Source organism: Salmo salar, chromosome ssa02, assembly GCF_905237065.1.
Source record: "Salmo salar chromosome ssa02, Ssal_v3.1, whole genome shotgun sequence".
NCBI lineage: Eukaryota > Metazoa > Chordata > Actinopteri > Salmoniformes > Salmonidae > Salmo > Salmo salar.
The window spans coordinates 51,266,898-51,328,924 of NC_059443.1; the positions used below are offsets into that span (position 1 = coordinate 51,266,898).

The 62,027-nt window shown below is 41.7% G+C and overlaps 1 protein-coding gene and 1 pseudogene across 5 annotated transcripts; one reads left to right on the forward strand and one right to left on the reverse strand.

Annotated features, from left to right (window-relative positions):
* Positions 1 to 3,361: 3,361 nt before the first annotated feature.
* On the reverse strand, positions 3,362 to 41,943 carry LOC106585345 (TOG array regulator of axonemal microtubules protein 1-like). 5 transcript variants are annotated; one of them, XM_045705576.1, is made up of 9 exons: positions 41,853 to 41,942; positions 41,049 to 41,593; positions 40,317 to 40,564; positions 39,830 to 39,962; positions 39,526 to 39,631; positions 39,139 to 39,374; positions 4,857 to 5,015; positions 3,859 to 3,990; positions 3,362 to 3,525 (listed from the first exon to the last, which is right to left on the reverse strand). In XM_045705576.1, exons 3-9 carry the CDS (start codon positions 40,522 to 40,524, stop codon positions 3,516 to 3,518), a joined length of 984 nt encoding a protein of 327 aa, XP_045561532.1. In that variant the 5' UTR covers positions 40,525 to 40,564; positions 41,049 to 41,593; positions 41,853 to 41,942; the 3' UTR covers positions 3,362 to 3,515. The 5 variants fall into 5 exon arrangements, 3 of the variants coding, with proteins under 3 accessions (XP_045561532.1, XP_045561536.1, XP_045561541.1); XR_006761370.1 differs by lacking the exons at positions 3,362 to 3,525; positions 3,859 to 3,990; positions 4,857 to 5,015 and adding exons at positions 29,620 to 29,720; positions 29,882 to 30,997; positions 31,721 to 31,736 and having other exon boundaries at positions 41,853 to 41,943; XR_006761369.1 differs by lacking the exons at positions 3,362 to 3,525; positions 3,859 to 3,990; positions 4,857 to 5,015 and adding exons at positions 29,732 to 30,546; positions 30,900 to 30,997; positions 31,721 to 31,736 and having other exon boundaries at positions 41,853 to 41,943.
* Positions 41,944 to 50,794: 8,851 nt separating this feature from the next.
* Positions 50,795 to 53,032, forward strand: LOC106586289 (uncharacterized; annotated as a pseudogene).
* The last annotated feature ends 8,995 nt before the right edge of the window (positions 53,033 to 62,027 follow it).

Consider the following 62,027-nt stretch of genomic DNA (forward strand, 5'->3'; position numbering starts at 1 on the left):
AACACAACGAAATGTGGAATAAGTCAAGGTGTATGAATACTTTCTGAAGGCACTATAGACAAGGATGGGGGATTGGGGTTTTGATGGGAAAGGTCTAGATTTACAGGGAAGGACCATGGTTAGCAGGGTGGCCTTCATTCCATTTCAACTCAATTAACTCTGAAAATGAAGTCAAATGCAGTTCATGAGTTCACTCAGTTCAGGAAACAACAATATCATTGAATTGGATTTTCTACGTTTTCAAATGTTTAATTGCTACATTTGCTGAGCTGAGCCAGACTGGAATGGAATCAAAGTTTTGCAGGCAGATCACCCGTGATACAAGTCAGTATTCGACATCCATCCATAGCTGAGGATGTCAGGATATGATGTGGAAACCGGCCACTAGGGGCAACAGTGAGCGCTGTTACCTTTAAGTAAGTTTTGGTTTTTCTAGGACATTGTGGATGTGGATAAGCATCTGCCTCTGACTCCAAAGGTTTCATGGTTGAATCCAGCGATAGAAAGTCATTTTTTGATAGTTTTGTTATAAGCCTATCCCAAACCTTACCCCTTACCTTAACCATTTGGAGTTAATGCCTAACCTTAAGATTTCGGAGTTAATGCCTAAACTTAACCCTAACCTTAAAATCCGGAGTTAATCCGTAAATTTAACCTTAAACACTTTGAGATTTAGCGTTTGGAACAACTTTGAAATTTGAAGTTAGAAAAACATGGATGAACGTCTAATTCTGATGTGAGACTGTGAGACCTTGCAGAAATTTTGACACTTGCTGATAGATTTGTGGATCAAGGATCACATGTGGGGATGTGGCTCCCTCTAGTGGTACTTTTCCATATAGACTTACCCACACTCCAGGGTTTCGACCAGGGTTTTATGTTAATGTCAGCTCTACGGACTTATGGCGAGGGCATCAAAAATCTCTGCATCATTCAAGTCTGTTGCTTTGTGAGAAGGTGTTAAAGTTCACAGTTAGCCATTGTTATGTAAAAGACAGCTGAAAAGAACACAGAGCATTGCCTTGGCCCCAAATGAGAGCAGGTCTACCAGATCCATGGGTAAAATACTGGGGTAAATCCTGTATGGAAATGCACCATTAGAAGCTGGATGTAGAAACCAATGGTATAAACTCTGGGTGGTCGTGGTTGTGAGGCACCATCTTTTACTTGAGCATTATTTAGGTCACTGTAAACAAGGGCAACAAAGCCCAAATCCAGTGATAATCAAACAGAACAGAAAATACAACAACCACTGTTGTAATGTGTGGCGGAAAGAAGCAAACATTATTTTTGTCCCCACCAGTGACTACCCTTTTCCACTTGTGCTCTAACTAGCTATCCCCCTTTCCCTTTCTTTAAATATTCTCATGAATGGATTTCACATGAATTCTTGGTTATTCCCATCTATGCAAATGGTATGTCCGGCATCTAGTGGTGTTTTGGAGTATGACATGACTGGAGTCCTGTCTGTCTCTAACATGCTGACCAGACCAGTTGCAAAATAAATGAACACATACATGTTATTCAATCATTGCACCGCGACAAGCATCTGCTTAGCCAGGTGCTAAAATAGAACTTGGTTCTATTTGTGACACTGGACGCGCTTCAAGTCCTGTATCTTCCATCTCCTCATTTGTTTTTAGCAAGCCAGGAGCATATATCAAATCAAATTTCAAATCAAATGTATTTATAAAGCCCTTATTACATCAGCTGATATCTCAAAGTGCTGTACAGCCTAAAACCCCAAACAGCAAGCAATGCAGGTGTAGAAGCACGGTGGCTAGGAACAACTCCCTAGAAAGGCCAGAACCTAGGAAGAAACCTAGAGAGGAACCAGGCTATGAGGGGTGGCCAGTCCTCTTCTGGCTGTGCCGGGTGGAGATTATAACAGAACATGGCCAAGATGTTCAAATGTTCATAGATGACCAGCAGGGTCAAATAATAATAATCACAGTGGTTGTCGAGGGTGCAACAGGTCAGAACCTCAGGAGTAAATGTCAGTTGGCTTTTCATAGCCGATCATTCAGAGTATCTCTACCGCTCCTGCTGTCTCTGGAGATTTGAAAACAGCAGGTCTGGGACAGGTAGCACGTCCGGTGAACAGATCAGGGTTCCATATAGCCGCAGGCAGAGCAGTTGAAACTGGAGCAGCAGCACAGCCAGGTGGACTGGGGACAGCAAGGAGTCATCAGGCAAGGTAGTCCTGAGGCATGGTCCTAGGGCTCAGGTCCTCCGAGAGAGAGAGAGAGAGAGAGAGAGAGAGAGAGAGAGAGAGAGAGAGAGAGAGAGAGAGAGCGAAAGAAAGAAAGAATTAGAGAGAGCATACTTAAATTCACACAGGACACTGGATAAGACAGGAGAAATACTTCAGATATAACAGACTGACCCTAGCTCCCCGACACATAAACTACTGCAGCATAAATACTGGAGGCTGAGACAGGAGAGGTCGGGAGACACTGTGGCCCCATCCGACGATACCCCCGGACAGGGCCAAACAGGCATGATATAACCCTACCCACTTTGCCAAAGCACAGCCCCCACACCACTAGAGGGATATCTTCAACCACCAACTTACCATCCTGAGACAGGGCCGAGTATAGCCCACAAAGATCTCCGCCACGGCACAACCCAAGGGGGGCACCAACCCAGACAGGAGGATCACGTCAGTGACTCAACCCACTCAAGTGACGCACCCCTCCTCGAGACGGCATGGAAGAGCACCAGTAAGCAAATTGATATAAAACATCCCCACTAAATGTTTTTAAATGCTCACGAATTTCTACAAAATGAGCACAAATTTATATTAAACATGGCTACAAATTATGAAACGAGCTCACGAATTGTAAAACGTCCACGTACTGTAATATACATCCACTATACTTTTAGTTTTGGATGTTATGATGATATTCCCTGGAGGTCGGGGCCCACAGGGCAGGTGCCCTGCGTGCCCATTCGGTAATCTGGCCGTGATCATGAAATTAAACTACAGGTATTGTTGTTACACATCCTCACACTGTCTTGGAGGATAAAACTGAGACTGTAGCCAGCTTCCATTTTACCTAATTTTATTGTCCAAAGAATGTTCTCATAGTCCAGAAGCATTGGATGAAAATCCACAATGTTGGTGCCATACAGGAGCACTGACCAATCTGCCTCCAAAAGAGGACTGCTGGTTTTGAGGACGGTGTGAAGGTCAGTGGTTGATGATCTGAGCACCCCCTGAGATGGTGAGTATGGTTTCAGTAGACCTATATTGAGCTGGTAGATCAGATAGGAGCTTGAGGAAAGGTAATTTAGTGCTTTGAATGTGGTTCATATTGCCTTATAGTGAATTCAGGACTTGGACAAGGAGTCGATGCAGCTTAAAGATGCATTTACATGGGGGGTTTGGATGATAGTGTCAAATTTCTTAGAATGAGCGAAAATATTGGAGTTTGGGGACTGGAGGGGATAATAGTCAAGTTGGGAAATGTGCAAATATTTAGATACAAACATAAGAGAGAGTTGGGGATTATTCAGATATTCCTGTTGAAAAAGAGAAAAGACAGAAAGATATAATCTTACAGTATATTAAATTCATCCCATTGGGCCAAAACTGGTTGAATAAACGTTGTTTCCACCTTATTTCAACAACAACAAAAAATATATGTGATGACGGTGAATCAATGTGGAAAACACAATTGGATTTTTTTCACCCAACTTTTAACCAACATTTTTGGTTAATTTCACATTGGTTGATTTCCCAAATTTAAATCAAAACTAGACATTGAACTGATGTCTGTGCCCAGTGGGATTGGAGTTCTGTAATCATATCAGCTCATTTGTCATACTTCTTCTAATCATCCAGAGAGAATGTACCTTTCTTTGAGGTTAACCATTGAGATGACCTCCCTCAAGGATTCTCGCTCTTTCCTCGGAGCGAATTTGTCCCACATTTTAGCAAAGTCGCCATTGGGGGCCACGTTTCTCAAGATATTGCGACTATGATGCCTGTGGACAAAGATTTTAATATCATCTTAAACGTGCAACATATCAAATCATTTCTGCTGTCTGTGATTAAAAACAGTAATCAATTGATGGCAACCTGAGAAAAAATATCCCATCAAAATAAGACATATTAGGTAGAATTTGCAAGAGGGTCGGTTGAGTAATGCAACTGGTAATCTTGAATTTTTACCCATTTTCGTGGTATCCAATGGTGTTACAATCTCTCCAATCCCAACCCGTGCGAGAGGCGAAGGTCGAGAGCCGTGCGTCCTCCGGAACACAACCCAGCCAAGCTGCACTGCATCTTGACACAATGCCCGCTTAACCTGGAAGCCAGCTGCACCAATGTGTCAGAGGAAACACCATACACCTGGCAATCGTGTCAGTGTGCATTGCACCCCGCCCACCACAGGAGGTCGCGAGTTGGCGATGGGAGAAGAACATCCCTGCAGGCCTTTGGCTTCAGGTAAGCTTTTGGCTTTTTAACTTTCAAACCCACATGAGTGCCTGGACTTGGATTTTCCTATGCCACGTAGCACTTATTTGTGTTTATAATTTTTCCAATTTTTTTTCCAATTACTATTCCCCTCCAAGAGAACCTGTGGTTGTTTTGGAATACCTAAAATCCGCAATTCAATCCATGACACCCTTTAGCATAGATGCTGTAGACAGCCGACAATGTGACTTTTAAAGGCAATTTCAATTTGTATTTGTGGTAAACACTGCAGATGTCAACTCAAGAGTAAATTACCTTTAAAAACTGCATTGTCGGCGATCTAGTGCTATAGCGAGCCATGGATTGAATCACGGCCTAAGTTAAGGCCGGCCATTATGTTTAAGCAAGCTACTTTACAGGAGGAACATCCCACCTGACTTCCTGTGCAGGGTCCACAGCCAGTTTACTGACGGCAATCAAGAAACGGTCAGTGAGGTCTTTCTTCCCCGACAGGAGACGAGCCATCCCCATGACCTCAGCCAGTCTCTCCAGGTGCTGAGCAGTGCAGCTCCTCACCGCAGCGTTACGGTGGCTGAGGAAGGAAAAACAGAGCACATCAGTTACATGTCATAGAGATACATGAGTTAGGAGACGAATGACAATGGATTGTATAAATCGAGAAGATTGAAATACTGCTAGTTTTTAATTAATACGACATGTAGCCTATTTGAAATTTCGAGGCTTGGCTAATCGGACAATTAGGAGTACAGCGATAACTTCCATCCCTGGATTGAGATACGTTTTCAAGCCATGTCCCTTTTCCGTCACCACGGTGAAAACATATTGCCACAAGACCGTTTCGACTTGATGGCAGACTGAACTTGAAGTCGAGCCTTGAGCTAAGCATAGTAACATAATTAAACTCAAAATATGCTATTATGTTATTTTGAAAGAACCTTAAAGATTGGACCCTTCAATTTTCCCCTAAAATGACATACCCAAAACTACCTGTAGCTCAGGACCTGAAGCAAGGATATGCATAATCTTGATACCATGTGAAAGGGAAACACTTTGAAGTTTGTGGAAATGTTAAATTAATGTAGAAGAATATAACACATTAGATCTGTTAAACATTTTTTTTGTACCATTATCTTTGAAATGCAAGAGAAAGCCCATAAGGTTTTATTCCAGCCCAGGGGCAATTTTGATTTTGGCCACTAGATGACAGCAGTGTCAGTGCAAAGTTTTAGACTGATCCAATGAACCATTGTATATCTGTTCAAAATGTTGTATCAAGACTACCCAAATGTGCCTAATTGGTTTATCAATACATTGTGCACTCTTCTCAAACAAATAGATTGGTATTCTTTCACTGTAATACCTACTGTAAATTGGACAGTGCAGTTAGATTAACAAGAATTTAAGCTTTCTGCCCATATCAGATATGTCTATGTCCTGGGAAATGTTTGTGTTACTTACAACCTCATGCTAATTGTCAGGGGTGTGTACGGGAGGCAAAGTCAGGTGCAGGAGAGCAGAGTGTAGTGAATAGGTGCACTTTAATTCCGTTCCAAAAATGACAGCACATAAAAACAATAACGTGCCAAAAACACGGAACATAGCAAAAGTAAAGCGCCTGACAATAATCCACATAACAAACAAACAATTACACACAAAGACAATGGAGGGGAACAGAGAACTAAATACATGCAGTAATTATGGAATGAAAACCAGGTATGTAATGGAACAAGACAAAACAAATGGAATATGAGAAATGGAGTGGCGATGGCTAGAAAGCCGGTGACGTCGATCACCGAACGCCACCCGAACAAGGAGAGGAGCCGACTTCGGTGGAAGTCGTGACACTAATCACATTGGCCTACGTTGGCTCAACCGTCCCGCGGGGGTGACACTGATCCCGTAGAGGTATTAATGTCATAATGTTTCTTAAGACCTGCCTAAATGAAAAAAATTGAATATTTGTGATGGTGTATATTAAATTGATTGACTTTGTAGTGTGGTAGTATTTGATATATAACTATTTATACATTAAAATGTTTATCTTTTACGCTATAAAGATACTTAAAATATGCAAGTAAGCATTAGGCAATGAGTTGACATTGACTAGCAAGAATTGGACTGCGAGTGGAAAGGTATTTAACATTATGAAATCATATACAAGGCATTAACAAACATTACAATGCAATACCTTATGCATGATCAGAGAGGGAGAGAGAGAGAGAAGTCATAGCCTGAAAGGCCATGCCCAAGAGTCGCTGGGGTGGAGAGAGAGAGAGAGCGTATCTCACTAGCGCAGGTCAGGAACAAAGAAAAAGTGAGACAATGATTCTAAGACTCTTTTAAAAGCCTCTGAGTTGTTAGAATAAAAAAATGTGAGTTGTTGACCAATATGCTACTATAAAAGTGAACTTCCAATCAGATATCAGACCTACAGATGTAAACACAAATGAAACTCTGCTACCCAGAGTGGTGATGAAGGGGTTGGTGAGATAATTGTAATTATAAACCGGGTGGTTCGAGCCCTGAATGCTGATTGGCTGAAAGCCGTGGTGTATAACCTACCATTTGGTTTTGAAATATTGAAACCAAACCATATGACTTGAATTAAGTATTTAAGTAAACAACAGGAAAAGGTGACTGTAAGAAGCACTCATAATTTCAAATAGGCTACATGTCGTATTAAACAGCATATAAACACTCTAAATAGGTCAGGAGTCAGACATGTAGCCTAATACAAAATGTATTTGTAGTAGAGTTAAAATGGTTATTCCATCAAACTTCAAATTATTAGAATAGTACACAACGCAGAACAGAACAACCAGGTTGAGGGCCAAAGCCCGCGAACAGGAATATTCCAAGTTCAGACAGAAGGGGGGAGTCAGATCGCTTTGATCGCCAGGAACTTTACTTTTGGTCAGGGGCGGAAATCCCGGGAGGACGGGGGGGACACGACCCCCCATCCTGGGAAAAAAATGATTTGTCCCCCCCAATATATCACTGAAACATAACTCTGTAATTTAAATAATATTAATAATACGCAATGAAAGCAATTGTGCTGATTATAGACACTTAATAGCGCGTTTTAAGTTTCAAAAGATTGCGACACCCCCACCCTTTGCCTCACAATGGTTTGATCCACTGCCAGTTCCTTAGCTTGCTCCGTAACAGAGAGGTCGTATCTACTGTCTGAAAGGCACTCAATGAACGTAACTGACGTGAGGTTAATCCAGTCAATCGCGCACACACACTAGCTGAATATGCAGAGCTAGCGCGCAAATATTAACTATTAAGCTAGCTAGTACCTATTCCATTTATGTGGCCTCGTCAAAGATGGAATCTTTGCTATCGTCAATTTATTCCGAGATCAGCATGCAGATGATGTAAGTTAGTGCTTCAAAGTCCCTGTGATAAGGTTAGCGATAAACTGAAATCCAAACTGAACAGAACTACACTCTCTTCTACCATTGTCTTAAATATATTTAATGGTCTCATTGCAAAAGCTAAATTGTCGCAAGGGAACTTTTATTTATTTATTTTATTTCAACTTTATTTAACCCAGGTGCTCACTAGCTTTGTAAATTCAGCTATTGTTGGAAGCCAGCCAATATGAAACAAACGATTAAAATTACAAAAGGAGTTTTGCAGTTTTTAAAGGTAAAATTTTGCAGGACAGTCTAAACGTCCTGCAAAAGTTGGAAAGAGTGCTTCTCACGGGGGAGTTGGATGAGTCTCTAGATCAGTACCCAGAGCTGAACATAGATTCTCTTTCAGTGCAGATCCCTCTCTTTCACAACAAATACCCCTGTAGCAGCAGTGGAGAGGCAGCAGAGGTCCTCAGGAGGCTTCCAGTGGAGGTGCGGGGGTTGTTTGACCAAGTTGAGGTGCTGATCAGAATTTTGTTTGTGGTGCCAGTGTCTTCATGTGAGGCTGAGAGGAGTTTCAGTGCACTCACTCCGCAGGTTAAAGACTTGGCTACGGGCTAGCATGGGCCAAGAGAGACTGAACGGCGTAGTTGTCTGTAATGTACATAGATTCTCTTTCAGTGCAGATCCCTGTCTTTCACAACAAACACCCCTGTAGCAGCAGTGGAGAGGCAGCAGATGTCCTCAGGAGGCTTTAGTACATGACAGTACACTTACTAATTATTTATTTCATGTTATTTTATTTTAAATTGCATACTTTGTGTGACATACTTGTCCATAGCTGCTGTTTGAAGAGTTGAGACAGACTGAAGGATATTTTGGTTGATTTATTTGGGTTATTCATTGAAGTAGTTATTTTGCTTTTAGAACTGTACTTATTTTTTGCTTTTTGTTCTTGTAAAGCTATTGTAGTAGACTCAGGCCAGTGGCACATATTTAATGACTTTATAAATGTATTAGAAAAAGTAAAATTAAAAGGTCAATTCAATACGGAGAACAACTTTGTGATGTTACTCAATGGAGATTATTTTAGACGAGATCACACCATGTTCATTGTATTTACGAAAACTGCACCCATACAGTGTACAGTACCATTGCCACCTACTGGCCTTTCTTGGTATTGCTGGTTGTAAATACAAATACCTGCAGACATACTGGACTGATAAGGAACACTGCTATAACTATTATTAGTAGTAGTATTATGATGATTTAAACATTTGAACAAGTTGGGACAACCCTTCTGTTAACTACTGTACCTATCAATTATCCAGTAGTAGTAATTATGGTTCCTCAATATACATTTAACATATTACAACGTAGGTTATGTGTTACAGCACTACTTTTGGTGTCCCCCTCAGGAATTGCTCTTGAGAAAATGTAATGTAATTGTCCCCTCCAAAGTTGATGTCAGATTTTCGCCCCTGCTTTTGGTGTCTATTTTTAATTGTTGCGCTACTGGTGCTGCCTGTTGATGTTAGGTAGGCAGTTACAGTAGCTGAATGATGTTAACATCTTCGGGTTTTGTTTCATTAAATGTATTTTATTTCATCTGGGTGCTTGCTTCACCTACTAACACCCTGGTGCTACCCGTAGCTGCCGTTCTCCTCAGTCCGAGAAAACACTGAGAGAAAGGTGTGTCTTGCAGATGACTCCTTTGTAGAAGTCCATATCGTGAAATAAATAAAACATCCCAAGGTTAATGCTGTAGATATTGTTATAAGGGAATGTGAGACTATAGAAACATGTAACTTTGAGTTGTATTGTTGTTATTAATATAGTTTACAGAGTGCTAAAAGTGCTGCTGTTGCTAACTAGCATGCCTTTCCGTGATGCAGATTGGGACCTAACAGTACGGGCGTTGCATTATGGGAGATGTAGTTTGGTCCTCTAAGGTATGAATGGGATAGAGGTGATTTCACGTTGTAACTTGTTTGTGCTGCAGTGTTTTTTGTAAATGAGTTGTTGTATTTTGGTACTGTCAACACTATGGCACACGCGCGCAGCCAGTTTGGGTTCCGTGTAAGCTCAGCATTTAAACAACATTTTGTTGTATTAAATCGTTATAGTCTATAAATTGCACATACATGCTGATTGACTTACTTAGAATTAAATACAAATTAAATGAAAAATGCCTCATTAGGCTCAGTCTACAATGCCTTTGAATTCATTTTTAGAAACATGAGTTTGGCCAGAGTCTGTGGCTTCAGGCTCATGTGATTGTGCCTGGATGCTCTCCAGCCGTAGAGAATACGCTCTCAGCTCTTGCAGAGCCACTTGGGATGTTAAACACCGTTTGGGCCACTAATGCCAGGCTGGGCAGGGATGCGTAGTTATTTTTATTTTGTTCTGTAGGTAGGCCTAAAGGATTTTAGGTCAAATATCCCTATCAAAACAGAACGCTCCTTGAAAGAGGTAATAGAGTTAGTTAGCATGCCATCAATGATGGCCTATTGTGTAGATAATAGAAGGAAAATTAACTGAACTTTTTAGAGATTATTTTTTGTTCATAAATAATGCGCTAAAATGACACACTTAGCTAGCTACCCACCTCGTTCCTTTCTGTTAGCATGTACACGTAGTAAGTACATGCTTTCGGGATACCTGTCTTTTCATTCTTTAGTTGTGAACACTACATAACCGCACTCCCTCTCTTGCTCTTGGTCCTCCTCATCTTTGTAAGTCTCCTTGATTTTTCACCTGTGTGTTTTATCAGCTTCTTTATGAAGATATTTAGAATATTAGATGACAGTAGCTAAAGCAAGGTGCTATAGCAGCACACAAGTAGACTACAAATGCATGCTGGGCCGGGCATGCCCTGAGCTTGTAAAATGAGTGCTACTGGAGCACTACTGGAGCGAAATTGAAGGGGCGAGAAAGCCGAAGCTCCAGCCTCTGGGAAACTTGCTCCACGATCCAGTCAAATAGGGCAAGCTCCACTCCGCTCACATACTCTGGCATGGCCACACCCTAGGTGGGACTGACTTTGCAGCTATCTGCATCTCAGTCAGACTTATCGCTTTGGAGCCTATTTGTGCTCTGTTCTAACAAATCTCGCTGCGCATCATGTAGAAATGACCTAGTCTGATCATGCTCTTTTTCATATGCTTGAAGTTCTGCTTCCAATTGCTCTATGCTGCGCTCTGATTTCCTGTGGGAAGTTCATCAGTAGTTTGCTGTGTTGCTATTAGTTTTCCCGAGTAAAAGCACAGCAAGCTTTAGAATTAACATTCTCTCGTATTTATTCTTATGCATGTCAATACACTGACTATACAAAACATTAAGAACGTCTTCTCTTTCCATGACAGACTGACCAGGTGAATCCAATTATTGATGTCACTTGTTAAATCCACTTCAATCAGTATAAATGAAGGGGAGGTGACAGGTTAAATAAGGATTTTTAAGTTTTGAGACAATGTAATATTGCCTGTGTGTAGCTGGTGTAGAGGAGTCAGGCGCAGGACAGTAGATATGAGTAATAAACATAATTTACTCAAATATTCACAAATACAACGCAATAATTCGAGCCCACAATAACGGACCGTATTACAAACAATCACTCACAAACAAACATGGTGGAACAGAGGGTTAAATAATGAACAAGTAATTGGGGGAATGAAATCAGGTGTGTAAGACAAGGACAAAACAAATGGAAAATGAAAAGTAGATCAGCAATGGCTAGAAGGTCGGTGACGTAGACCGCCGAACGCCGCCCGAACAAGGAGAGGGACCGACCTCGGCGGAAGTCGTGACAGACAATATGGACATGGATTGTGTATGTGTGCCATTCAGAGGGTGAATGGGCAAGACAATATTTAAGTGCCTTTGAACGGGGGGCTAGGGTCATATTGTTATATCCGGTGTAATTCTCCTGTCTTATCTGGTGTCCTGTGTGATCATATATATGCTCCCTCTAATTCTCCTATCTTTCTCGCTCTCCCCTCTCGGAGGACCTGAGCCCTAGGACCATGCCTCAGGACTATCTGGCCTGACGACTCCTGGCTGTCCCCGTCCCTAGTCCACCTGGTCGTGCTGCTGACCCTGTTTCTGCTGTTCTGCCTGCGGCCATAGAACCCTGACGTGTTCACCAGACCCCCACGCCCCCCCCTCAGTGCATATTGCCAGCACTAAAGAATTTCATCCCTATTCGAATCAAATGTGAGAACATTCTTGCCTTTTTTTTATCAAATCATTAATACGAGTCGATTTCCATAACTCAAAAATATAGATTGCTTGCATATTCGCCTTCACATAGGCCACATGTTCATTATATATGATAATTTTATTTGTTTAACTAGGCAAGTCAGTTAAGAACAAACTCTTATTTTCAATGACTGCCTAGGAATAGTGGGTTAACTGCCTTGTTCAGGGGCAGAACGACAGATTTTTACCTTGTCAGCTCGGGGATTCGATCTTGCAACCTTTTGGTTATAAGTCCAACGCGCTAACCACTAGGCTACCTGCTGCCCCAATAGAATAATAGAATAGAATAAACTCAAATTTAGTCCAAAGTATCTGTAAGATATATCACATCGGGGTCACCATTTACTGTAGTGTCAAATTACAGGAAATTTACTTTAATATGCACATGTTTCTCTCCGCCGTCAAGAGGGGTGCCATAATTTTTGGGGTCCGCTTGGTGTGGGGGCCTCCCAACCAAACCTCCCCAAGAGACTAAAGAGGCTAGAGCCGGCCCTGCTCTGGAGCATCACTTTCATATAAAGTGTTAACAAATGTTCTTGTGTAGAGATGACATACATCCACTGCTAATTAGGTCCGGGACGATACCAGTATCCAAAACACGAAGCGGATTAAAGTTCTTTAGGAAAACAGACGTAATGTTAGAAACAAATATCATTATGTTGTCATCCTGAGTAATATTCACTTATTTTCCAAGCTATATCACACAATATTTTAAATACAGCAGGTTTTTAAAGGACCAAAGAGTGAGATCTGCTTTGTGTTTTCATTTTTGCCATTGAAAATATATTGCGATACTGGCATTGTCCCGGCCCTAATACTTGCCTTCATTGCACATTTAGACTTGCCATTTGTACTTGCCATTTGCCTTCATTGCACATTTATACATCCCACTTAATAACATACATTGTACTTAATTGTTTTACTTGTACATTTTTTGCACTCTTTTATTTGCACTTCTGGTCAGATGCTAACTGCATTTCGTTGTACTGTACTTCTACTTGTTCAATGACAATAAAGTTGAATCTAATCTAATGTGTGGTATACCTAAGCGAGCAGTGACCATTTTGCACCAGAAAGTTCAGGTCTGTTTGGAGTGAATCCTAACTTCCACTCGAGTCAAACTTTCAATGTGAGACAAAGTGAACATTTGTGGAAGTTCGGATCTACCTCTTAGTGAGTGTTAATTGACCCCTCTCCCTCTTTACCTCAGCCCACCGACCAGCAGGGCATTCATGACACGGGTAGGGATGCAGCTCTGCACCATGTGACCCAGGGCACAGTTGGCGCCCTGCTGGATGAAGGTGTTGGCCTCGCTGGCTTTGTGCAGCAGCACGCGTGCCGTCCCCTCCACCTCACTGTCCATGGCCCTCTGGAGGTGGATGTACATGTCACCCAGTGTGGCCATGGCAGCACAGGACACTGCAGAGCGCAGGTTCTTCACCTGAATCATAATAACATGCACAGGACCAGCTATTAATGTTGAGCAGTACAACCCACGAACATCAGAAACATGACACAATAATTTGACTTGTTCTCCAAATGTAGCAGATTTGTGCAGATTAATGAATAGGGCAGTGAATGAATACAGCTACCTCATTTATAATGGCAAGGCAGATATCATAGAGTTTTGGCATCAGTATGTCCATGTGGTTCTGAGCCATCACACGGAGAGAGGTCAAGCCCTCGATCTTCTTCTCCCTGCAAGTCAGTGAAAGAAACGTAAGCAATTTCCACAACATTTTCCAAAAACATTATAATGATGTTCATCAATTAGGACTCTGACCTCTTAATTTCAGAAGTTTCTACGCTCTATGGGGCAAATCTACATTTCCAAGGACACTACACTGTGCTTCCTTTAGCCTAGCTCCATTGGTCTTGTCTACAGTGAATGCTCACCAGTCATCAGAGGCAGAGTGGAGCAGCTTGAAGGTCTTAGTCAGGGCCTGCTCTGGGTTGGACAGGGGCTGCAATCTGGCCTGGTCCTGACTTTTCTTTATTTGGCCCTTTGGCTCACTGGCTGCCTTCTTGTCTATGGGTTGACAGCAGACATCTATCTCTCTGTGAACTGTATGTATTTATTTATGTATTTACTAATTTCCATATCTGTTTGTAGCTTTTAAAACTAGAACATCTTAGTTAGTAATATATCATTTTAAATTTAGCACACATTTTTTTGGTGCTAAATTTTTTTAGCTTCATCTCCCTGTCTAATTTACATTAGTGTGAGTACGTGAGAGGGACTAACCTGAGCCGGTGGCAGCCTTTGGCAGGCTAACCTTATAGGCCGAGGCAGTTTGCTCCTGGGCTTGGTAGGAGGGGGAGCAGGCCTGGGTGGGCTGTCACGCGACTTGACCGGGGTCCCAACATCCAAGTAGTCACAGAGCTCCGCAGGGGTGTTCATATCCACTGAGCTCAGGCTTCCCAAGGAGCTGGTGGCTATTTCCCCCATGGACATGGCCGAGCCCAAACTTCTTCTGCTCATGGCCTTCACCTCATGTACCACCTTTGGCGTAGACCAGAAAAGAATGCTCCCATCAAAGAAATGCATATAGAACTAGTATATACATAAACTAATACACAGAGAGATCCTGTATTCTAGGATCTACTCTATCATGCTGTCAAAAAGAGCATCCTTTCTAACCTGTAGCCCTACACACTGTACCCCCTCAACTAACCTGTAGCCCCGCACACTGACTCGGTACCGATACCCCCTGTATATAGTCTCGTTATTGTTATGTCATTGTGTTACCTTTTTTATTATTATTGTTTACATTAGTTTATTTGGTAAATATTTTCTTAACTCTTCTTGAACTGCACTGTTGATTTCAATGTAAGGTCTACACTTGTTGTGTTTGGCGCATGTTACAAATAAAGTTTGATTTGACATTAAGACATGGAACCACTATCTGTTTTGGCAATTTATCAATCCAAGTATAATTCTGAACTGCAAATTTTCACATTTACAATAAATTCAAAGTCCATCCTACCTTCCAGGCCTCCTCCTTCAAGTGAGCCTCGATGTCCCTCACCTCCTCCATCAGGTCAATGGGTCCATTGTTGTCAGCACAGCCATGGTCCGACTGGACTTTCAGGGCTTTGACTCCCCGCCTGCCCTTCTTCTTCTTGCCCCTCTTGGAGGGAGCTCCAGTGGGAGGGACGGGAACAGGCCGCACCTGCTGCTGAATGACTTATTTACCTGGATGGACTCCAGAGAGTGAGATCCGGGTCGAACTTGGGCTCCGTCCACCCCCACCACGTTCTTCAGTGGGGCCAGAGCTATGTGTTCAAGCCTTCGTGGCAAAGGCCTCGGTGGAGCTTTCGGCTGCGGAATGCACTGAATAGAGGGGATGAAGTGGTGCGCGAAGGTGCTGCCAACCCCGATGAGAGCAGTCCGGACATAATTCTCATGGATAGCACTTATCTTTCTTTGCTTTGCTTCCATGGCCTCTCTCTCAGCTCTCTGCATCTGCAGAAGTCTGGCATCACTGATGAAGCCCCGATGGCCCTCTGGGATTGGGTAGCTCTCCTGATAGCCCTGGATCACAATGGTACAGTATGAAATGAATAGCAGAAGGGAAGTAGTCAAAATAGTTTCTACAGTGTGTCATATAAAGCTTTTAAGCTAAAGATGTTATGGATGTAGGCCTACTGTATGTCTATGAAACCACAAAATAAACACAGTGATATTTTTGAAAAACGTTATAAATACTGATGAGCCTTACAAAACTTGAAAACTTGTCCTGGTCATCCTGTTGGTTTAAAGCCATGTTTTGCTTCCTCAAGTTTTCGATGACGCTCTTCATCTGAGAGTTCTCCTTCTGGAGTTTGTCAAACTCACTTGATTTTCTTCCTCGATAAGCCATTGATGATAAATATTAACACTCTCATAAGAAGAACTTAACCTATCTCTGTGAGAGAACTATCATGAAATGAGTGGAAATGAAATTTTGCTTGTCAGATGGAACCAGCAATGATATCAAGGCCAGGATTCCGTTAAATTGTGATGTCATAATGGGGTCTGTTGACAGCGCTGAGCACATCAGCACATGGTGAACATTAATGAAAGCTTTTTGATTCCCATATAAAATCATAAATGTGTGATGAATTTGTAGGACCCTGTCTTCCACAGATAATTCGTAAAAATCCAAGAAACTTCACAGATCTTCATTGTAAAGGGTTTAAACACTGTTTCCCATGCTTGTTCAATGAACAATAAACAATTATTGAACATGCACCTGTGGAACAGTCATTAAGACACTAACAGCTTACAGACGGTAGGCAATTAAGGTCACAGTTATGAAAACTTAGGACACCAAACAGGCCTTTCTACTGACTCTGAAAAACACCAAAAGAAAGATGCCCAGGGTCCCTGCTCATCATAATGTAATGTAAATGTAATGTAAATATCTGCGTGAATGTGCCTTAGGCATGCTGCAAGGAGGCATGAGGACTGCAGATGTGGCCAGGGCAATAAATTGCAATGTCCGTACTGTGAGACGCCTAAGACAGCTCAACAGGGAGACAGGACGGACAGCTGATCATACTCGCAGTGGCAGACCACGTGTAACAACACCTGCACAGGATCGGTACATGCAAACATCACACCTGCGGGACAGGTACAGGATGGCAACAACAACTGCCCGAGTTACACCAGGAACGCACAATCCCTCTATCAGTGCTCAGACTGTCCGCAATACGCTGTGAGAGGCTGGACTGAGGGCTTGAAGGCCTGTTGTAAGGTATGTCCTCACCAGACATCACCGGCACAAACCCACCGTCGCTGGACCAGACAGGACTGCCAAAAAGTGCTCTTCATTGACGAGTCGTGATTTTGTCTCACCAGGGGTGATGGTCAGATTCACGTTTATCGTCGAAGGAATGAGCGTTACACCGAGGCCTGTACTCTGGAGCGGGATCAATTTGGAGGTGGACGGTCCGTCGTGGTCTGGGGCGGTGTGTCACAGCATCATATGACTGAGCTTGTTGTCATTGCAGGCAGTCTCAACACTGTGTATTACAGGGAAGACATCCTCCTCCCTCATGTGGTACACTTCCTGCAGGCTCATCCTGACATGACCCTCCAGCATGACAATGCCACCAGCCATACTGCTCGTTCTGTGCATTATTTCCTACAAGACAGGAATATCAGTGTTCTGCCATGGTTAGCAAAGAGCCCGGATCTCAATCCCATTGAGCACGTCTGGGACCTGTTGGATCAGAGGGTGAGAGCTAGGGCCATTGCCCCCAGAAATGTCCGGGAACTTGCAGGTGCCTTGGTGGAAGAGTGGGGTAACATCTCACAGCATGAACTGGCAAATCTGGTGCAGTCCATGACGAGGAGATGCACTGCAGTACTTAATGCAGTTGGTGGCCACACCAGATACTGACTGTTACTTTTGATTTTGACCCCCCCTTTGTTCAGGGACACATCATTCCATTTCTGTTAGTCACATTTCTGTGGAACTGCTTCAGTTTATGTCTCAGTTGTTGAATCTTGTTATGTTCATACAAATATTTACACATTAAGTTTGCTGAAAATAAACGCAGTTGACAATGAGAGGACGTTTCTTTTTTTGCTGAGTTTATATATATATATATATATATATATATATATATATATATACCCTTGAAATCAAAGTACAGCAGCGATACCTAATTACAAAGTTAAAAGGTCCTGAGGGAAAACCAAGAAAGTAAAAAAAATATAAAAAAGAAAAAGTCGGAGGTTTACATACACCTTAGCCAAATACATTTAAACTCAGTTTTTCACAATTCCTGAAATTTAATCCTAGTAAAAATCCCATCTTAGGTTAAATAGGATCACCACTTTATTTTAAGAATGTGAAATGTCAGAATAATAGTAGAGAGATTGATTTATTTCAGCTTGTATTTCTTTCATCACATTCCCAGTGGGTCAGAAGTGTACATACACTCAATTAGTATTTGGTAGCATTGCCTTTAAATTGTTTAACTTGGGTCAAACGTTTCGGGTAGCCTTCCACAAGTTTCCAACAATTAGTTTGGTGAATTTTGTCCAATTCCTCCTGACAGAGCTGGTGTAACTGAGTAAGGTTTATAGGCCTCCTTGCTCGCTCACGCTTTTTCAGTTCTGTCCTATAGGATTGAGGTCAGGGCTTTGTGATGGCCATTCCAACACCATGCCTTTGTTGCCCTTAAACCAATTTGTGTGTGTGTTTTGGAGTGTTAGTGTAGTATGTGTAAGTGTATGGTTAGAGTCCAGTGAGTGTATATCGAGCCTATGCAAGAGAGTCAGTGCAGAAAATAATAACAAATATAAATAAAATAAGGGGGTCAATGCAAATAGACCGGGTAACCATTTGATTAACTGTTCAGCAGTGCTATGGCTTAGGGGTAGAAGCTGTTAAGGAGCCTTTTGGCATTCCGGGACCGCTTGCTGTGCAGTAGCAGAGAGAACAGTCTATGACTTGGGTGGCTGGAGCCTTCGACAATTTTTAGGGCCTTCCTCTGACACTGCCTGGTATAGAAGAAGAATATTGAAACGAATAATGGGCAAATGTTGCACAATCCAGGTGTGGAAAGCTCTTAGAGACTTACCCAGAAAGACTCACAGCTGTAATCGCTGCCAAAGGTACTTGTACAAAGTATTGACTCAAGGGTGTGAATACTTATGTAAATTAGATATTTCTGTATTAAATGTTCAATACATTTGCAAACATTTCTTAATATATGTTTTCACTTTTTCATGATGGTGTACTGTGTGTAGCTGGTGAGAGAAAAACATATATTTAATCAATTTTGAATTCAGGCTGTAACACAACGAAATGTGGAATAAGTCAAGGTGTATGAATACTTTCTGACGGAACTGTAGACAAGGATGGGGGCTTGGGGTTTTGATGGGAAAGGTCTAGACTTTACAGGGAAGGACCATGGTTAGAAGGGTTGGCCTTCATTCCATTTCAACTCAATTAACTCTGAAAATGAAGTCAAATGCAGTTCATGAGTTCACTCAGTTCAGGAAACAACAATATCAATGAATTGGATTTTCTACGTTTTCAAATGTCCAATTGCTACATTTGCTGAGCTGAGCCAGACTGGAATGGAATCAGCGTTTTGCAGGCAGATCACCTGTGATACAAGTCAGTATTCGACATCCATCCATGGCTGAGGATGTCAGGATATGACGTGGAAACCGGCCACTAGGGGCAACAGTGAGCGCTGTTACCTTTAAGTAAGTTTGGGTTTTTCTAGGACATTGTGGATGTGGATAAGCATCTGGCTCTGACTCCAAAGGTTTCATGGTTGAATCCAGCGATAGAAATTCATTTTTGATAGTTTTTTTATAAGCCTATCCCAAACCTTACCCCTTACCTTAACCATTTGGAGTTAATGCCTAACCTTAAGATTTCAGAGTTAATGCCTAAACTTAACCCTAACCTTAAAATCCGGAGTTAATCCCTAAATTTAACCGTAAACACTTTGAGATTTTACGTTTGGAACAACTTTGAAATTTGAACTTTGAGAAACATGGTTGAATGTCTAATTCTGATGTGAGACTGTGAGATCTTGCAGAAATTTTGACACTTGCTGATAGATTTGTGGATCCAGGATCACATGTTGGGATGTGACTCCCTCTAATGGTACTTTTCCATATAGACTTACCCACACTCCAGGGTTTCGACCAGGGTTTTATGTTAATGTCAGCTCTAAAGACTTATGGTGACGGCATCAACAATCTCGGCATCATTCAAGTCTGTTGCTTTGTGAGAAGGTGTTAAAGTTCACAGATAGCCATTGTTATGTAAAAAACAGCTGAAAAGAACACAGAGCATTGCCTTGGCCCCAAATGAGAGCAGGTCTACCAGATCCATGGGTAAAATACTGGGGTAAATCCTGTATGTAAATGCACCATTAGAAGCTGGATGTAGAAACCAATGGTATAAATTCTGGGTGGTCGTGGTTGTGAGGCACCATCTTTTACTTAAGCATTATTTAGGTCACTGTAAACAAGGGCAACAAAGCACAAATCCTGTGATAATCAAACAGAACAGAAAATACAACAACCACTGTTGTAATGTGTGGCGGAAAGAAGCAAACATTATTTTTGTCCCCACCAGTGACTACGCTTTTCCACTTGTGCTCTAACTAGCTATCCCCCTTTCCCTTTCTTTAAATATTCTCATGAATGGATTTCACATGAATTCTTGGTTATTCCCATCTATGCAAATGGTATGTCCGGCATCTAGTGGTGTTTTGCAGTATGACATGACTGAAGTCCTGTCTATCTTTGTAACATGCTGACCAGACCAGACGTGTCGCGTGCGCAAGGGTTGCAAAAAACATGTACACATACATGTTATTCAATCATTGCACCCACACTGAGCATCTGCTTAGCCAGGTGCTAAAATAGAATTTGGTTCTATTTGTAACACTGGACGGCCGGCAAGTCCTGCATCTTCCATCTCCTCATTGGTTTTTAGGAGCATATACCCACGTGCATTTCCTCAATGGTTTTAAGGAGCATATATCAAATCAAATTTCAAATCAAATTTATTTATAAAGCCCTTCTTACATCAGCTGATATCTCAAAGTGCTGTATAGAAACCCAGCCTAAAACCCCAAACAGCAAGCAATGCAGGTGTAGAAGCACGGTGGCTAGGAACAACTCCCTAGAAAGGCCAGAACCTAGGAAGAAACCTAGAGAGGAACCAGGCTATGAGGGGTGGCCAGTCCTCTTCTGGCTGTGCCGGGTGGAGATTATAACAGAACATGGCCAAGATGTTCAAATGTTCATAGATGACCAGCAGGGTCAAATAATAATAATCACAGTGGTTGTCGAGGGTGCAACAGGTCAGCACCTCAGGAGTAAATGTCAGTTGGCTTTTCATAGCCGATCATTCAGGGTATCTCTACCGCTCCTGCTGTCTCTGGAGAGTTGAAAACAGCAGGTCTGGGACAGGTAGTACGTCCGGTGAACAGGTCAGGGTTCCATAGCCGCAGGCAGAACAGTTGAAACTGGAGCAGCAGCACAGCCAGGTGGACGGGGGACAGCAAGGAGTCATCAGGCCAGGTAGTCCTGAGGCATGGTCCTAGGGCTCAGGTTCTCCCAGAGAGAGAAAGAAAGCGAGAATTAGAGAGAGCATACTTAACCTGTTGGGGGTAGGGGGCAGTATTGACACGGCCGGATAAAAAACGTACCCGATTTAATCTGGTTACTACTCCTGCCCAGTAACTAGAATATGCATATAATTATTGGCTTTGGATAGAAAACACCCTAAAGTTTCTAAAACTGTTTGAATGGTGTCTGTGAGTATAACAGAACTCATATGGCAGGCAAAAACCTGAGAAGATTCTGTACAGGAAGTGCCCTCTCTGACCATTCCTTGGGCTTCTTGGCTCTGTTTATTGAAAACTTAGGATCTTTGCTGTAACGTGACACTTCCTACGGCTCCCATAGGCTCTCAGAACCCGGGAAAAAGCTGAATGATGTAATTCCAGCCGCTGGCTGAAAAACTTTAGCGCCTTTGGATAGTGGTCGATCAGAGGACCATCAGACTGAGGCTCGTGCACGAGGGGATCCCATGTTTTTATTTTCTCTCTCTTTGAACGTAAACACGCTTTCCCGGTTGGAATATTATCGCTTTTTTACGAGAAAAATCGCATAAAAATGGATTTTAAACAGCGTTTGACATGCTTCGAAGTACGGTAATGGAATATTTCGAATTTTTTTGTCACGATACGCGCCGGCGCGTCACCCTTCGTTACCCTTCGGATAGTGTCTTGAACGCACAAACAAAACAGAGGATATTTGAACATAACTATGGATTATTTTGAACCAAACCAACATTTGTTATTGAAGTAGAAATCCTGGGAGTGCATTCTGACGAAGAACAGCAAAGGTAATCAAATTTTTCTTATAGTAAATCTGAGTTTGGTGAGTGCCAAACTTGGTGGGTGTCAAAATAGCTAGCCCGTGATGGCGAGCTATCTACTCAGAATATTGCAAAATGTGCTTTGCCGAAAAGCTATTTTAAAATCGGACATAGCGATTGCATAAAGGAGTTCTGTATCAATAATTCTTAAAATAATTGTTATGTTTTTTGTGAACGTTTATCGTGAGTAATTTAGTAAATTCAACCGGAAGTTTGCGGTGGGTATGCTAGTTCTGAACGTCACATGCTAATGTAAAAAGCAGTTTTTTTATATAAATATGAACTTGATTGAACAAAACATGCATGTATTGTATAACATAATGTACTAGGAGTGTCATCTGATGAAGATCATCAAAGGTTAGTGCTGCATTTAGCTGTGGTTTGGGTTTATGTGACATTATATGCAAGCTTGAAAAATGGGTGTCTGATTATTTCTGGCTGGGTACTCTGCTGACATAATCTAATGTTTTGCTTTCGTTGTAAAGCCTTTTTGAAATCGGACAGTGTGGTTAGATTAACGAGAGTCTTGTCTTTAAAAAGGTGTAAAATAGTAATATGTTTGAGAAATTTAAGTAATAGCATTTCTAAGGTATTTGAATATCGCGCCACGGGATTCCACTGGCTGTTGAGTAGGTGGGACGATTTCGTCCCACATACCCTAGAGAGGATAAAGGTGAAATAAAATAAAATAAATTTAAAAATCCTCGCAGTGGCAGACCACGTGTAACAACACCTGCACAGGATCGGTACATCCAAACATCACGTCTGCGGGACAGGTACAGGATGGCAACAACAACTGCCCGAGTTACACCAGGAACGCACAATCCCTCCATCAGTGCTCAGACTGTCCGCAATAGGCTGAGAGAGGCTGGACTGAGTGCTTGTAGGCCTGTTGTAAGGCAGGTCCTCACCAGACATCACTGGCAAAAGCATTGCCTATGGGCACAAACCCACCGTCGCTGGACCAGACAGGACTGCCAAAAAGTGCTCTTCACTGACGAGACGCGGTTTTGTCTCACCAGGAGTGATGGTCGGATTCACGTTTATCGTCGAAGGAATGAAGGTTACACCGAGGCCTGTACTCTGAAGCGGGATCGATTTGGAGGTGTTGTCATTGCAGGCAGTCTCAACGCTGTGTATTACAGGGAAGACATCCTCCTCCCTCATGTGGTACACCTCCTGCAGGCTCATCCTGACATGACCCTCCAGCATGACAATGCCACCAGCCATACTGCTCGTTCTGTGCATGATTTCCTGCAAGACAGGAATATCAGTGTTCTGCCATGGTCAGCGAAGAGCCCGGATCTCAATCCCATTGAGCACGTCTGGGACCTGTTGGATCGGAGTGTGAGAGCTAGGGCCAATCCCCCCAGAAATGTCCGGGAACTTGCAGGTGCCTTGGTGGAAGAGTGGGGTAACATCTCACAGCAAGAACTGGCAAATCTGGTGCAGTCCATGAGGAGGAGATGCACTGCAGTACTTAACGCAGTTGGTGGCAACACCAGATACTGACTGTTACTTTTGATTTTGACCCCCCCTTTGTTCAGGGACACATTATTCCCTTTCTGTTAGTCACATTTCTGTGGAACTGGTTCAGTTTGTCTCAGCTGCTGAATCTTGTTATGTTCATACAAATATTTACACATGTTAAGTGTAAATAAATGCAGTTGACAATGAGAGGACGTTTCTTTTTTTGCTGAGTTTATCTATATATATATATATATATATATATATATATATATATATATATATATATACCGTATACAGTTGAATTCGGAAGTTTACATACACCTTAGCCAAATACATTTCAACTCAGTTTTCACAATTCCTGAAATGTAATCTTAGTAGAAATCCCCTGTCTTAGGTCAGTTAGGATCACCACTTTATTTTAAGAATGTGAAATGTCACTATAATAGAAGAGAGATTGATTTATTTCAGCTTGTATTTCTTTCATCACATTCCCAGTGGGTCAGAAGTTCACATATGATTTATTTCAGCTTGTATTTCTTTCATCACATTCCCAGTGGGTCAGAAGTTTACATACACTCAATTAGCATTTGGTAGCATTGCCTTTAAAATGTTTAACTTGGGTCAAACGTTTTGGGTAGCCTTCCAAAAGCTTCCCACGATAAGTTGGCAGAGCTGGTGTAACTGAATCAGGTTTGTAGGCCTTCTTGCACGCACACGCTTTTTCAGTCCTGCCCACACATTTTCTATAGGATTGAGGTCAGGGATTTGTGATGGTCACTCCAATACCTTGCCTTTGTTGTCCTTAAGCCATTTTGCCACAACTTTGGAAGTATCCTTGGGGTCATTCTCCATTTGGAAGACCCATTTGCGACCAAGCTTTAACTTCCTGACTGATGTTTTGAGATTTTGCTTTAATATATCCACATAATATTCCTCCCTCATGATGCCATCTATTTTGTGAAGTGCACCAGTCCCTCCTGTAGCAAAGCACCCCCACAACATGATGCTGCCACCCCTGTGATTCACGGTTGGGATGGTGTTCTTCGGCTTGCAAGCCTCCCCCTTTTTCCTCCAAACATAATGATGGCCATTATGGCCAAACAGGTCTGATTTTGTTTCATCATACCAGAGGACATTTCTCCAAAAAGTATGATCTTTGTCCCCATGTACAGTTGCAAACCTGAGTCTGTTTTTTTTATGGCGGTTTTGGAGCGGTGGCTTCTTCCTTGCTGAGCGGCCTTTCAGGTTATGTCAATATAGGACTCGTTTTACTGTGGATTTCGATACTTTTGTACCTGTTTCCTCCAGCATCTTCACAAGGTCCTTTGCTGTTGTTCTGGGATTGATTTGCACTTTTCGCACCAAAATATGTTCATCTCTAGGAGACAGAACACATCTCCTTCCTGAGCGGAATGACGGCTGCGTGGTCCCATGGTGTTTATACTTGCGTTCTATTGTTTGTACAGATGAACGTGGTACCTTCAGGCATTTGGAAATTGCCCCCAAGGATGAACCAGGCTTGTGGAGGTCTACAATTTTATTTCTGAGGTCTTGGCTGATTTCTTTTGATTTTCTCATGATGTCAAGCAAAGAGGCACTGAGTTTGAAGATAGGCCTTGAAATACATCCACAGGTACACCTCCAATTGACTCAAATGTTGTCAATTAGCCTATCAGAAGCTTCTAAAGCCATGACATCATTTTCTGGAATTTTCCAACCTGTTTAAAGGCACAGTCAACTTAGTGTATGTAAACTTCTGACCCATTGGAATTGTGATACAGTGAATTATAAGTGAAATAATCTGTCTGTAAACAATTGTTGGAAAAATTACTTGTGTCATGCACAAAGTAGATGTCCTAACCGACTTGCCAAAACTATAGTTTGTTAACAAGGCATTTGTGGAGTGGTTGAAAAATGGGTTTTAATGACTCCAACCTTAGTGAATGTAAACCTCCGACTTCAACTGTATATACATATTTTGTGCACACATTTGTTTACATCCTCGTTAGTGAGCATTTCTCCTTCGCCAAGATAATCGATCCACCTGACAGCTGTGGCATATCAAGAAGCTGATTAAACACCATGATCCTTACACAGGTGCACCTTGTGCTGGGGACAATAAAAGGCTACTCTAAAATGTACAGTTTTGTTACACAACACAATGCTACAGATCTTTCAAATGTTGAGGGAGCGGTCAATTCGCCATGCGGCTGCTGGAGTGTCTACCAAAGCTGTTGCCAGAGAATAGAATGTTAATTTCTCTACCATAAACCGCAGTACGTCCAATAAGCCTCACAACCGCAGACCACGTGTAACCATGCCAGCCCAGGACCTCCACATCCATTTACTTCACCAGCGGGATCATCTGAGACCAGCCACCCAGACAGCTGATGAAACTGTGGATTTGCACAATTGAAGAATTTCTGCACAAACTGTCAGAAACCATCTCAGGGAAGCTCATCAGCAAACTCGTCGTCCTCACCATGGTCTTGACCTAACTGCAGTTTGGCGTCGTAACCCGACTTCAGTGGGAAAATGCTCACCTTCGATGGCCGCTGGCACGCTGGAGAAGTTTGCTCTTCACGGATGAATCACAGTTTCAATTGCACCGGGCAGATAGCAGACAGCGAGCTGTTTGGTGATGTCATTGCTGTGGACAGCGAGTTCCCCATTTTGGCGGTGGGGTTATGGTATGGGCAGGCATAAGCTACAGACAACAAACACAATTGCATTTTATCTTTGGCAATTTGAATGCACAGAGATACCGTGACGAGATCCTGAGGCCCATTGTTGTGCCATTCATCCACCGCCATCACCTTATGTTTCAGCATGAATGCACAGGCCCATGTCATCGGATCTGTACACAATTCCTGGAAGCTGAAAATGTCCCAGTTCTTCCATGGCCTGCATACTAACCAAACATGTTACCCATTGAGCATGTTAGGGATGCTCTGGATTGACATGTACGACAGCGCGTTCCAGTTCCCGGCAATATCCGGCAACTTCACGCAACCAATGAAGGGGCTGGGAAAACATTCCACAGGCCACAATCAACAGCCTGATTAACTCTATGCGAAGGAAATGTGTTGCACTGCATGAGGCAAATGGTGGTCACACCAGATACTGACTGGTGTTCTGACCCATGCCCCTACCTTTAAGGTATCTGTGACCAACAGATGCATATCTGTATTCCCAGTCATGGGAAATCCATAGATTAGGGCATAATGCATTTATTTCAATTGACTGATTTGCTCATGTGAACTGTATTTCAGTAAAATCTTAAAAATTGTTGGATGTTACGTTTATATTTTTGGTCAGTGAATTATATATATTGTATATACACACATACTCACACATCAATTATGTTTTTATTAGGAAAAGTGACAATAACATTTACTTCCATTGTGTGTTTTTTCTCAAATAATTTCCTGTCTCTGTTTTTCTCTTTCCAGCTGAGTATACTTTTGGTTGATGAACCTCAGGTTTGAGGTCAATTCCATTTAAATTCCAGTCAATTCAGGAAGTACCTTGAAATTCCAATGAGGAACATGTGTCATTTGAATCTGGTTTAGTTTCTGAATTGACTGGCATTGAAATGGAATTAACCACAACCCGTGATGACGAATGATAAAATAATACATGCTGTATCTCAAAAAACACTAGAGGGCAACATTGCCTGGCATGTCTTGCAATGAGAATGGGGTTAGCGTTACGATATGGAATAGCATGAATACAATAATGAGGGAGTCCGTGTACAGCACTTTAAAATGAAAGTGAATGTGATCTCTAAAGCAAACGGGATATTGTTTGAAGAGATTCCTTTGGGTATGATGTTGATGGATGTCACGCAAGGAAGCTGAGTTGAGCTGAAAAATCGAAAGTGAAACTATCAGAGATACACTGTCAAAACATTGGAGGTAGAACGGGTAGGTTAATTACCTGAAAAAGGTAGAAACAATGTAAAAATATTTCAGTCAGTTGCACAACTTTGGGATCTATAAGGCATAGATTTTTGTTTTTCTACAGCGGTAACTATACAGTACTGGATTTATTGTTGTTACTATCTAACTTACATGTATGTTTTGCTTTCTCTCTCAGTCCTGTCAAATTACCACTGTACAGCTGTATTGGTGATCAGGGTTGACTTTAATTCAGTTAGTTCAGTAAAATGAAAAGTCTTCATAATAAATGATGGGAGATTTGAATTCAATTATTCACTGAATTGACCCCAGCCCTGGTGGTGACTATACAAAATACTCTTTATAGAGGGAGAAGATGGAGTTTAGTTCAGTCGAAAAGGTAGAGGTTTGTGTTGTTCAATGGCACCTTGTATACATTACGACATCATACTTTGTACTCAATCAGTAACTGAGAATATCTGTGTTGTAGTTCACGTTTAAATAACATTTCTGATTGAGCCGACATATGTAGCGTGTACCGTGAATGCAGTACCTTTGTCAATCGCCCTATAAAGTGAATCTTCGGTGCTTCAGATTGAATTTAGATTTAGTCAATAATCTTTTGGGGGGGAATAAATCATGGAAACATACTTTGAGTAAATAATAATTTGAGTGGTTAGATTTTAGAAAAGAAAACCTCTCTATATCTATGTCTTCAATATGTTTTTTCATCAATACATTATTGATGTGTGTGTACAACACATATAGCCTAACCCGGTACATATGGAACACCGTTTGGGTCTTGGCGTGTCAAAAAGATACACGTCAAATAACATTATTTGACGTGTCAAATAAGCTTCTTGACCAATCAGGACCTGAATAATGACTCCATGTCACATAATAATTTAACATGTTCATAAATTGTTTCCGTACTTATTACACATTGATTACACTCTCTTATTACACATTGATTACACCAGCTCTTTGGCATCACCTCAACTCGCGGTGTTTGGAGGAGGAGGAATGCTGCCTATGACCCCAAGAACACCATCCCCACCGTCAAACATGGAGGTGGAAACATTATGCTTTGGGGGTGTTTTTCTGCTAAGGTGACTGGACAACTTCACCGCATCAAAGGGACGATGGACGGGGCCATGTACCGTCAAATCTTGGGTGAGAACCTCCATCCCTCAGCCAGGGCATTGAAAATGGGTCGTGGATGGGTATTCCAGGATGACAATGACCCAAAACACATGGCCAAGGCAACAAAGGAGTGGCTCAAGAAGAAGCACATTAAGGTCCTGGAGTGGCCTAGCCAGTCTCCAAACCTTAATCCCATAGAAAATCTGTGGAGGGAGCTGAAGGTTCGAGTTGCCAAACGTCAGCCTCGAAACCTTAATGACTTGGAGAAGATCTGCAAAGAGGACTGGGACAAAATCCCTCCTGAGATGTGTGCAAACCTGGTGGCCAACTACAAGAAACGTCTGACCTCTGTGATTGCCAACAAGGTTTTTGCCACCAAGTACTAAGTCATGTTTTGCAGAGGGGTCAAATACTTATTTCCCTCATTAAAATGCAAATCATTTTATAAAATGCGTTTATAACAGAACATGGCCAAAATGTTCATAGATGACCAGCAGGGTCAAATAATAATAATCACAGTGGTTGTCGAGGGTGCAACAGGTCAGCACCTCAGGAGAAAGTGTCAGTTGGCTTTTCATAGCCGATCATTCAGAGTATCTCTACCGCTCCAGCTGTCTCTAGAGAGTTGAAAACAGCAAGTCTGGGACAAGGAGCACATCCGGTGAACAGGTCAGGGTTCCATAGCCGTAGGCAGAACAGTTGAAACTGGAGCAGCAGCACAGCCAGGTGCACTGGGGACAGCAAGGAGTCATCAGGCCAGGTAGTCCTGAGGCATGGTCCTAGGGCTCAGGTCCTCCGAGAGAGAGACAGAAAGAAAGAGAGAAAGAAAGAGAGAAGTAGAGAGAGCATACTTAAATTCACACAGGACACTGGATAAGACAGGAGAAATACTCCAGATATAACAGACTGACCCTAGCCCCCCCGACACATAAACTACTGCAGCATAAATACTGGAGTCTGAGACAAGAGAGGTCGGGAGACACTGTGGCCCACTCCGATGATAACACCGGACAGGGCCAAACAGGCAGGATATAACCCTACCCACTTTGCCAAAGCACAGCCCCCACACCACTAGAGGGATATCTTCAACCACCAACTTACCATCATGAGACAGGGCCGAGTATAGCCCACAAAGATCTCCGCCACGGCACAACCCAAGGGGGGGGGCGCCAACCCAGACAGGAAGATCAAGTGACGCACTCAAGTGCGTCACTCAAGTGACGCACCCCTCCTAGGGACGGCATGGAAGAGCACCAGTAAGCAAATTGATATAAAACATCCCCACAATTTTTTTTTAAATGCTCACGACTTTCTACCAAATGAGCACAAATTTATATAAAACATGGCTACAAATTATGAAACGAGCTCACAAATTGTAAAATATCCACGTACTGTAATATACATCCACTATACTTTTAGTTTTGGATGTTATGATGATATTCCCTGGAGGTCGGGGCCCACAGGGCAGGTGCCCTGCGTGCCCATTCGGTAATCTGGCCCTGATCATCAAGTTAAACCACAGGTATTGTTGTTACACATCCTCACACTGTCTTGGAGGATAAAACTGAGACTGTAGCCAGCTTCCATTTTACCTAATTTTATTGTCCAAAGAATGTTCTCATAGTCCAGAAGTATTGGATGAAAATCCACAATGTTGCTGCCATACAGGAGCACTGACCAATCTGCCTCCAAAAGAGGACTGCTGGTTTTGAGGATGTGTGGAGGTCAGTGGTTGATGATCTGAGCACCCCCTGAGATGGTGAGTATGGTTTCAGTAGACCACTATTGAGCTGGTAGATCAGATAGGAGCTTCGAGGAAAGGTCATTTAGTGCTTTGAATATGGTTCATATTGCCTTGTAGTGAATTTAGGACTTGGACAAGGAGTCAATGCAGCTTAAAAATGCATTTACATGGGGGTTTGGATGATAGTGTCAAATTTCTTAGAATGAACGAAAATATTGGAGTTTGGGGACTGGAGGGGTTAATAGTCAAGTTGGGAAATGTGCAAATATTTAGATACAAATATATAGTCAAGTTGGGGACTATTCAGATATTCCTGTTGAAAAAGAGAAAAGACAGAAAGGTATAATCTTACAGTATATTAAATTCATCCCATTGGGCCAAAACTGGTTGAATAAACGTTATTTCCACCTCTTTCCAACAACAACAAAAAAGCTATGTGATGACGGTGAATCAATGTGGAACACACAATTGGATTTTTTTTCACCCAACTTTTAACCAACATTTTTGGTTGTTTTCACATTTTGGTTGATTTCCCAAGTTTAAATCAAAACTAGACATTGAACTGATGTCTGTGCCCAGTGGGATTGGATTTCTGTAATCATATCAGCTCATTTGTCATACTTCTTCTAATCATCCAGAGAGAATGTGCCTTTCTTTGAGGTTAACCTTTGAGATGACCTCCCTCAAGGATTCTCGCTCTTTCCTCGGCGAATTTGTCCCACATTTTAGTGGCCACGTTTCTCAAGATATTGCGACCATGATGCCTGAGAACAAAGATATTAATATCATCTTAAACGTGCAACATATCAAATCATATCTGCTGTCTGTGATTAAAAACAGTAATCAATTGATGGCAACCTGAGAAAAAAATATCCCATCAAAATAAGACATACTTTAGGTAGAATTTGCAAGAGGGTCGGTTTGAGTAATGCACCGCATTACCTGATCTACAAATCATCTCAACTATCTAACAACTGGGTTTTAACCGTTCATTATTATGAAAATCTTAGCGGATTTTCCTATGCCACGTAGCACTTATTTGTGTTTACAATACTATTCCCCTCCAAGAGAACCTGTGGTTGTTTTGGAATACCTAAAATCCGCAATTCAATCCATGACACCCTTTTAGCATAGATGCTGTAGACAGCCGACAATGTGGCTTTTAAAGGCAATTTCAATTTGTATTTGTGGTAAACGCTGCAGATGTCAACTCAAGAGTAAATTACCTTTAAAAACTGCATTGTCGGCGATCTAGTGCTATAGCGAGCCATGGATTGAATCACGGCCTAAATTAAGGCCGGCCATTATGTTTAAGCAAGCTACTTTACAGGAGGAACTTCCCACCTGACTTCCTGTGCAGGGTCCACAGCCAGTTTACTGACGGCAATCAAGAAACGGTCAGTGAGGTCTTTCTTCCCCGACAGGAGACGAGCCATCCCCATGACCTCAGCCAGTCACTCGAGGTGCTGAGCTGTGCAGCTCCTCACCGCAGCGTTACGGTGGCTGAGGAAGGAAAAACAGAGCACATCAGTTACATGTCATAGAGATACATGAGTTAGGAGACGAATGATAATGGAATGTATTGATGAAGTCTCATCGATGGATCAAAATGTTCGGTAAGACTTTATATTAAGGTCCCTTAATGTACCATTTATAAACTGTTTGTGAAGAGTTTGCTTAACATTTATTAATCATTATTCCTACATTTGTAAATGTCAATAAGAAATCTATAAATTGTTATTTACACATTTATAAACAATATTTTAAATGATTTGTTCATGATTTATCAGGTAATTAATAAGGTGTTTGATCATAGTATGTTCACAATTTGTAAATGATTAATAATGTACTACTAATGTACTATAAACCAGTTATAAAGGAGTTATTGTCAAGGTATTTGTTAATGGTTGATTAATGGTTTGACTCACCATTAATATACATATTTATAAATGTATTTATAAATGTCACGAATGGTGTATTTGTTAATGAGTGCCTTTATGAATGTGAGTACATGCACTTACTAATACCTCAGTCCCTCACTAATACCCCCTAATCTAAAGTGTTCCCTATATATACTTTATAAATGTTTATAAATGACTTGTTACTCCCAAAGGCTAGCACACATCAGTAGACAGTACCTCTCCACCAATGGCTAAAAATAATCTAAATAACGCAATGGTAAAATAAGAAGTACACAACACACGGAAGTATAAGACATAAGAAAAAAATGTGATTCCATTAAAATGTGACATCTAGAGTTGGGGTGAGTTGCTGCCGGAAGTGTTGTGGAATAACCTAGCATGCTGATGAAAAAGGCAGTTAATTAAAAACTAGCAGTATTTCAATCTTCTCGATTTCGAGGCTTGGATAATGAGAAGATTAGGAGTACAGCATACCTTCCATCCCTGGATTGAGATACGTTTTCAAGCAATATCCCTTTTCCTTCACCACGGTGAAAACATATTGCCATAGGACCGTTTCGACTTGATGGCAGACTGAACTTGAAGTCGAGCTTTGGCTAACTAACCACAGTAACATAATTAAACTCAAAATATGCTATTATGTTATTTTGAAAGAACCTCTTAAGGATCGGACCCTTCAATTTTCACCAAAAATGACATACCCAATTCTAACTGCCTGTAGCTCAGGACCTGAAGCAAGGATATGCATATTCTTGATACCATGTGAAAGGAAACACTTTGAAGTTTGTGGAAATGTTAAATGAATGTAGGACAATATAACAAATTAGATCTGGTAAACGTTTTTTTTTGTGTTTTTTTATACCATCGTCTTTGAAATGCAAGAGAAAGGCCATAAGGTATTATTCCAGCCCAGGGGCAATTTCGATTATGGCCACTAGATGGCAGCAGTGTCAGTGCAATGTTTTAGACTGATCCAATGTATCTCTGTACAAATGTTGTATCAAGACTGCCCAAATGTGCCTAATTGGTTTATCAATACCTTGTGCACTCTTCTCAAACAAATAGATTGGTATTCTTTCACTGTAATACCTACTGTAAATTGGACAGTGCAGTTAGATTAACAAGAATTTAAGCTTTCTGCCCATATATGTCCTGGGAAATGTTTCTGTTATGTACAACCTCATGCTAATCACATTGGCCTACGTTAGCTCAACCATCCCGCGGGGGGGGGGGGACTGATCCCGTAGAGGTTTAATATCATAATGTTGTAACGGACGTCGTAAGGATTGGACCAAGGTGCAGCGGGAACGTGTATACTCATCTGCTTTATTTATTGAAAAGAAGGAAAAAACTAAAGAAACACGTATACAAAACAACGAATGACACTACAGTCCTGTCAGGTGCACAGACACAAAACAGGAGACAACTACCCACCAATCCCATTACAAAAACTACCCCTATACATAGGACCTTCAATCAGAAGCAACGAGGAGCGATCTGCTTCCAATTGAAGGTCAACCCCATTAACTAAACATAGAAATAGAAAGACTAAAACTAACATAGAAATAAACTGACAAGAACATAACCCAACACACCCCGAAACACTCTAAACAAACACCCCTCTTACATAGGAACATAGCCCAACAAACCCCGAACCACATAAAACAAACACCTCCTGCCACGTCCTGACCAAACTACAATAACAAATAACCCCTTTACTGGTCAGGACGTGACAAATGTTTCTTAAGACCTGCCTAAATGAAAACATTTGAATATTTGTGATGGTGTTTAATAAATTGATTGACTTTGTAGTGTGGTAGTATTTGATATATAACTATTTATGCATTAAAATGTTTATCTTTTACACTATAAAGATACTTAAAATATGCAAGCAAGCATTAGGCAATGAGTTGACATTGACTAGCAAGAATTGGACTGAGAGTGGAAAGGTATTTAACATTATGAAATCATATACAAGGCATTAACAAACATTACAATGCAATACCTTATGCATGATCAGAGAGGGAGAGAGAGAGAAGTCATAGCCTGAAAAGCCATGCCCAAGAGTCGCTGGGGTGGAGAGAGAGAGAGCGTATCTCACTAGCGCAGGTCAGGAACAAAGAAAAAGAGAGACAATGATTCTGACTCTTTTAAAAGCCTCTGAGTTGTTAGAATAAAACAATGTGAGTTGTTGACCAATATGCTACTATAAAAGTGAACTTCCAATCAGATATCAGACCTAGAGATGTAAACACAAATGAAACTCTGCTACCCAGAGTGGTGATGATAATTGGTGAGATAATTGTAATTATAAACCGGGTGGTTCGAGCCCTGAATGCTGATTGGCTGAAAGCCGTGGTGTATAACCTACCATTTGGTTTTGAAATATTGAAACCAAACCATATGATTTGAATGATGTAAGTAAACAGGAAAAGGTGACTGTAAGAAGCACTCACAATTTCAAATAGGCTACATGTCGTATTAAACAGCATATAAACACTCTAAATAGGTCAGGAGTCAGACATGTAGCCTAATACGAAATGTATTTGTAGTAGAGTTAAAATGGTTATTCCATCAAACTTCAAATTATTAGAATAGTACACAACGCAGAACAGAACAACCAGGTTGAGGGCCAAAGCCCGCGAACAGGAATTTTCCAAGTTCAGACAGAAGGGGGGAGTCAGATCGCTTTGATCGCCAGGAACTTTACTTTTGGTGTCTATTTTTAATTGTTGCGCTACTGGTGCTGCCTGTTGATGTTAGGTAGGCAGTTACAGTAGCTGAATGATGTTAACATCTTCGGGTTTTATTTCATTAAATGTATTTTATTTCATCTGGGTGCATGCGTCACCTACTAACACCCTGGTACTACCCGTAGCTGCCGTTCTCCTCAGTCCGAGAAAACACTGAGAAAGGTGTGTCTTGCAGATTACTCCTTTGTAGAAGTCCATAACGTGAAATAAATAAAACATCCCAAGGTTAATGCTGTAGATATTGTTATAAGGGAATGTGAGACTATAGAAACATGTAACTTTCAGAGTTTTATTGTTGTTATTAATATAGTTTACAGAGTGCTAAAAGTGCTCCTGTTGATAGCTAGCATGCCTTTCTGTGATGCAGACTGGGAGCTAACAGTACGGGCGTTGCATTATGGGAGATGTAGTTTGGTCCTCTAAGGTATGAATGGGATAGAGGCGATTTCACGTTGTAACTTGTTTGTGCTGCAGTGTTTTTTGTAAATGAGTTGTTGTATTTTGGTACTGTCAACACTATGTAAGTTCCGTGTAAGCTCAGCATTTAAACAACATTTTGTTGTATTAAATCGTTATAGTCTATAAATTGCACATACATGCTGATTGACTAACTTAGAATTAAATACAAATTAAATGAAAAATGCCTCATTAGGCTCAATCTACAGTGCCTTTGAATTCATTTTTAGAAACATGAGTTTGGCCAGAGTCTGTAGCTTCAGGCTCATGTGATTGTGCCTGGAGAGCAGGCCAGCCGCAGAGAATACCCTCTCTGTCACGTCCTGACCAGTAGAGGGTGTAGTTGGGTCAGGACGTGGCAGAAGGGAGTGAGTGTTTTATTGTTTCATTTAATTTTGGCCGTGTGACTTCCAATCAAGCACAGCTGTAGAGGGTTGTGGTTGATTGGGAGTCACACATAAGTTGCCTACGTTTCCGTTGTGTGGGTGTGGGTAATTGCTCTTGTCACAGTTGTTGCACCTGACAGGACTGTGTTGGCTGTCAGTTTTGTTGTTTTGTGAATTGCATAGTGTTCGTGACTTTAAAAATGACGAACCCTAACTCCGCCGCATTTTGGTCCACTTCTTCCGTAGACAGCCGTTACACTCTCAGCTCTTGCAGAGCCACTTGGGATGTTAAACACCGTTTGGGCCACTAATGCCAGGCTGGGCAGGGATGCGTAGTTATTTTTATTTTGTTCTGTAGGTAGGCCTAAAGGATTTTAGGTCAAATATCCCTATCAAAACAGAACGCTCCTTGAAAGAGGTAATAGAGTTAGTTAGCATGCCATCAATGATGGCCTATTGTGTAGATAATAGAAGGAAAATTAACTGAACTTTTTAGAGATTATTTTTTGTTCATAAATAATGCGCTAAAATGACACACTTAGCTAGCTACCCACCTCGTTCCTTTCTGTTAGCATGTACACGTAGTAAGTACATGCTTTCGGGACTACCTGTCTTTTCATTCTTTAGTTGTGAACACTACATAACCGCACTCCCTCTCTTGCTCTTGGTCCTCCTCATCTTTGTAAGTCTCCTTGATTTTTCACCTGTGTGTTTTATCAGCTTCTTTATGAAGATATTTAGAATATTAGATGACAGTAGCTAAAGCAAGGTGCTATAGCAGCACACAAGTAGACTACAAATGCATGCTGGGCCGGGCATGCCCTGAGCTTGTAAAATGAGTGCTACTGGAGCACTACTGGAGCGAAATTGAAGGGGGCGAGAAAGCCGAAGCTCCAGCCTCTGGGAAACTTGCTCCACGATCCAGTCAAATAGGGCAAGCTCCACTCCGCTCACATACTCTGGCATGGCCACACCCTAGGTGGGACTGACTTTGCAGCTATCTGCATCTCAGTCAGACTTATCGCTTTGGAGCCTATTTGTGCTCTGTTCTAACAAATCTCGCTGCGCATCATGTAGAAATGACCTAGTCTGATCATGCTCTTTTCATATGCTTGAAGTTCTGCTTCCAATTGCTCTATGCTGCGCTCTGATTTCCTGTGGGAAGTTCATCAGTAGTTTGCTGTGTTGCTATTAGTTTTTCCCGAGTAAAAGCACAGCAAGCTTTAGAATTAACATTCTCTCGTATTTATTCTTATGCATGTCAATACACTGAGTATACAAAACATTAAGAACGTCTTCTCTTTCCATGACAGACTGACCAGGTGAATCCAATTATTGATGTCACTTGTTAAATCCACTTCAATCAGTATAAATGAAGGGGAGGTGACAGGTTAAATAAGGATTTTTAAGTTTTGAGACAATGTAATATTGCCTGTGTGTAGAGGAGTCAGGCGCAGGACAGCAGATATGAGTAATAACCATAATTTACTCAAATATTCACAAATACAACGCAATAATTCGAGCCCACAATAACGGACCGTAGTACAAACAATCACTCACAAACAAACATGGCGGAACAGAGGGTTAAATAATGAACAAGTAATTGGGGGAATGAAATCAGGTGTGTAAGACAAGGACAAAACAAATGGAAAATGAAAAGTAGATCGGCGATGGCTAGAAGGTCGGTGACGTAGACTGCCGAACGCCGCCCGAACAAGGAGAGGGACCGACCTCGGCGGAAGTCGTGACAGACAATATGGACATGGATTGTGTATGTGTGCCATTCAGAGGGTGAATGGGCAAGACAATATTTAAGTGCCTTTGAACGGGGGGCTAGGGTCATATTGTTATATCCGGTGTAATTCTCCTGTCTTATCTGATGTCCTGTGTGATCATATATATATACTCCCTCTAATTCTCCTTTCTTTCTCGCTCTCCCCTCTCGGAGGACCTGAGCCCTAGGACCATGCCTCAGGACTATCTGGCCTGACGACTCCTGGCTGTCCCCGTCCCTAGTCCACCTGGTCGTGCTGCTGACCCTGTTTCTGCTGTTCTGCCTGCGGCCATAGAACCCTGACGTGTTCACCAGACCCCCCCCCCGGCCCCCCTATGTTTGGTATACTCAGTGCATATTGCCAGCACTAAAGAATTTCATCCCTATTCGAATCAAATGTGAGAACATTCTTGCCTGTTTTGATCAAATCATTAATACGAGGCGATTTCCATAACTCAAAAATATAGATTGCTTGCATATTCGCCTTCACATAGGCCACATGTTCATTATATATGATAATTTTATTTGTTTAACTAGGCAAGTCAGTTAAGAACAAACTCTTATTTTCAATGACGGCCTAGGAACTGTGGGTTAACTGCCTTGTTCAGGGGCAGAACGACAGATTTTTACCTTGTCAGCTTGGTGGATTCGATCTTGCAACCTTTTGGTTACAAGTCCAACGCGCTAACCACTAGGCTACCTGCTGCCCCAATAGAATAGAATAAACTCAAATTTAGTCCAAAGTATCTGTAAGATATATCACATCGGGGTCACCATTTACTGTAGTGTCGAATTAGAGGAAATTAACTTTAATATGCACATGTTTCTCTCCGCCGTCAAGAGGGGTGCCATAATTTTTGGGGGCCCGCTTGGTGTGGGGGCCTCCCAACCAAACCTCCCCAAGAGGCTAAAGCCGGCCCTGCTCTGGAGCATCACTTTCATATAAAGTGTTAACAAATGTTCTTGTGTTGAGATGACATACATCCACTGCTAATTAGGTCCGGGACGATACCAGTATCCAAAACACGAAGCGGATTTAACTTCTTTAGGAAAGCAGACGTAATGTTGGAAACAAATGTCATTATGTTGTCATCCTGAGTAATATTCACTTATTTTCCAAGCTATGTCACACAATATTTTAAATACAGCAGGTTTTTAAAGGACCAAAGGGTGAGATCTGCTTTGTGTTTTCATTTTTGCCATTGAAAATATATTGCGATACTGGCATTGTCCCGGCCCTAATACTTGCCTTCATTGCACATTTAGACTTGCCATTTGCCTTGATTGCACATTTATACATCCCACTTAATAACATACATTGTACTTAATTGTTTTACTTGTACATTTTTTGCGCTCTTTTATTTGCACTTCTGGTCAGATGCTAACTGCATTTCGTTGTACTGTACTTGTACTTGTTCAATGACCATAAAGTTGAATCTAATCTAAGGTATACCTAAGCGAGCAGTGACCATTTTGCACCAGAAAGTTCAGGTCTGTTTGGAGTGAATCCTAACTTCCACTCGAGTCAAACTTTCAATGTGAGACAAAGTGAACATTTGTGGAAGTCCGGATCTACCCCTTAGTGAGTGTTAATTGACCCCTCTCCCTCTTTACCTCAGCCCACCGACCAGCAGGGCATTCATGACACGGGTAGGGGTGCAGCTCTGCACCATGTGACCCAGGGCACAGTTGGCGCCCTGCCGGATGAAGGTGTTGGCCTCGCTGGCTTTGTGCAGCAGCACGCGTGCCGTCCCCTCCACCTCACTGTCCATGGCCCTCTGGAGGTGGACGTACATGTCACCCAGTGTGGCCATGGCAGCACAGGACACTGCAGAGCGCAGGTTCTTCACCTGAATCATAATAACATGCACAGGACCAGCTATTAATGTTGAGCAGTACAACCCACGAACATCAGAAACATGACACAATAATTTGACTTGTTCTCCAAATGTAGCAGATTTGTGCAGATGAATGAAGAGGGCAGTGAATGAATACAGCTACCTCATTTATAATGGCAAGGCAGATATCATGGAGTTTAGGCATCAGTATGTCCATGTGGTTCTGAGCCATCACACGGAGAGAGGTCAAGCCCTCAATCTTCTTCTCCCTGCAATTCAGTGTAAGAAACGTAAGCAATTTCGACAACATTTTCCAAAAACATTATAATGATGTTCATCAATTAGGACTCTGGTCTCTTAATTTCAGAAGTTTCTACGCTCTATGGAGCAAATCTACATTTCCAAGGACACTACACTGTGCTTCCTTTAGCCTAGCTCCATTGGTCTTGTCTACAGTGAATGCTCACCAGTCATCAGAGGCAGAGTGGAGCAGCTTGAAGGTCTTAGTCAGGGCCTGCTCTGGGTTGGACAGGGGCTGCAACCTGGCCTGGTCTTGACTTTTCTTTATTTGGCCCTTTGGCTCACTGGCTGCCTTCTTGTCTATGGGTTGACAGCAGACATCTATCTCTCTGTGAACTGTATGTATTTATTTATGTATTTACTAATTTCCATATCGGTTTGTACTTTTAACACTAGAACATCTTAGTTAGTAATATATCCTTTTAAATTTAGCACACATTTTTGTTGGTGCTCACCCTGCTCAGAAGCAGGGTCTAAATAGCCTTGAGCAAAGGTTATCTCACTGTGCAACAGGCAAAGCAAGTGTGGAAAAATGTCTTAGCCCTGGGCTAAAGCCATTTGTGTCCGTTCCCTTCCTACTGTCTTTCTATCAATCTACCTAGCTTCATCTCCCTGTCTAATTTACATTAGTGTGAGTACGTGAGAGGGACTGACCTGAGCCGGTGGCAGCCTTTGGCAGGCTAAGGAACCTTATAGGCCGAGGCAGTTTGCTCCTGGGCTTGGTAGGAGGGGGAGCAGGCCTGGGTGGGCTGTCACGCGACTTGACCGGGGTCCCAACATCCAAGTAGTCACGGAGCTCCGCAGGGGTGTTCATATCCACTGAGCTCAGGCTTCCCAAGGAGCTGGTGGCTATTTCCCCCATGGGAACTTCTCCTGCTCATGGCCTTCACCTCATGTACCACCTTTGGCGCAGACCAGAAAAGAATGCTCCCATCAAAGAAATGCATATAGAACTAGTATATACATAAACTAATACACAGAGAGATCCTGTATTCTAGGATCTACTCTATCATGCTGTCAAAGAGAGCATCCTTTCTAACCTGTACCCCTACACACTGTACCCCCTCAACTAACCTGTAGCCCCGCACACTGACTCGGTACCGATGCCCCCTGTATATAGCCTCGTTATTGTTATGTCATTGTGTTACTTTTTTTATTATTATTGTTTACATTAGTTTATTTGGTAAATATTTTCTTAACTCTTCTTGAACTGCACTGTTGATTTCAAGGTAAGGTCTACACTTGTTGTGTTTGGCGCATGTTACAAATAAAGTTTGATTTGACTTTAAGACATGGAACCACTATCTGTTTTGGCAATTTATCAATCCAAGTATAATTCTGAACTGCAAATTTTCACATTTACAATAAATTCAAAGTCCATCCTACCTTCCAGGCCTCCTCCTTCAGGTGAGCCTCGATGTCCCTCACCTCCTCCATCAGGTCAATGGGTCCATTGTTGTCAGGACAGCCATGGTCCGACTGGACTTTCAGGGCTTTGACTCCCCGCCTGCCCTTCTTCTTCTTGCCCCTCTTGGAGGGAGCTCCAGTGGGAGGGACGGGAACAGGCCGCACGCTACTGCTGCTGAATGACTTATTTACCTGGATGGACTCCAGAGAGTGAGATCCGGGTCCAACTTCGGCTCCGTCCACCCCCACTACGTTCTTCAGTGGGGACAGAGCTATGTGTTCAAGCCTTCGGGGCAAAGGCCTCGGTGGAGTTTTCGGCCGCGGAATGCACTGAATAGAGGGGACGAAGTGGTGCGCGAAGGTGCTGCCAACCCCGATGAGAGTAGTCCGGACATAATTCTCATGGATAGCACTTATCTTTCTTTGCTTTGCTTCCATGGCCTCTCTCTCAGCATCTGCAGAAGTTTGGCATCACTGATGAAGCCACGATGGCCCTCTGGGATTGGGTAGCTCTCCTGATAGCCCTGGATCACAATGGTATAGTATGAAATGAATAGCAGAAGTGAAGTAGTCAAAATAGTTTCCACAGTGTGTCATATAAAGCTTTTAAGCTAAAGATGTTATGCATGTAGGCCTACTGTATGTCTATGAAACCATAAAATAAACACAGTGATATTTTTGAAAAACTGATGAGCCTTATAAAACTTGAAAACTTTTGCTTCCTCAAGTGTTTGATGACGCTCTTCATCTGAGAGTTCTCTTTCTGGAGTTTGTCAAACTCACTTGATTTTCTTCTTCGATAAGCCATTGATGATAAATATTAACACTATCAAAATAAGAACTTAACCTATCTCTGTGAGAGATCTATCATGAAAAGAGTGGAAATTATATTTTGCTTGTCAGATGGAACCAGCAATGATATCATGGCAAGGGTTACGTTACATTGTGATGTCATAATGGGGTCTGTTGACAGTGCTGAGCACATCAGCACATGGTGAACATTCATCAAACTTTTTGATTCCCATATAAAATCATAAATATGTGACAAATTTGTAAATACTATATACACATTTATATATATATAAACTAAGCAAAAAAGGAAACATCCATTTTTTAGGACCCTGTCTTTCACAGATAATTCGTAAAAATCCATGTAACTTCACAGATCTTCATTGTGAAGGATTTAAACACTGTTTCCCATGCTTGTTCAATGAACCATAAACAATTATTGAACATGCACCTGTGGAACGGTCATTAAGACACTAACAGCTTACAGACGGTAAGCAATTAAGGTCACAGTTATGAAAACTTAGGACACTAAACAGGCCTTTCTACTGACTCTGAAAAACACCAAAAAAAGATGCTCATGGTCCTTGCTCATCTGCGTGAACATGTCTTAGGCATGCTGCAAGGAGGCATGAGGACTGCAGATGTGGCCAGGGTAATAAATGTAAATGTCCGTACTGTGAGACGCCTAAGACAGCGCAACAGGGAGACAGGATGGACAGCTGATCATCCTCAGCAGAAATTTGCTTCCTGCAACACAAATTCAAAAAAGTTCTGGGACATTGTAAAGAACACCTCCTCCCAACTGCCCACTGCACTGAGGATAGGAAACTCTGTCACCACCGATAAACACACTATAATTGAGAATTTCAATAAGCATTTTTCTACGGCTGGCCATGCTTTCCACCTGGCTAATGCAGTCAACAGCACTGCATCCCCCACAGCTACTCGCCCAAGCCTTCCCCATTTCTCCTTCTCCCAAATCCATTCAGCTGATGTTCTGAAAGAGCTGCAAAATCTGGACCCCTACAAATCAGCCGGGCTAGACAATCTGGACCCTTTCTTTCTAAAATGATCTGCCGAAATTATTGCAACCCCTATTACTAGCCTGTTCAACCTCTCGTGTCGTCTGAGATTCCCATAGATTGGAAAGCTGCTGCTGTCATCCCCCTCTTCAAAGGAGGGGACACTCTTGACCCAAATTGCTACAGACCTATATCCATCCTACCCGGCCTTTCTAAGGTCTTCAAAAGCCAAGTCAACAAACAGATTACCGACCATTTCGAATCCCACCGCACCTTCTCCGCTATGCAATCTGGTTTCAGAGCTGGTCATGGGTGCACCTCAGCCATGCTCAAGGTCCTAAACGATATCGTAACCGCCATCGATAAGAAACAATACTGTGCTGCCGTATTCATTGACCTGGCCAAAGCTTTCAACTCTGTCAATCACCACATCCTCATCGGCAGACTCAATAGCCTTGGTTTCTCAAATGATTCCATCGCCTGGTTTACCAACTACTTCTCTGATAGAGTTCAGTGTGTCAAATCGGAGGGCCTGTTGTCCGGACCTCTGGCAGTCTCTATGGGGTACCACAGGATTAAATTCTTGGGCCAACTCTTTTCTCTGTATACATCAATGATGTCGCTCTTGCTGCTGGTGAGTCTCTGATCCACCTCTACGCAGACGACACCATTCTGTATACTTCTGGCCCCTCTTTGGACACTGTGTTAACTAACCTTCAGACGAGCTTCAATGCCATACAACTTTCGTTCCGTGGCCTCTAACTGCTCTAAAATGCAAGTAAAACAAAATACATGCTCTTCAACCGATCACTGCCCGCACCTGTGAAAATGGTTTTAAAATGTTATTTTAGGCCTTTCCAGAATGTCGCTAGTTCGGCATGACCGGAGTCACCGTTTTTGTGTCACAAAAATGAAAAAAAAAAATATCTGCGCCATTTTGTGAAAATGGTTTTAAAATGTTATTTTAGGCCTTTCCAGAATGTCGCTAGTTCGGCATGACCGAAGTCACCGTTTTTGTGCCACAAAAATGAAAAAAATATATCTGCGCTTTTTTGTGAAAATGGTTTTAAAATCTTTTTTTAGGCTTGTCCAGAATGTCGCTAGTTCGGCATGACCGGCGTCTCCGTTTTTGGATCACAAAAATAAAAATTTTAACGTTTTTGTGAAAATGGTTTTAAAATGTTATTTTAGGCCTTTCCAGAATGTCGCTAGTTCGGCATGATCGGAGTCGTCATTTTTGCCTGTCAAAAATAAAAAATCCCAAAATTTTCGTGAAAACGGTTTTAAAATGTTTTTTTTTTTTAGGCCTGTCCAGAAAGTCGCTAGTTCGGCATGACCGAAGTCACCGTTTTTGTGTCACAAAAATAAAAATCTGCACTTTTTTGTGAAAATGGGTTTAAAATTTTATTTTAGGCCTTTCCAGAATGTCGCTAGTTCGGCATGACCGAAGTCACCGTTTCTATGTCACAAAAATGAAAAAAAAAATATCTGCGCTTTTTTGTGAAAATGGTTTTAAAATCTTTTTTTAGGCCTTTCCAGAATGTTGCTAGTTCGGCATGACCGGAGTCACCGTTTTTGGGTCACAAAAATGAAAAAAATATCTGCGCTTTTTTGTGAAAATGGTTTTAAAATGTTTTTTTAGGCCTTTCCAGAATGTCGCTAGTTCGGCATGACCGAAGTCACCGTTTTTGTGTCACGAAAATGAAAAAAAATATCTGCGCTTTTTTGTGAAAATGGTTTTAAAATCTTTTTTTAGGCCTGTCCAGAATGTCGCTAGTTCGGCATGACCGGAGTCACCGTTTTTGGATCACAAAAATAAAAATAAATATCTGCACTTTTTTGTAAAAATGGTTTTACAATGTTATTTTAGGCCTTTCCAGAATGTTTCTAGTTCGGCATGACCTGAGGAGTCACCGTTTTTGTGTCACGAAAATGAAAAAAAATGATGTGCGCTTTTTTGTGAAAATGGTTTTAAAACTTTTTTTAGGCCTGTCCAGAATGTCGCTAGTTCGGCATGACCGGAGTCACCAATTTTGGGTCACAAAAATCAAGAAATAAAAATCTTGATTTATTTTGTGAAAATGGTTTTAAAATTTTATTTTAGGCCTTTCCAGAATGTCGCTAGTTCGGCATGATCGGAGTCGTCATTTTTGCCTGTCAAAATAAAAATCCCAAAATCTGCGCTTTTTTGAAAACGGTTTTAAAATGTTTTTTTTTTAGGCCTGTCCAGAAAGTCGCTATTTCGGCATGACCGGAGTCACCGTTTTGGGTCACAAAATGAAGAAATAAAAATCTGGATTTTTTTGTGAAAATGGTATTAACAACTCTCAGACGAGCTTCAATGCCATACAACTCTCCTTCCGTGGCCTCCAACTGCTCCTAAATACAAGTAAAACTAAATGCATGCTCTTCAACCGATCGCTGCCTGCACCTGCCCGCCTGTCCAGCATCACTACTCTGGACGGTTCTGACTTAGAATATGTGGACAACTACAAATACCTAGGTGTCTGGTTAGACTGTAAACTCTCCTTTGTTAGGATTTAACTGGCTATTTGTTTGCATAACCTATATAATATACCAGGGAAGCTATGATACAATATTAAGTATATAAACTATAGATAAGTCAACTGCTAAAGACAATAACTACACCCGGCAACAGGAAGTGCGTCACGAGGTTGGGACCAGCCTGCACGCTAACGATAGGATGAGTAAGTTTAAACCATGCTCATACTCCCTCTGACAGGCCAGCAGTGAGCAGGAACTATCTCTGTCAGAGTATATAAGGGAGAACAAAGGATGTGACGTTCTCTTCGCTGTTTTGCCCTGCGTGGTGTTACAGTGAGACCGTATATACGAACATCATATTTTCCATTCAAGTGTTGGCATTACTTAAAGTACAAAGAAAACAGGAGTTACTCTTTGCTAACTATTTTGTTGTAATACCAGATTTGAATTGACGCGACCCGACAACTTCCAGACTCACATCAAACATCTCCAATCCAAAGTTAAATCTAGAATTGGCTTCCTATTTCGCAACAAAGCATCCTTCACTCATGCTGCCAAACATACCCTCATAAAACTGACCATCCTACCAGACTTCGGCGATGTCATTTTACAAAACAGCCTCCAATACCCTACTCAACAAACTGGATGCAGTCTATCACAGTGCCATCCGTTTTGTCACCAAAGCCCCATATACTACCCACCACTGCGAACTGTACGCTCTCGTTGGCTGGCCTTCGCTTCATAATCGTCGCCAAACCCACTGAATTTAGCACACGCTCCAGCAGGTATATCTCTGGTCACCCCCAGAGCCAATTCCTCCTTTGGCCATCTCTCCTTCCAGTTCTCTGTTGCCAATGACTGGAACGAACTACAAAAATCTCTGAAACTGGAAACACTTATCTCCCTCACTAGCTTTAAGCACCAGCTGTCAGAGCAGCTCACAGATCACTGCACATAGCCCATCTATAATTTAGCCCAAACAACTACCTCTTCCCCTGCTGTATTTATTTATTTGATTTATTTTGCTCCTTTGCACCCCATTATTTATTTATACTTTGCACTTTCCTCTACTACAAATCTACCATTCCAGTGTTTTACTTGCTATATTGTATTTACTTTGCCACCATGGCCTTTTTTTGCCTTTACCTCCCTTATCTCACTTCATTTGCTCACATTGTATATAGATAGACTTATTTTTCTACTGTATTATTGACGGTATGTTTGTTTTACTCCATGTGTAACTCTGTGTTGTTGTATGTTGTGGAACTGCTTTGCTTTATCTTGGCCAGGTCGCAATTGTAAATGAGAACTTGTTCTCAACTTGCCTACCTGGTTAAATAACCTCTCTAGTGTAGGGGCAGTATTTGCACGGCCGGATAAAAAACGTACCCGATTTAATCTGGTTATTACTACTGCCCTGAAACTAGAATATGCATATAATTGTTTGATTTGGATAGAAAACACCCTAAAGTTTCTAAAACTGTTTGAATGGTGTCTGTGAGTATAACATAACTCATATGGCAGGCAAAAACCTGAGAAGATTCCTTACAGGAAGTGCCCTCTCTGACCACTCACCTTCTACACTCTCTTTATTGAAAACTGAGGATCTTTGCTGTAACGTGACACTTCCTACGGCTCCCATAGGCTCTCAGAAGGCGGCAGAATGGCTGAAAAACAGTAGCGCATTTGGTAAGTGGTCGATCAGAGAACAATGAGACTGGTGCGCGCGTGCACGAGAAGAGTCCATTTTAGATTTTTAGTCTTTGAACGAAAACAGGGTTTCCCGGTCGGAATATTATACGCCTTTACGAGAAAAATCGCATAAAAATTGATTTTAAACAGCGTTTGACATGCTTGAAGTACGGTAATGGAATATTTAGAATTTATTTGTCACGTTACACGCGCGGTGCGTCACCCGTCGTTACCCTTCGGATAGTGTCTTGAACGCACGAACAAAACAGAGGATATTTGAACATAACTATGGATTATTTTGAACAAAACCAACATTTGTTATTGAAGTAGAAGTCCTGGGATTGCATTCTGACGAAGAACAGCAAAGGTAATCCAATTTTTTCTTATAGTAAATCTGAGTTTGGTGAGTGCCAAACTTGGTGGGTGTCAAAATAGCTAGCCCGTGATGGCGAGCTATCTACTCAGAATATTGCAAAATGTGCTTTTGCCGGAAAGCTATTTTAAAATCGGACATAGCGATTGCACAAAGGAGTTCTGTATCTATAATTCTTAAAATAATTGTTATGGTTTTTGTGAACGTTTATTATGAGTAATTTAGTAAATTCACGGAAGTTTGCGGTGGGTATGCTAGTTCTGAACGTCACATGCTAATGTAAAAAGCTGGTTTTTGATATAAATATGAACTTGATTGAACAAAACATGCATGTATTGTATAACATAATGTCCTAGGAGTGTCATCTGATGAAGATCATCAAAGGTTAGTGCTGCATTTAGCTGTGGTTTGGGTTTTATGTGACATTATATGCAAGCTTGAAAAATGGATGTCTGATTATTTCTGGCTGGGTACTCTGCTGACATAATCTAATGTTTTGCTTTCGTTGTAAAGCCTTTTTGAAATCGGGACAGTGTGGTTAGATTAACGAGAGTCTTGTCTTTAAAATGCTGTAAAATAGTCATATGTTTGAGAAATTGAAGTAATAGCATTTCTAAGGTATTTCAAAATCGCGCACGGATTCAACTGGCTGTTGCGTAGGTGGGACGAATTCGTCCCGCCTACCAGAGAGGTTAACATTATGAAATCATATACAAGGCACTATGATCAAATACCTTATTAATTATCTGATAAATCATGAACAAATCATTTAAAATAGCGTTTATAAATGTGTAAATAACTATTTATAGATTTCTCATTGACATTTACAAATGTAGGAATAATGATTAATAAATGGTAATTGAACTCTTCACAAACAGTTTATAAATGGTATATTAAGGGACTTTAATATAAAGTCTTACTGAACATTTTGATCCATCGATGAGACTTCATCAATACAATCCATTATCATTCGTCTCCTAACTCATGTATCTCTATGACATGTAACTGATGTGCTCTGTTTTTCGGACAGTGTGGTTAGATTAACGAGAGTCTTGTCTTTAAAATGGTGTAAAATAGTAATATGTTTGAGAAATTGGTAATAGCATTTCTAAGGTATTTGAATATCGCGCCACGGGATTCCACTGGCTGTTGAGTAGGTTCGTCCCACATACCCTAGAGAGGATAAGTAAAAATAAAATAAATTTAAAAATCCTCGCAGTGGCAGACCACGTGTAACAACACCTGCACAGGATCGGTACATCCAAACATTACGTCTGCGGGACAGGTACAGGATGGCAACAACAACTGCCCGAGTTACACCAGGAGCACAATCCCTCCATCAGTGCTCAGACTGTCCGCAATAGGCTGAGAGAGGCTGGACTGAGTGCTTGTAGGCCTGTTGTAAGGCAGGTCCTCACCAGACATCACTGGCAAAGCGTCGCCTATGGGCACAAACCCACCGTCGCTGGACCAGACAGGACTGCCAAAAAGTCCTCTTCACTGACGAGTCGCGGTTTTGTCTCACCAGGGGTGATGGTCGGATTCACGTTTATCGTCGAAGGAATGAAGTTTACACCGAGGCCTGTACTCTGAAGCGGGATCGATTTGGAGGTGTTGTCATTGCAGGCAGTCTCAACGCTGTGTATTACAGGGGAAGACATCCTCCTCCCTCATGTGGTACACCTCCTGCAGGCTCATCCTGACATGACCCTCCAGCATGACAATGCCACCAGCCATACTGCTCGTTCTGTGCATGATTTCCTGCAAGACAGGAATATCAGTGTTCTGCCATGGTCAGCGAAGAGCCCGGATCTCAATCCCATTGAGCACGTCTGGGACTTGTTGGATTGGAGTGTGAGAGCTAGGGCCAATCCCCCCAGAAATGTCCGGGAACTTGCAGGTGCCTTGGTGGAAGAGTGGGGTAACATCTCACAGCAAGAACTGGCAAATCTGGTGCAGTCCATGAGGGAGGAGATGCACTGCAGTACTTAACGCAGTTGGTGGCCACACCAGATACTGACTGTTACTTTAGATTTTGACCCCCCCTTTGTTCAGGGACACATTATTCCCTTTCTGTTAGTCACATTTCTGTGGAACTGGTTCAGTTTGTCTCAGCTGCTGAATCTTGTTATGTTCATACAAATATTTACACATGTTAAGTGTAAATAAATGCAGTTGACAATGAGAGGACGTTTCTTTTTTGCTGAGTTTACGCTGGCACGCTGGAGAAGTTTGCTCTTCACGGATGAATCACAGTTTCAATTGTACCGGGCAGATGGCAGACAGCGAGCTGTTTGGTGATGTCATTGTTGTGGACAGTGAGTTCCCCATTTTGAGCGGTGAGGTTATGGTATGGGCAGGCATAAGCTACAGACAACAAACACAATTGCATTTTATCTTTGGCAATTTGAATGCACAGAGATACCGTGAGGAGATCCTGAGGCCCATTGTTGTGCCATTCATCCACCGCCATCACCTTATGTTTCAGCATGATCATGCACGGCCCCATGTCATCGGATCTGTACACAATTCCTGGAAGCTGAAAATGTCCCAGTTCTTCCATGGCCTGCATACTAACCAAACATGTTACCCATTGAGCATGTTAGGGATGCTCTGGATTGACATGTACGACAGCGCGTTCCAGTTCCCGGCAATATCCGTCAACTTCACGCAACCAATGAAGGGGCTGGGAAAACATTCCACAGGCCACAATCAACAGCCTGATTAACTCTATGCGAAGGAGATGTGTTGCACTGCATGAGGCAAATGGTGGTCACACCAGATACTGACTGGTGTTCTGACCCATGCCCCTACCTTTTTTAAGGTATCTGTGACCAACAGATGCATATCTGTATTCCCAGTCATGGGAAATCCATAGATTAGGGCATAATACATTTATTTCAATTGACTGATTTGCTCATATGAACTGTATTTCAGTAAAATCTTAAAAATTGTTGCATGTTACGTTTATATTTTTGGTCAGTGAATTATATATATTGTATATACACACATACTCACACATCAATTATGTTTTTATTAGGAAAAGTGACAATAACATTTACTTCCATTGTGTTTTTTTCTAAAATTATTTCCTGTCTCTGTTTTTCTCTTTCCAGCTGAGTATACTTTTGGTTGATGAACCTCAGGTTTGAGGTCAATTCCATTTAAATTCCAGTCAATTCAGGAAGTACCTTGAAATTCCAATTCCAATGAGGAACATGTGTCATTTGAATCTGGTTTAGTTTCTGAATTGACTGGCATTGAAATGGAATTAACCACAACCCGTGATGACGAATGATAAAATAATACATGCTGTATCTCCAAAAAAACACTAGAGGGCAACATTGCCTGGCATGTCTTGCAATTAGAATGGGGTTAGCGTTACGATATGGAATAGCATGAATACAATAATGAGGGAGTCCGTGTACAGCACTTTAAAATGAAAGTGAATGTGATCTCTAAAGCAAACGGGATATTGTTTGAAGAGATTCCTTTGGGTATGATGTTGATGGATGTCACGCAAGGAAGCTGAGTTGAGCTGAAAAATCGAAAGTGAAACTATCAGAGATACACTGTCAAAACATTGGAGGTAGAACGGGTAGGTTAATTACCTGAAAAAGGTAGAAACAATGTAAAAATATTTTTGCAACGTATCCACAGCCAGTCAGTTGCACAACATTGGGATCTATAAGGCATAGATTTTGTTTTTCTACAGCGGTAACTATACAGTACTGGATTTATTGTTGTTACTATCTAACTTACATGTATGTTTTGCTTTCTCTCTCAGTCCTGTCAAATTACCACTGTACAGCTGTATTGGTGATCAGGGTTGACTTTAATTCAGTTAGTTCAGTAAAATGAAAAGTCTTCATAATAAATGATGGGAGATTTGAATTCAATTATTCACTGAATTGACCCCAGCCCTAGTGGTGACTATACAAAATACTCTTTATAGAGGGGAGAAGATGGAGTTTAGTTCAGTCGAAAAGGTAGAGGTTTGTGTTGTTCAATGGCACCTTGTATACATTACGACATCATACTTTGTACTCAATCAGTAACTGAGAATATCTGTGTTGTAGTTCACGTTTAAATAACATTTCTGATTGAGCCGACATATGCAGCGTGTACCGTGAATGCAGTATCCGCAACTGCGGGAACATTGCCTTTGTCAATCGCCCTATAAAGTGAATCTTCGGCGCTTCAGATTGAATTTAGATTCAGTCAATAATCTTTTGGGGGGGAATAAATCATGGAAACATACTTTGAGTAAATAATAATTTGAGTGGTTAGATTTTAGAAAAGAAAACCTCTCTATATCTATGTCTTCAATATGTTTTTTCATCAATACATTATTGATGTGTGTGTACAACACATATAGCCTAACCCGGTACATATGGAACGCCGTTTGGGTCTTGGCGTGTCAAAAAGATACACGTCAAATAACATTATTTGACGTGTCAAATAAGCTTCTTGACCAATCAGGACCTGAATAATGACTCCACGTCACATAATAATTTAACATGTTCATAAATTGTTTCCGTACTTATTACACATTGATTACACTCTCACTCATATTTCATGTCACAACGATTCACCGATACGTATGCTATGAGTCATAGATTTTGTCACTGATGATTATGAGGTACTGCCAGAAGAGGATAGGCTCTCTGAGATGGGTTCCTCTCCACTTTCCTATATGGGAATCTTTCCAAGCCACTGTGCTCTCACTTCTGCTTTGCTTGCACTTTGGGGTCTAGGCTGGGTTACTGTAAAGCACTTTGTGATAACTACTGATGTATAAAGGTCTTTATAAATACATTTGATTGATTGATTTCATCGGTTTACAAATTGGTGTCAACTGTGTGTCCGTTAGCAGAGCCATGCCAGCGAAGCTGGTGCAGTTCACCGGTTGGGAGGCTGTGGTTGAGAAGCAGATTGTCCTGAAACCTGGCCAGGCACCACAGGGCAGACAAGGCTACACCATGTACCATGGCACCCACCGTGACAGCGCTCGAGCCATCATCACAGGGGGTTCCGGGCCCTCGGCGGGGGGCACGTTGGGCCCGGGGGTCTACTGCAGTCGGGACATAGCCAAGGCGAAGGGTTACCCGGTGGGTGCCCCACTGGAGAACATGTGGTATTGCAGCTGAAGGTCCGGGTGGGCCGCGTGAAGAAGATGGATAGGCAGAATGTAGCAATGTGGTGCTCGTGGCAACAGAGCGGATACGATACAGCCTGGCTGTCCTCCACCGTCATTGGGCATGAGGAGGACTGCGTTAAAGATCCAAAGCGGGTGGCGGTTAACGGCATCGCGCACTGTGGTGACCCGGCCCGAAGCAAGCCCTCGAGAAGCTCATCAGTCAGCAGAGACATGGGGTGGAATCAAGTGGGAGGGTTGTGGGCGGGTGTAAGGAGTGCAAGATGCAGACACCGATTGGCCACTCTCTGGAGGTGTGTTGGGGGTGTGGTGCCACTGTATGCCCTTTTATGGACAAACACGTCTGCAAAAGGAGCAGTTGAAAGTGACAGCTTCAAAATACTGGATACTATACGATGATGACATTATTTGTTCATTCGACAATAAAAAAAAGTTTGTGTGAAAATACATTAATATTTGTTGTTTTCACTCATTGTCACCTACGATGAAATCAGAGGGGACTATGGATCTGTCTCCGTCAGTTCGTACGTACAATGCTCACGTTAGTTAGTCACACGCGATCTCTCAGACACCACTGGCCCGAGTTTGACTAAACTTGGGTGAAAAGGTTGCGAGTTCAAATCTCATCATGGAAAACTTTAGCATTTTAGCTAATTAGCAACTTTTCATCTACTTACTACTTTTAAGCTACTTTTCAAATACTTAGCATGTTAGCTAACACTTCCCCTAAACATAAACTTTTTAGCTAACCCTAACCTTAACCCTTTTAGTTAACCCTTCCCCTTTAAACCTAACTAGCTAATGCCAACCAGGTAACGCTACCCACCTAGCTAGAATTTGTAGCATATCGTACATTTCACAAATTCTTGACATATAATACGTGTACCAAATTTGTAACATATTGAACGTTTTGCAAATTTGTAACATAATAAGAATTGTAATATATCATACAAAATGGGTGATGGACAACCAGAAATGAATACATACCATACGAAACGTAACATATCATACTAACTGGAGTGTCTCGGATTTACATACAGAATACATACTGACTTGCCTAGTTAAATAATGGTTAATTAAAAAAACAATAATAATACAAAATGCTCTGAGACCAGGTTGGTCTGCCCCCAGATCAAAATCTAGTAGATGGCCAGCATGCATGCAAAATTTGGTTCTGGGTTCTGAGACTACTGAGCTATACATGGGTTGCACGTTTCATCACAATATTATTTTGAACGTTCATTTCAGGACTGCCAGGACGGCCAGCTGAAGATTTGGTCTAAAGTGCATTACTATGGCTTAAAAAGACGATGCAATTTCTAAAGAAGGCAAGTTATTAGTAGCAAAACCTTGTGTCTTCATTTTGAGGTCTCCAGATTGACTTTAGTTGCAGTGAAACATTAGCTAGCTAGCTAAGAGATTGAGTGGAGACCAATACATTTTTTCTTACAAACTTTGCTAGCTAATGACAACATTGCCATCTGAAAGAAGCAAACATTATTTTTGTCCCCACCAGTGACTACGCTTTTCCACTTGTGCTCTAACTAGTTACAGTGAGGGAAAAAAGTATTTCATCCCCTGCTGATTTTGTACGTTTGCCCACTGACAAAGAAATCATCAGTCTATAATTTTAATGGTAGGTTTATTTGAACAGTGAGAAACAGAATAACAACAAAAAAATCCAGAAGAACGCATGTCAAAAATGTTATAAATCGATTTGCATTTTAATGAGGGGAAATAAGTATTTGACCCCCTCTCAATCAGAAAGATTTCTGGCTCCCAGGTGTCTTTTATACAGGTAACGAGCTGAGATTAGGAGCACACTCTTAAAAGGGAGTGCTCCTAATCTCAGTTTGTTACCTGTATAAAAGACACCTGTCCACAAGCAATCAATCCATCATATTCCAAACTCTCCACCATAACCAAGACCAAAGAGCTCTCCAAGGATGTCAGGGACAAGATTGTAGCCCTACACAAGGCTGGAATGGGCTACAAGACCATCGCCAAGCAGCTTGGTGAGAAGGTGACAACAGTTGGAGCGATTATTCGCAAATGGAAGAAACACAAAAGAACTGTCATACTCCCCTCGGTCTGGGGCTCCATGCAAGATCTCACCTCGTGGAGTTGCAATGATCATGAGAACGGTGAGGAATCAGCCCAGAACTACACAGGAGGATCTTGTCAATGATCTCAAGGCAGCTGGGACCATAGTCACCAAGAAAACAATTGCTAACACACTAAACGTGAAGGACTGAAATCCAGCAGCGCCCGCAAGGTCCCCCTGTTCAAGAAAGCACATATACATGCCCGTCTGAAGTTTGCCAATGAACATCTGAATGATTCAGAGGACAACTGGGTGAAAGTGTTGTGGTCAGATGAGACCAAATGGAGCTCTTTGGCATCACCTCAACTCGCCGTGTTTGGAGGAGGAGGAATGCTGCCTATGACCCCAAGAACACCATCCCCACCGTCAAACATGGAGGTGGAAACATTATGCTTTGGGGGTGTTTTTCTGCTAAGGTAACTGGACAACTTCACCGCATCAAAGGGACGATGGACAGGGCCATGTACCGTCAAATCTTGGGTGAGAACCTCCATCCCTCAGCCAGGGCATTGAAAATGGAGTGCGTGGATGGGTATTCCAGGATGACAATGACCCAAAACACACAGCCAAGGCAACAAAGGAGTGGCTCAAGAAGAAGCACATTAAGGTCCTGGAGTGGCCTAGCCAGTCTCCAAACCTTAATCCCATAGAAAATCTGTGGAGGGGAGCTGAAGGTTCGAGTTGCCAAACGTCAGCCTCGAAACCTTAATGACTTGGAGAAGATCTGCAAAGAGGAGTGGGACAAAATCCCTCCTGAGATGTCTGCAAACCTGGTGGCCAACTACAAGAAACGTCTGACCTCTGTGATTGCCAACAAGGTTTTTGCCACCAAGTACTAAGTCATGTTTTGCAGAGGGGTCAAATACTTATTTCCCTCATTAAAATGCAAATCATTTTATAAAATGCGTTTATAACAGAACATGGCCAAGATGTTAAAATGTTCATAGATGACCAGCAGGGTCAAATAATAATAATCACAGTGGTTGTCGAGGGTGCAACAGGTCAGCACCTCAGGAGAAAGTGTCAGTTGGCTTTTCATAGCCGATCAATCAGAGTATCTCTACCGCTCCAGCTGTCTCTGGAGAGTTGAAAACAGCAAGTCTGGGACAAGGGAGCACATCCGGTGAACAGGTCAGGGTTCCATAGCCACAGGCAGAACAGTTGAAACTGGAGCAGCAGCACAGCCAGGTGCACTGGGGACAGCAAGGGTCATCAGGCCAGGTAGTCCTGAGGCATGGTCCTAGGGCTCAGGTCCTCCGAGAAAGAGACAGAAAGAAAGAGAAAGAGAGAAGTAGAGAGAGCATACTTAAATTCACACAGGACACTGGATAAGACAGGAGAAATACTCCAGATATAATTTGACTGACCCTAGCCCCCCCGACACATAAACTACTGCAGCATAAATACTGGAGGCTGAGACAAGAGAGGTCGGGAGACACTGTGGCCCCATCCGATGATAACACCGGACAGGGCCAAACAGGCAGGATATAACCCTACCCACTTTGCCAAAGCACAGCCCCCACACCACTAGAGGGATATCTTCAACCACCAACTTACCATCATAAGACAGGGCTGAGTATAGCCCACAAACATCTCCGCCACGGCACAACCCAAGGGGGGGGCGCCAACCCAGACAGGAAGATCACGTCAGTGACTTAACCCACTCAAGTGACGCACCCCTCCTAGGGACGGCATGGAAGAGCACCAGTAAGCAAATTGATATAAAACATACCCACAATTATTTTTAAATGCTAACGACTTTCTACCAAATGAGCACAAATTTATATAAAACATGGCTACAAATTATGAAACGAGCTCACAAATTGTAAAATATCCACGTACTGTAATATACATCCACTATACTTTTAGTTTTGGATGTTATGATGATATTCCCCTGGAGGTCGGGGCCCACGGGGCAGGTGCCCTGCGTGCCCATTCGGTAATCTGGCCCTGATCATGAAATTAAACTACAGGTATTGTTGTTACACATCCTCACACTGTCTTGGAGGATAAAACTGAGACTGTAGCCAGCTTCCATTTTACCTAATTTTATTGTCCAAAGAATGTTCTCATAGTCCAGAAGCATTGGATGAAAATCCACAATGTTGGTGCCATAGAGGAGCACTGACCAATCTGCCTCCAAAAGAGGACTGCTGGTTTTGAGGATGGTGTGGAGGTCAGTGGTTGATGATCTGAGCACCACCTGAGATGGTGAGTATGGTTTCAGTAGACCACTATTGAGCTGGTAGATCAGATAGGAGCTTGAGGAAAGGTCATTTAGTGCTTTGAATATGGTTGGTATTGCCTTGTAGTGGATTCAGGACTTGGACAAGGGAGTCAATGCACCTTAAAAATGCACATTTACATGGAGGTTTGGATGATAGTGTCAAATTTCTTAGAATGAACGAAAATATTGGAGTTTGGGGACTGGAGGGGATAATAGTCAAGTTGGGAAATGTGCAAATATTTAGATACAAATATATAGTCAAGTTGGGGATTATTCAGATATTCCTGTTGAAAAAGAGAAAAGACAGAAAGGTATAATCTTACAGTATATTAAATTCATCCCATTGGGCCAAAACTGGTTGAATAAACGTTATTTCCACCTCTTTCCAACAACAACAAAAAAGCTATGTGGACGACGGTGAATCAATGTGGAACACACAATTGGATTTTTCACGCAACTTTTTAACCAACATTTTTGGTTGTTTTCACATTTTGGTTCATTTCCCAAGTTTAAATCAAAACTAGACATTGAACTGATGACTGTGCCCAGTGGGATTGGATTTCTGTAATCATATCAGCTCATTTGTCATACTTCTTCTAATCATCCAGAGAGAATGTACTTTCTTTGAGGTTAACCTTTGAGATGACCTCCCTCAAGGATTCTCGCTCTTTCCTTGGAGCGAATTTGTCCCACATTTAGTGGCCCACGTTTCTCAAGATATTGCGACCATGATGCCTGCTGAGAACAAAGATATTAATATCATCTTAAACGTGCAACATATCAAATCATATCTGCTGTCTGTGATTAAAAACAGTAATCAATTGATGGCAACCTGAGAAACAATATCCCATCAAAATAAGAAATACATTAGGTAGAATTTGCAAGAGGGTCGGTTTGAGTAATGCACCGCATTACCTGATCTACAAATCATCTCAACTATCTAACAACTGGGTTTTAACGTTCATTATTATGAAAATCTTAGCGGATTTTCCTATGCCACGTAGCACTTATTTGTGTTTAGAATACTATTCCCCTCCAAGAGAACCTGTGGTTGTTTTGGAATACCTAAAATCCACAATTCAATCCATGACACCCTTTTAGCATAGATGCTGTAGACAGCCGACAATGTGGCTTTTAAAGGCAATTTCAATTTGCATTTGTGGTAAACGCTGCAGATGTCAACTCAAGAGTAAATTACCTTTAAAAACTGCATTGTCAGCGATCTAGTGCTATAGCGAGCCATGGTTGAATCACGGCCTAAGTTAAGGCCGGCCATTATGTTTAAGCAAGCTACTTTACAGGAGGAACATCCCACCTGACTTCCTGTGCAGGGTCCACAGCCAGTTTACTGACGGCAATCAAGAAACGGTCAGTGAGGTCTTTCTTCCCCGACAGGAGACGAGCCATCCCCATGACCTTAGCACAGTCTCTCCAGGTACTGAGCAGTGCAGCTCCTCACCGCAGCGTTACGGTGGCTGAGGAAGGAAAAACAGAGCACATCAGTTACATGTCATAGAGATACATGAGTTAGGAGACGAATGATAATGGAATGTATTGATGAAGTCTCATCGATGGATCAAAATGTTCGGTAAGACTTTATATTAAGGTCCCTTAATATACCATTTATAAACTGTTTGTGAAGAGTTTGCTTAACATTTATTAATCATTATTCCTACATTTGTAAATGTCAATAAGAAATCTATAAATTGTTATTTACACATTTATAAACAATATTTTAAATATTTGTTCATGATTTATCAGGTAATTAATAAGGTGTTTGATCATAGTATGTTCACAATTTGTAAATGATTAATAATGTACTACTAATGTACTATAAACCAGTTATAAAGGAGTTATTGTCAAGGTATTTGTTAATGGTTGATTAATGGTTTGACTCACCATTTAATATACATATTTATAAATGTATTTATAAATGTCACGAATGGTGTATTTGTTAATGAGTGCCTTTATGAATGTGAGTACATGCACTTACTAATACCTCAGTCCCTCACTAATACCCCCTAATCTAAAGTGTTCCCTATATATACTTTATAAATGTTTATAAATGACTTGTTACTCCCAAAGGCTAGCACACATCAGTAGACAGTACCTCTCCACCAATGGCTAAAAATAATCTAAATAACGCAATGGTAAAATAAGAAGTACACAACACACGGAAGTATAAGACATAAGAAAAAAATGTGATTCCATTAAAATGTGACATCTAGAGTTGGGGTGAGTTGCTGCCGGAAGTGTTGTGGAATAACCTAGCATGCTGATGAAAAAGGCAGTTAATTAAAAACTAGCAGCATTTCAATCTTCTCGATTTCGAGGCTTGGATAATGAGAAGATTAGGAGTACAGCATACCTTCCATCCCTGGATTGAGATACGTTTTCAAGCAATATCCCTTTTCCTTCACCACGGTGAAAACATATTGCCATAGGACCGTTTCAACTTGATGGCAGACTGAACTTGAAGTCGAGCTTTGGCTAACTAACCACAGTAACATAATTAAACTCAAAATATGCTATTATGTTATTTTGAAAGAACCTCTTAAGGATCGGACCCTTCAATTTTCACCAAAAAATGACATACCCAATTCTAACTGCCTGTAGCTCAGGACCTGAAGCAAGGATATGCATATTCTTGATACCATGTGAAAGAAACACTTTGAAGTTTGTGGAAATGTTAAATGAATGTAGGAGAATATAACAAATTAGATCTGGTAAACGTTTTTTTGTGTTTTTTTATACCATCATCTTTGAAATGCAAGAGAAAGGCCATAAGGTATTATTCCAGCCCAGGGGCAATTTCGATTTTGGCCACTAGATGGCAGCAGTGTCAGTGCAATGTTTTAGACTGATCCAATGTACCATTGTATATCTGTACAAATGTTGTATCAAGACTGCCCAAATGTGCCTAATTGGTTTATCAATACCTTGTGCACTCTTCTCAAACAAATAGATTGGTATTCTTTCACTGTAATACCTACTGTAAATTGGACTGTGCAGTTAGATTAACAAGAATTTAAGCTTTCTGCCCATATATGTCCTGGGAAATGTTTCTGTTACTTACAACCTCATGCTAATCACATTGGCCTACGTTAGCTCAACCATCCCGCGGGGGGGGACACTGATCCCGTAGAGAGGTTTAATATCGTAATGTTGTAACGGACGTCGTAAGGATTGGACCAAGGTGAGCGGGAACGTGTATACTCATCTGCTTTATTTATTTTTTGAAAAGAAGGAAAAAACAAAAAGAAACACGTATACAAAACAACGAATGACACTACAGTCCTGTCAGGTGCACAGACACAAAACAGGAGACAACTACCCACCAATCCCATTACAAAAACTACCCCTATACATAGGACCTTCAATCAGAAGAAACGAGGAGCGATCTGCTTCCAATTGAAGGTCAACCCCAATAACTAAACATAGAAATAGAAAGACTAGAACTAACATAGAAATAAACATTTTACATTTACATTTTAGTCATTTAGCAGACGCTCTTATCCATCGTATTAAACAGCATATAAACACTCTAAATAGGTCGGGAGTCCAGACATGTAGCCTAATATGAAATGTATTTGTAGTAAATTAAAATGGTTATTCCATCAAACTTCAAATTATTAGAATAGTACACAACGCCCAGAACAGAACAACCAGGTTCAGGGCCAAAGCCCGCGGGCAGGAATATTCCAAGTTCAGACAGAAGGGGAGTCAGATCACTTTGATCGCCCAGGAACTTTACTTTTTTGGTGTCCATTTTTAATTGTTGAGCTACTGGTGCTGCCTGTTGATGTTAGGTGGGCAGTTACAGTAGCTGAATATGTTAACATCTTCCGGGTTTTGTTCATTAAATATATTTTATTTCATCTGGGTGCTTGCTTCACCTACCTAACACCCTGGTACTATCCGTAGCTGCCGTTCTCCTCAGTCCGAGAAAACACTGAGAAAGGTGTGTCTTGCAGATTACTCCCTTGCAGAAGTCCATAGCGTTGAAATAAATAAAACATCCCAAGGTTAATGCTGTAGATATTGTTATAAGGGGAATGTGAGACTTTAGAAACATGTAGCGTTCAGCGTTTTATTGTTGTTATTAATATAGTTTACAGAGTGCTAAAAGTGCTGCTGTTGCTAGCTAGCATGCCTTTTCTGTGATAACAGACGGTTAGCTGAGCTGGTGCGGGCGTTACATTATGGGAGGTGTAGTTTGGTCCTCTAGGTCTGAATGGGATAGAGCGATTTTTGTATCTTGTTTGTGCTGCAGTGTTTTTTGTAAATTTGTTGTTTTATTTTGGTACTGCTCAACACTATAGGCGCACCGCACGCGCGGCCGGTTTGGGTTCCGTAGCAAGCTCAGCATTTTAAACAACTTATTTGTTGTATTAAATGCGTTATAGTCTATAAAATTGCACATACATGCTGATTGACTTACTTAGAAGTAAATACAAATTAAATGAAAAAATGCCTCATTAGGGCTCGGTCTACAGTACCTTTTGAATTTATTTTTAGAAACAGAGTTTTGGCCAGGAGTCTGTAGCTTCAGGCTCAATGTGTGTGATTTGTGCCTGGAGAGCAGAGGCCCGGCGCGGGGAGAATACGCTCTCAACTCTTGCAGAGCCGCGGATGCTAAACACCGTTTCCCGGGCCACTAATGCCAGGCTGAGCAGGGATGCATAGTTATTTTTATTTTGTTCTGTAGGTAGGCTAAAAGTTTTTAGTTGAAATATCTCTATGAAAACAGAACGCTCCTTGAAAGACATTAATAGAGTTAACATGCCCTCAATGATGGCCTAATGTATAGATAATAGAAGGAACATTTTAGAGATTATTTTTTGTTCATTAAATAATGTGCTAAAATGACACACTTAGCTAACTACCCACCTCGTTCCTTTCTGTTAGCATGTACGCGTAGTAAGTACATGCTTTCAGGATGTCTTTCATTCTTTAGTTGTGGACACTACATAACCGCCTCCCTCTCTTGCTGGTCCTCATCTTTGTAAGTCACGCTTGATTTTTTCACCTGTGTGTTTTATCAGCTTCTTTATGAAGATATTTAGAATATTAGATGACAGTAGCTAA

Excerpts from the sequence above, each read along its gene's own strand:
- LOC106585345 (XM_045705576.1), bottom strand. The coding sequence starts at position 40,524 with ATGGGGGAAATAGCCACCAGCTCCTTGGGAAGCCTGAGCTCAGTGGAT. Across the intron at positions 39,632-39,829 it reads CACTCTGCCTCTGATGACTG|GGAGAAGAAGATTGAGGGCT; the intron begins GTGAGCATTCAC and ends ACTGAATTGCAG. Across the intron at positions 3,991-4,856 it reads GACCCTGCACAGGAAGTCAG|GCATCATAGTCGCAATATCT; the intron begins GTGGGATGTTCC and ends CTTTGTCCACAG.